Genomic DNA, 72,089 nt, shown 5'->3' on the forward strand with positions numbered 1-72,089 from the left:
TGTCTTTTTTTTCTCTCTCTCTCAAATAAGTAAAATCTTTAAAAATGTTTAATTATTTTTAAGGGTGATAATTATATTGTGATTATTTTTTTTAATAATATAGTCCTTATATTTTAAAGATGCTTGAATGACTTATGGATGAAACATCATGCCTGTGATTTATTTAAAAAATAATGTATGAGGAAAGAAGTAAATGGTAGAGATGAAACAAATTGTCCATGGGTTGAAAATGATCAAAGCTGCGAGATGAGAGTTCATTAAACAGTTCTGTGTACTTATCATATGTGTTTCAAAGTTTTCCATAATTTTTAATTATACTGGATCAATTGGATATTCATGTAAAAACATTCTTTTAAGATTTTTTTTATTTATTTGAGAGAGAGAGAGAGTTGTGGGGGAGAAGCGGAGGGTGAGGGAGAGAGAGAGAATCTCAAGCACATTCCATACTGAGTGTAGAGCCCAGCACAGGGTTCCATCTCAGGGCCCCCAAGATCATAACCTGAGTCAAAATCAAGAGTCAGATGCTTAACTAGCTGAGCCACTGAGGCACTCCTCATATAAAAACATTTTTTAAAACACTTAAACTTTTATTTTTTTAAAGATTTTATTTATTTACTTGACAGAGAGAGACAAGTATGCAGAGAGAGGGGGGAAGCAGGCTCCCCACTGAGCAGAGAGCCTGATGCGGGGCTCGATCCCAGGATCCTGAGACATGACCTAAGCCAAAGGCAGAGGCTTAACCCACTGAGCCACCCAGGCGCCCCTAAAACATTTAAACTTTTAAAGAGGAATTAACACCACTTCTTCTTGAACTCTTCTAAAAAATGGAAGAGGAGGGAACACTCCCAAATTCAACTGAAGAGTTTTCTTATAGTGCCCTTATCTGATATTAAGGTCAGATAAAGTACACTACAAGAAAAGAAAACCAGTATCTCTGAAGAATATAGATGCAAAAAATTTCAACAAAATGTTTGCAATCCAAATTCAACAACAAATTACGAAGACTACACACCATAATCAATGGGGTCTATTCCTGTGGTGCAAGGAAAATTGAACCTACAAAAATCAATTACTATGATACACCACAGACTGAAAGAGAAAAATCATATAATCTTCTTAATAGATGCTGAAAAAACACTTAACAAAATATAGTATCTTCTCATAATAAAAAGAATTGTGTATAGAAGCCTCAACATAAAAGCTATATATGACAAACTTGCAGCCAACATTGTACTCAACGGTGAAAGGCTGAAAGCTTTTCCTCTAAGATCAGGAACAAGACAAGGATGCCTAATCTCACCATTCTTACCTGACATCTTACTGAAAATATGAGCTAGAGCAATCAGGCAAGACAAAGAAATAAAAAGAAAATAAAGAAATTGAAAGGAGGAAGTAAGTTGTTGTTGTCTGCCCATGGTACGATCTTATATGTAGGAAATCCTAAAGACTATAAACACACACACAAACTATAAGAACCAATAAAGGAATAAAACAAAATTGCAGAATACAAAATCAAGACACAAAAATTAATTGCAGTTCTGTGTCCTAATCGTGAAAAATCAAAAAAGGAAATTAAGAGAATAATCCCATTTATAATAGCATCAAAAAGGAAAAAAAATAGGAATAAATTTAATCGAGGAGTTTAAGGACTAATACATTGAAAATTGCAAAACACTAATGAAATTAAAGAAAACAAAATGGAAAGATATCTGGTATTCACAGACTGGAAGACTTGGTATTATTACAATAATTGTATTACTCAGAATGATCTACAAATTCAATACAATCCCTATTAAAACCCCAATGGCATTTTTTACAGAAATAGAAAAAAAGATCCTAAAATTCATATGGAACCACAAATCATGCCAAATGGCCAAGCAACCTTAAGAAGAAGAACAAAGTTGGAGGTCTCATATTTTCTGATTTTAAGACTTATCACAGAGCCACCATAATTAAAGACAGTATGGCACTGCCGTAAGAACAGACATGTAGAACAATGATACAGAATAGAGAGCTCAGAAATAAACACACACATGCAGTCAGTCAATTGGTCTTTGACAAAGGTGCCAAGAATACACAATGGGAATAGGATAGCCTCTGTAATAGACGGTGTTGGGAAAACTGGGTATCCACATGTAAAAGAATGAAACTGGAACTTTATCCTACACCACACACACACAAATCAGGTCAGCATACAGCTCAGAATGTATTAATGCAATGAGTTCTACAACTCATAAAAGAAAATATTAGGGATCTTCATGACATCGGTCTTGGCAATGATATATTTTTTTTATATGATACCAAAAGTACAGACAACAAAATAGAAAATAGACAAGTGGAACTATACCAAACTAAAAAGTTTCTGCACAGCAAAGGAAACACTCACAAAAAGAAAAGATCTCTTATGGAAAAGGAGAAAAATATTTGCAAACTGCATATCTGATAAATGATCAATACGAAAAACACACAACATACTCCTACATTCAATTGCAAACAAATAATCCAGTTTTTAAATGGGCAACGGTCTTGGGGCAGCTGGGTGGCTCAGTCAGGTAAGCATCCAAAACTCTCGATTTTGGCTCAGGTCATGAACTCAGGGTTGTGAGATCGAGCCCTGTGTGACCCCATGCTCAGCAGGGAGTCTGCTTGAGATTCTCTCTCTTTCCCTCCACTCCTCTTCTCTGTCTCTTTCTCTCTCTCTTTTTCTCAAATAAATAAATAAATAAATCTTTTCTAAAAATAAGTTAATTAATTTAATTTAATGGGCAAAGGTTTTGAATATACTTCTCCAAAGGTGTCAACAGGTGTGTGAAAGATGTTCAATGTCACTAATCATCAAGGAAATCCAAATCAAAACTACACTGAGATATCACTATACAACTAGTGTAGTTAGTACAACTAGTATTTAAAAACAAAAAACAAGGAAGCCTGAGTGGCTCATTTGGTTAAGCATTTGCCTTCAGCTCAGGTCATGATCCCACAGTCCTGGGATTGGGCCCTATCATATCAGGCTCCCTGCTCAGCTTGGAGACTGCTTCTCCCTCTCCCCCTGGCTTGTGCTCTCTCTCTTTCTCTCACACACACACACTCTCTCTCAAATAAATAAGTAAAGTCTTAAAAAAAAAAAAAAGCGTTGGCAAAATTGTGGAGAAATTGGAACTCTTACATACTGCTGGTAGGAATGTGGAATGGGAGAGTCAGTATGGAAAATAGTATGACGGTTCCTCAAAAAATTAATAATAAAATTATCATGTGATCCGGCAATCCCACTTCTGGTTATTCATCCAAAAGAACTGAAATCAGGATCTCAAAGAAATGCACGTGCTCCATGTTCATAATAGCTAAGATTTGGAAACCACCTAAATATCCACCAGCGAACTTACTGGTTAATATGGCATAACCAGTTTTAATTTTTTAAGAAACTCCATACCATTGTCCACAGTGGTTACACCAATTTTTACTCCCACCAACAGTGCATAAAGGTTCCTTTTTCTCCACAACTTTGCCAGCACCTTCTTTCTTGTCATTTTGATACTAGTCGTTCTGACTGGTGTGAGGTAATATCTCATTGTGACTTTGATTTACACTTGCAAGATAATGAGTGATGTTGAGTATCTTTTCATGTGTTTTTTGACCATCTGTATGTCTTCTTTGGAAAAATGTCTATTCAGGTCCTCTGCCTATTTTTTAATTGGACTCTTTCAAGTTTTTTAGTGTTACGTTGTATAAGTTCTTTACATATTTTGGGTATTAACACCTTATCAAACATACCATTGGCAGAAATCTTCTCCCATTCACTAGGTTGCCTTTTTGTTTTGTTGATGGTTTCCTTCACAGTGTAAAAGCTTTTTATTTCAATGTAATCCCAACAGTTTATTTTTGCTTTTGTTTCCCTTGCCTGAGGAAACACATCCATAAATATGTTGCTAAGGCCGCTAAGAGATTACTGCCTATGTTTTCTTTTAGGAGTTTTATGGTTTTAGGTCTCACATGTAGGTCTTTAATTCATCCTGGGTTTATTTTTATGTATGGTATAAGAAAGTAGTCTTTTTTTCCCAAGTAGCTGTCCAGTTTTCCCAACATGATTTATTGAAAAGCGTGTCCTTTCCCCATTGCATATTCTTGACTCCTTTGCCCTTTAAAAAAAAAAAAAAAAAAAAAGGCATTTCCAGTAAGTTAACCTGTAGAGCTAATTTGACTAATAACACCTGACATTTTGGGAGCAGGACCCCATGTATGTTGCAACCCTCGGGTCCCAGAACAAGGTTCCCATCAAAATAAGTACTAAAAAAAAAAAATAGACACCAAAAATGAAAGTACAATTAGGTACATATTTTATGGACGCATTTCCAGAATAACTTTTTTTTTTAAGGAAAAGGGAACTCACTCAATGGAAAGAGTGATACTTTACTTATAAACATGACTTTACAAAATTTTGTCAGCTGAGAAATTTTGACATAGGTTGGCTTAAAAATGAATATATCCATCACTTGTAACAAGAGTGAACGAAAAAATAGCTCTATAATAAGAAGGAGGCAATTTCCAAAAGATATTTGACACAATTCTTCTGTCAGTAACTCATGTCTCACTAGAGGGAGCTCAGAACCCACTGATCAAGGGCAAGAGAAGCTGAATAAAATGTCATTTCACTTCTGGGGAAAGTCTGAGTAAACATGACATTGATTTCCAGAAGCTGGTAATTTTGCCAGTTATTAACTTCACTTTTTAATTATGTAATAGGTAAATAATACAAAGCCTCCTAATAATCATTAAATGGATTTAATAAGCTATTATTGTAAGTAGGGTGTGGGGCAGAAAGAGATATGACATTATTCTTGCCTTCTTAGGGGAAAAAGACCTAGTATTCATAAAAAAAGAAAATAATATAAGGCAGTAATGACTATAGGTACCCAGGAAGGGTGTTTGGAGAAATAGAATTCTTGCTGTCTCACTTCTCTTTTCCTATCGACATGGGTAAACCTGTAAACCATCTTTCCCTTTAAAGTTGTGCCTTCTTGGATACCTTTGGGGAAGGGGTCTTTCTCACAGCCACACCAAAGCCATATGCTCAGCAGTCTGCTTCTTCCCCTGTCACCCCCTACATCTCCTCTGACACTCTCACCTGAGAAATTAAAGAGCCACCATCCCTTCCTCATCTCAAAGGGGCTGACCCACTGACCTCAACTGTCAAGTCTTTCATTCCCAATAGCAGTGTTGGCTCAAGACTTGGTGGAGAGAAGTTTCACTGAAGGCTTAGGGATAAACAGCATCTTCCAAGTCCCTTGTTTCCCAGTCCTCTCATCCCCACCACTGGGGACCTCACACTGAATGTCATTTCTCCTCAGATTTCAAAACCACTGCCACCCACAGGTTGCAAAACCTTACTCCACTTTTTGAAAATTTTCACACCTTTCTTTACCCTAGACTAGAGTTCCAATATGTCCTATTCAAGTGCATCCCAAATATTGGATGTAACATACTTATACTAAAAAAACAAAACAAAACAAAACAAAAAAAAACAAAAAAAAAAAACAAAAAACAGTTCCTTGTGTATCTGAAATTCAAATTTTACTAGGCATCCTATAATTTTTCTAAATCTAGCAACATTACCCTAAGAGCCTGTACTCTGCTTCCCCTAAGGTCAGAGAAGGAAATTCAGGATTCCTCCCTCTTTGTTAAATGAGTCCTATTTTATCTTCTCCCATTCACACAATAGCCAGAAAAAAATAACCTACATCACTTCTCTCCCTTGGGACATGAATTTGGTTTATGTTTTAAATAGCTGAGTTTTTCTTTCGATCTGATTACTTGTGTCCAACAAGTTAAAGGAATTTGTTTTCAGGTTTCATTATCATGATTGAAGAGAAGTGTTTCAGAATTGCCTCATCCACACATTTAGTTCATGGAACTCACTGTTAATTCAATGTATACCGTGCATTAGACACTATACTAGCTAGGTACAGAGATATCAGGAGAAAGAGAAGGGTCCTGTCTGGCAAGGGAGTGGACTTTAAAATGAGGAAGTAAACAAATACTTCATATCAGCTGATGGCTCAGACACCCAGCTGAAAAAGTGAAGTCTGCCTACTGTTTTAACATTTTGACTAGACATGGTCTTTGAGTTGGTGGTTTCTTTTGTTTTTTGTTTTTTTGTTTTTTGTTTTTAGGTTTTGTTTTGTTTTTGAGTTGATGGTTTTTGAAGGGAAAGGGCAGCCTTCTGGAACACCAGCATTATACTTAGGTCATTCTTAAATAAATTGCTTCCTTTGTAAGCAACCCTGGGAGTGAATTCTGTCCTGCTGACCCCCTTTTCAAACTAAGACAAATGCTTCGAGCAATTTTGGAGACCGCTGGAGAATCCTTCTCAAGAAAGTGTAGACACCCATCCTTATGGTGACTGACTACTACCGTTAGATTGACTCATTCAGTGTGAATAGATTCTTAGTAGTTTTCCTCTTTGAGGATTATTTAGTTTCCAAATTTTGAGGTACATAATGGCATTTGCCATTTGTACCTGTTACAGGTACAGATGTAGGAACAGGTACATCTGTTACAATTTGATAGGAAATTCATCAATTATTATTAAAATATTTTTTAATATCTTAAGGGTAATTAATTTTTCTTCATATCTGTCCTAGGACCTTGCTACTTAAAGCGTGGTCCTCAGACAATCAGCTTTGGCTTCTCCTAGGAGCTTGCTAAAAATAAGGACTTGGGTTTCACTACAGACCTGATTAATCAATGTCTATATTTCCACACCATTCCTAGATTATTTGAAGAAAACTGGATTTGAAGAGCACTGGCCTAGGGCCTAGCATGGTGCTTGGACTAGTCATTGCATAATAAATACTAGTTGAACTGTATAATGCACGATCATCTTTCTTTATCTAGTGCATAAAAGAACACTGACTTTCCTTCTAATCACAATCATGATCATCTTACCTCATTCTCTTCATCATTTTAAAGTCATAGTCAAGCAGCACCTGGGTGTCTCAGTCCCTTAAGCATCTGCCTTCAACTCAAGTCATGATCCCAGGGTCCTGGAATAGAGAGCCCTGAGTGTCAGGCTCCCTGCTCAGCAGGGGAGTGCTCCTTCTCCCTCTGCTCCTCCCTCACCCCCCCACCCCCGCCTCTTGTGCTCTCTAACTTTCTCTTGCTCTTTCTCTCTTTCTCAAATAAATAAATAAAATCTTTAAAAATAAATAAATAAAGTTAGAGTCTACTTACTGGTTTTCCATTAACTGCTTTGTAGCGCAGTGTGATCTTCCTCTGCTTAAGGAGAATAGAGCAGCACTCACGCAGGACTTGGGAATTCGACATGGATAGCTGGTATGCCAAAAAGCACTGGGCCAAAGGAGATAGTCACTGACACCCCATGCCCCACCATCAAGCTCTGGAGTTCTTTCTAGCTATAAGGAATGCTTGGCTCTTGTGCTGGGAAGCTCTTCTTTTAGATGATACAAATACCTCCATTTCTAATTATTTGCCACTACCCTAATAAAAAGTGTTTCAGACAGTGCCCTAATTTTATCTAGATTTTTTAAAAAGCTCTCTTTAGAAGTCATTAATAAATTATGAATAACTGATAATACTTCATTATAGCATTTCCTAAGTGTGTTCTGGAAAGTACACGTTCATCGAGATGAGCCATGGAAAGGAACCACATCAGTCAGGGAAATTCTCCCTATTCTTTGTCCCTTGGGTAGAATATAGTCAGCAGTACAGTGGTAAGTGATTGAAAATTGGCTTTCTGGAAGGAAAGTCCTGATCTCTGAGATCTGTATGTTTCTGTGTTATGAATACTCCCATCATGGCTGATTTCAAGCTACCAACATGGCGTCCCTGACAGAGCTGGTAATGGATATGTAGGAGCATGAGAGTACACAGTATTTCCACTCAACAGATACCATGGACATAAATAACCTCAATGGCAGAGATAGCAGAGAAAGGTTGTAGGAATTGGGAGGTGGTAAGTTTTGAGTACTTACTACTCTTATTTTTAAAATCTTTTTTTTTCTTAGATTTTTATTTATTTATTTATTTGACAGACAGAGATCACAAGTAGGCAGAGAGGCAGGCAGAGAGAGAGAGGAAGGGAAGCAGGCTCCCTGGTGAGCAGAAAGCCTGATGTGGGACTTGATCCCAGGACCCTGGGATCAATGATCTGAGCTGAAGGCAGAGGCTTTAACCTACTGAGCCACCCAGGTGCCCCACTACTCTTATTTTTATGTACTTCATTTGATTGCATTTCTTTAATTCCATTTTTAATGATGACTATGTCTAACAATTGGCTTGCACACTGCCTGACATTTTGCAGCCACCTGTCCAGCACACACAGGAGCTGACCTCAGCTCACCACTGGAAGAGCTGTCTCACAGCTCAGACATTCCCAGGCTGTGGTTCATGCCACACACAGAGAAGGAAATGGGGCTCATTCCCAAAGCTAATATCGTAGAGAAAGAGTCTACTTGGTCTACCATAATTGGGTGTCTATTCTGATCCTGCTAGCCTTGTCCCAGGAGGTGGACATAGGTGTCCCAGGAGGTAGATTTGGGATGGAGGGTAGATTTCTAGAGGAGAGTTGGCTTATTGGTAAGGTGCATCCCTTAAAATGCACAGCAATGTCTATTTTAGCTATGGCTCTACCCTTCAATCAATTATTTTTTTTTTTTAAGATTTTATTTATTTGACAGACAGACCACAAGTAGGCAGAGAGGCAAGCAGAGAGAGAGAGGAAGGGAAGCAGGCTCCCTGGTGAGCAGAAAGCCTGATGTGGGAGCAGAGAGCCCAAAGCGGGGCTTCATCCCAGGACCCTGGGATCATGACCTGAGCCGAAGGCAAACGCTTTAACCCACTGAGCCATCCAGGCGTCCCTCAATCAATTTTTTAAAAATATAATCCTTATGAGGCTTCCCAAGCAAGAAGTGTTTGTTTTTTTTTTTCTGTTTTGTTCTGTGTTTTGTTTTGTTTTGTTTTGTTTTTTAGCAACTGGGGTTTCCACAGTCAGTAGAAAGAAGTCATCTGTGATGGTGAGTTTCACACTTTTTTCTTGTATATGCCTTCAGAAGTTTTAAAAATCATTATCTCAGAATACTTTCAGGTATACATTTATGAGTTCTCATCATAAATTTTGGCAGTTGCCAAGGATGTAATTTCTGGTGTATTATACATATTGGCCCTTCTGATATATTTATTTATCTATTTATTTGAGAGAGTGAGAGCCCTGGGGGAGGTTTGGTGCAAGGAGTGAGAGAGAGAGAAAGAATCTGAAGCACGCTCCCCACTAGGCACAGAGTCCAACACAGACTCAATCTCACAACCCTGAGATCATGACCTGAGCCAAAATCAGGAGTTGGATGCTCAACCAGCTGAACCACCCAGGTGCCCCAGCACTTTTAAAATAGATGTGTTCTTGGGGTGCCTGGATGGCCGAGTGGGTTAAGCCTCTGCCTTCAGCTCTGATCATGATCCCAGGGTCCTGGGATCGAGTCCTGCATCGGGCTCTCTGCTCAGCGGGGAGCCTGCTTCTTCCTCTCTCTCTGCCAGCCTCTCTGCCTACTTGTGATCTCTGTCTGTCAAGTAAATAAATAAAATCTTTTTTTAAAAAATGAATAAATAAATAAAATAGATGTGTTCTTGCTGGTGGGAATGCAAGCTGGTATGGCCTCTCTGGAAAGCAGTATGGAGGATCCCCAGAAAGTTGAAAATAGAGCAATCCTATGACCTAGCAATTGCACTACTGGGTATTTTCCCCAAAGATACAGAGGCAGTGGTCCAAAGGGGTACCTGCACCCCAATGTTCATAGCAGCAGTGTCCATAATAGCCAACTGTGGAAAGAGCCAAAATGATGAATGGATAAAGAAGATGTGATGTGTGGTATATATACATCATTTTGTATGATATGTATATGTATATATGTATATATATACACACACAATGGAATATTATTCACCCATCAGAAAGGATGAATATTTACCATTTGCATGGATGTGGATGGAACTGTAGGGTATTTGCTGAGTGAAATAAGAGAAATAAGAGAAAATAAGAGAAAAACCATTATCATAGGGTTTCACTCATATGTGGAATACAGGAAACAGCACAGAGGATCCATAGGAGAAGGGAGGAAAAATTGAATGGGAAGTCATTAAAGAGGGAGAAAAACTCCCTCTTTAACTCTTTAACTCTTAAGTATAGGAAAAAAAACTGAGGGTTTCTGGAGCGGAGGTGGGGGGGGATGGAATGCCTGGGTGATGGGCATTAAGGAGAGCACATGATGTGATGAGTACTGGGTGTTACATGCAGCTGAGAAATTGTTGAACACCATTTCTGAGACTAATGATGTACTATATGTTGTCTAATTGAATTGAAATTTAAAAAAATAGATGTGTTGTGTCATTCATTTAAATGCATCTAATGTAATCTAAATACCAAACTTACTTAATACTTATCATCCATTTGAAAAATGCACAAACCTTTTACATCATTGCTTTTTCTCTTCCAAGTCATATTTTTATCACCTACAACATTTCATCTAATGAAATGAAATTTATGTTTGAAATTCTTTTATTGGTCAATGTATACTTCCCTATAAAAGTAGGTATGGTATGTATATATTATATATGTGTGTGTTTATTTTATATATATATATTCTTTATATTCTATGTAGATATATATTCTATATGGATATATATTACATATGGATATATATATTCTTGTGATTACAAAGCTCTAATTTTTTTATCTTGGATTGAGTTGTCTTCATAATTTTAATAATGAGAAAGTGAAAACCAACTCAGCTGGAAGTCAAGACCACACTGCAACTGCAAGAATTACTTCTGAGTGACTTCCCCTTTCTTATTAGTGACACTCCGACCCCAGAGTCTCCTTCTGTTCCTTCCACTTCTTGAACAAATTTACAAAAGTACCCAACTGCCAAACGGTCCCAACTTGACATTATGCAATCCAAATCTGACCCTGCTTCCCTTCGCTCTCCTCAAAAATCTTCTAGCACAAAGCAAAGTAAGTCAGTCAGAGAAAGACAAATAAGATGTGATTTCAGTCATAAGTGGAATTTAAGAAACAAAATAAACAAACATAAGGGGTACAAAAGGGGAGACAAAACAAGAAACAGACTCCCCTTTTTTTTTTAAGATTTTATTTATTTATTTGACAGATAGAGAGAGAGTGCACACACATAGGCCAGGGAAGCGGGAAAGGGAGAGGCAGCCTATCCACTGAGCAGGGAGCTCTGTGTGGGGCTGGGGTCCTATGCTGGGCTAGATCCCAGGACCTGGGATCATGATCTGAGCCAAAGTCAGACTCTTAACCAACTGAGCCACCCAGGCACCCAAGAAACAGACTCTTAACTATAGAGAACGAATTGATGGTTACCAGAGGGGAAGTGTATAGGCAGATGGGTGAAATAGGTTAGGTAATGGGGATTAAGGAGGACACTTGTGGTGAGAGCCACTGTCTTATAAAATTATTGAATCACTAAATTCTACACCTGAAACTAATGTCATACTGTTTGTTAACCATATGCTAACTATATGTTAACATACTATATGTTAACTATCATACTATATGTTAATATATAGTTAACTACATGTTAACTATAATAACATACTATATGTTAACTATGATATAGTAATCATACTATATGTAACATACTATATGTTAACTTGAAAAGAAAAAAAAATCTAGCACAAACCCAAATCCTGTAATAATCTCCACTCAACTCTCTCTTACAAGAAACACCATAGTTTCTTTGGTCTGTGTGTTACTTTGTTGAGACAAACTAAATGAACTTTGACTTCGTGTCCTCCTAGTAGCATTTGGGGGGTGGACTTCAACACACTTGATCAACACAACTTAAATACATCAAAATAAATCTCAACTTTTCTCAAAAAAACATTTTTTTGGGAATGCATCTCATTATGACAAAGACAGTCTTCCCACACACATTAGTTCATGCACCCACAGACCGCTATTACTTATTGCTAAAATAGTATAGTGTCGTTGTTAATTGCATTATTATACTTTTGTATTATATAGGCACTGAGGAAACTTTCCACATATTAAGTGATATATTTACCCCTATTCTTAGTTCAATTCTCAAAACTCCGAAGTCTATGCAAAAATCAGTGATTCATACTCAAAAATTATTTTGAGTGGCCAACTGGAGTTGGTCCTCCATTTTCACGGAAAGCAAGACATTGAAAACGGGGATTTCCAGCAGAACTGTTGAGTTTAGAGGTATTTATTCTCATCCTGACAATAAAATTTTAGATGGTGCAGGAGTTTTTACACATGGGTGTATGTGCTGTAGTACATTGAGGAAGAACAGAGAATTGTGTCTCTTCTTTGTAAGAAGGGGAGAGAAAACTACAATGGCAGAGCGCTGCATGAATGAAGGGGTTGTCATGCAGCTACATACAGAGGGAGGTGAGCATCTACAAACTGATCTCTTAAAATAACCCTTTCTATGAACCTCTTGGAAAGTCTCTCTGAACTTTAAAGCACGAACTGAAACTTTGTGGAGCATAGGGCCAAACTCAGCAAGAGAATTTAAATGAACTGAATGGTTATTTGCTTCAGATGGATATGGTCAGAGGCATCCAAGTAAGAATGGGCTTTACCAAGAAGACCAAGAACTCAGTCCATGGTGAAGGCTTCCTCTTCTCTGAACAGTGCTTAACGGATCCAGTCCAAGTTTCCCAAGATTTTTGCAGTCCTTTACCACTGCTCGACTTTCTAAACAAGACACCCCCTTTTCTCAGATTCACATTTTTTCCTGCTGGGCCAAAGCAATTTTTAAAAATGTTTTTTTTTTTTTTTTTTTTTTTTTTTAAATTTTACTTACTTGACAGAGAGAGACACAACAGAGAGGGAACACAAGCAGGGGGAGTAGGAGAAGAAGTAGGCTTCTCGCCTACAGGGAGCCCGATGTGGCGCTTGATCCCAGGATACTGGGATTATGACCTGAGCCAAAGGCGGCTGCTTAACGGGTGAGCCACCCAGGTGCCCCTGGGCCAAGGCATTTAACCAGGCTCTGTTGAAAACTTGCCTGAGAGCAATCATTTGATTTTTGCTTACTTGTGCATCTGTCATTTATGTGTAGATCTTACTGTTTAGCTTTCAGAAGCAATCTCTCCAAACACACACCCTCTTCTGATTTTTTTTGTTTGTTTGTTTTAATTCTTGGCTGGAGAGAATTTTGCTCTCTCCGCGGCACTCAGCTCCAGGAGCCTGCCGGACTCTGCCGGACTCTTTCCACTACGAATCGCCATCAGCACAACCTGGCCTCGGAAAGAGAACGCTTTGCATCTCCAGGCCCCGCCCCTTAAACCCAGCTCCACAGTCCAGAGCACGCATGCGCAGGGCGAAGCGGGCGCGGACGGCGCGCGGAAAGCACAGCGTCGCCCGACGGTCCCAGCGGGAGCGGGCGCCGGCGTGGACGCCGTAGACCGGGCCGGCGTGCGCAGGGAGAGAGTGTGCGCGGAGCACCCGCACCTCGGCCATGGCTCATAGGCCGAAGAGGACCTTCCGGCAGCGCCGGGCCCACTCTAGTGACAGCGACGGCGCGGAAGAGCAGTCTTCTGAACCCGGGGCCCCGGAGGAGCAGACGGCCCCGGGCCTTACGGAGGAAGGGCCGCCCTCGGGAAGGGGACGCCTAGAGGCGACGGCCCGGCGGGGTCGGGGTCGGGGTCGGGGCCGGGTGTGGGCAAGTTCCCGACGCGCGGCGGGAGCGGCGACGCGCACCGAAGGCGGCTTGAGCGTCCCAGGTGAGGCAGGGCGGGGGGGGGGCGGAGCCGGAGGTGACGCGAGGTAGGGGAGGCGGGGAGAGGCCCCCGGGGTTCACCGGAGGTTCTTGTGTCCCGCTGCGGACCGAGAGCAAGATAACCCGCCTTCGAGCGCTCGCCCGCTGCTCGCAAGCCCTTGTTCGTTGGGGGGGGGGGGGGGGGGGGGTCGAATGGGAGACCAGAAAGAATCCTGTACGGTGTGTGGCTCGTCTGTGTTTGCATCATCGGGAGAACTCGGACCCGTTGTCGCTTTAGTGCGGTACTTGCTGTTGTGAAGAACCTAAGTTGTCCCAGAGGTTTAAAAACAATCCCTAATACTTTCAGGTAGGGGAAAGTTTTATGTACTTTTGGAAACATACCCAAACAATCAGAACAGTACATTAGACGAATCTAGGTGACAGACACTTAGGACGTTTTCATTTGTTTTGTTTTTCATCAGTTATTTGTAAGAACGGAGATTAGAATAACGCTGTATGTCCCAAAGTAGCATAATGGGTTGACGACCCTGTAGACTGTACCAATAATGGCGTTAAACTAAGTACAATGTAATAGTATTGAAGTACCCCTAAATACAGAATTTAATACAGTACCCCTTAAATACAGAATTTAAGCAGCATAAAGTTGTTTACATTAAATATGTTTTAGTTTGAATTGGAGCTTAAGAAAAATGCTGTTTTCGGTGTAGTATTGAGGTTAAAAAGTAATCTTCCACTGTTTTTAGTACAAGTGATTTTGGTGATTTCTTAATTATCACCTTCTGTTTGTCTAAAGCTTTTTGTATTTTCCCACTCTGAAAGGCACCAGTTCAAACTTTAATAGGGAGAACAGAGTCCAGGAGTTGCTCTCCCCCCCCCCCGCTTTTTTTTTTTTTTTTTAAGATTTTATTAGCACAAGTTGGGGAGGGGGAAGGCAGAGGGAGGAGGAGCCCCCACACCAGGAGGGAGGCCCATGGGGACTCTCCCAGGACCCAAGATCATGACCTGAGCCTAAGGCAGCTGCTTAACTGACTGAGCCACCCAGGTGCCCCCAGGAGTTCCTTTTTGCTTACATTCTAAAACAGTGGTTCTCAAAACTTTTTGGTCTTAGTATCCCCTTTATAAAGGTATCCCAAACATCTTTTTTTTCTGTGTATTATATTTATTGATATTAACCATGTTAGAAATTAAGATAAATTTTTATTCTTTTTTTTTCCTAAATTAAACCATTACATGTAAGGATAAATAACATTTTGTAGGAAGAAAACAAAACAAAACAACTTTTCCAGAAAATAGAGTGACATTGTTTTCAATTTGCAAATCTTTAATGTCTGATTTCATAGAAGACAGCCGACTTTTCAAAGCTCCTTCCACATTCAGTCTATTGTGATGCATTGTTTCATTTGAAATATGAAAAAAAAACAAACAAACAGGTATGTGGTGTAATGGGAATACCTAATAGCCTTTTTAGATCATTGAGGGTGTTCTGCTTTGATATGACAAAAAAGGATCAACAAATAGTAGCTTGCTTCTTAAAGGTAGTTTGTAATGGCATCTGAAACCGTACCTGTCAGTTTTTTTATACTCCATTACATTAAAATCCACTGGTCTGTTTTGCACTTTCAATGGAATCTTTTATTCATGCATGATTGGTAACATCATGCATTGACCATTGGAAAGTATTGGTTCACTGAGTTTGCAAATGTTGGTACATTTTATTACATAATATCCCCCCAAAAACTTGTTAATGTTATGGTGTTACTTCTGATAATGATCAGTGGTTTAGTGATGGAAGGCAGCTATGCTCACCACTATGCCACCAACGCTTCAGTGGTTTAGTGATGGAAAGAAACTAAGTTCACAGTACACGATGTAACTTTTCCAAAACTCTAGTTTTCACTTGAAATCTCTAATTCTTGAAGTGATAGGCATGCCTTTGCTCATTTTTGAGGAAATTTCTTACTTATCCATGTAGGAATAACTGGAGTTTGTCAGTCGTTCTCTTAAGTAAAACAGTGTTGCTTCTTGAAAGCAGTGGCTAGTTCAACTTGCAGCTGATCATACAAATGCTTTTCAGTGAGGTAACCGTTGTTTCAGTATGCCCCAGAAGTGCTGTATACACACTTCTATTTTGTCCCACAGAATATTTACAAGATGTGTACTCCAAGGTCAAAATTTAATAAAGTTAATAATTTTGTATTGCTTCATTGAGGATGGTAAATACAACTGTTTTTTGTTTTTGTTTTGTTTTGTTTTTCCTGGCAATGCATGGTGATGAATACAATGGCTGCCAGTACAGATAGCTGTCACTGTCTTGATTCATACTAATAAATCAGTTTTACCCACCACTGCTTTTGCTGCATTATGTAAATAGCAACAAACTAAAAAGGGCAAATAACATGATAATATGTGATGAAAGTAGTTTTGAATTCACACACCCTCTGAAAGGGTCCTAGGGATTTCCAGGGCTTAGTGGACCATGATTTTGAGAACCACTGCTCTGATGTTAATCCACTTTGAGAACAGGTAGGAGTTGTCATAAATAGTAGCAAAGAAAGATGTAATCTGTAGTTATATTACTTTGTATTCTGTTTTGATCTTACTCCAGGTTTTTTTAATTCTATATAGGTATGTTAATTAAGGTACATTTTTAAGATAAAAAGTACTGTTTATGTAAACTTAAGTTTTAAAGTTCTTAAAAAATACAAAATAATTATAAACTAACCAGTCCTTTCTTGTCAGTAATACCATGAATTCTTTCACATTTTGTTTGTTCAGTTCTCACAATACCCTTATGGGTGTTATAACCGAATGTTATCTTTGCTTAATAGAGTATGGACAGACCATCCTTCCCAAATCAAGTAGTGGAAACAAAGAGATCTGTGATTTAATGGAGACCACAGTGCTCATTACAGTACTATTTGCCACTAGCCATTGAAATATAACATAAATTTCAGAGTTGAATAAAATTAAATTGAAATCCCTGCTTCTCCACTTAATAACTTTGTGACACTGGGCATGTTATTTAGCCTCTCCAGTGCCTAGTGTCCTCATCAACAATAGCATTTACTTTATAGAATTGTGAAATTCTGTAATTGTGTGAAATAGACCTTGTAAAACAGATTAAAGCGTGCCTAGAGTTATTAAGTGTACATCAGTTTTTTTTTCTTTTTGAACTTATTCACTACTATTCACTACTATTTTCTTCTTAATTTTAAATTTTCCTTCACTTCTTGATGCCTTTTTCTCATTGCATCTTTTAAGAGAATATTAGGTAAGTAGATCGTATAAATAGGGTCAATCTGTGCATTTATTAGATCATCCACAGGTTTCAGAAAGAAGGGAAATGGAGAAAGATACTTAAAATACATGGAGAGAAATTAAAACACTATACATGTATAATGCTATGTGTTATGTAGAATTTCAGTTAGTAACTCCACTGTCTTGACTCTTTCTTGTTTTTTTCAAAAAATGTCCTGTTAGAATCCAGAAAAGTTGATCTTTCAACAGATGAAGAAGAGGATGAAACAGCTCATTCCTTAGAAAATAAGGATGATCAGAGTTCATCATCTACCAGCTCTAGCTCTCTGGAAGAAGAATTTTCATCAGTAGGTTGGTAAATTTTATAATTGTGATTAGCTTTATTTCTAATATCGGTATCCTCTATGCCAGTGATTCTTAATTATTGGTAACACAGCTATAGTGAAGTATGGAGCAAGCAAATCATTACCAATGATTGTCAAAGTGTCAAAATTGACTGCTTTTTTCCCATTACATGACATGTGCAATGTCAGACACTTTTTAAGACCCAGAGCTAGGATTCAGACTCAGGTAGTCTGCTCCAGAACCCGTTCTTAACCACTGTGGTACTGTACTGGGTGATTCATGCCAGTATCTGAAGAATGGTAAGAATTTGTTACTGAGGATGTTTTGGGTATAGGATATAGCAAATGTTGAACTCTAGGGAAATTAGCATATGCAGAGAACTAAAAATAGTTGTTGGAATGAAATATTTAGTTGGAGTTTAAGAAGGAGGAACAATAAAAACAGACAAATTGGAGTCAGATAATATAGAGTTTGGGAGAACTACTGAAAATTTTTTGTATACAAATGACATGACCATTTTTAGAAAGATCAGTCCAGTTTAGGGGTTGGCAGATTACCACTTGTGAGCCAAATGTGAACCATCACATGCTTTTGCAAGTAAATCCTTATTAAAACACAGCCACTCTCATTCAATTATGTATTGTCTCCAGCTGCTTTTGCATTACATTGACAGAGTTTAGAAGTTGTGACAGATACTTCATGGCCCACAAAGCTGAAAGTTTTTCTCTGGGCTATTATTTAAGCTCAAGGTTTTGTAACTTGTTTTGTGCTTTGGACTTTTGTCAGTCTCTTGAAGTCTGAGAGGCTTCTTGAGAAGAATATGTAGCGTTCTAAAAGAAACAAATTAACTTGAAATGTAATTGTCTAAATACATTTTTAAAGACTTGTAATAGGCCACCTGGGTGGCTCAGTAGTCTGCTGCAGCTCAGGTCATGATCCAGGGGTTCTGGGATCAAGTCCCACATCAGGCTCCCTGCTCAGCAGGGAGTCTGCTGCTCCCTCCAACCTTCCCCACTTCCCATAATATCTCTCTCAAATAAGATCTTTAAAAACAAAAACAAAAACTAGTAACTCTTACAGTTTTTTTCTTATACAAGTTCACAAGGTACAGAAGTCCTTAGTGATGAAAACAAAATTAAGAATCGAAGCCTGGTAGATCCGTGATGCTTTGTCTAGACTCTAGATATGGTGCTGTCCAATAGAACTTTCTGCAGTGATATAAAAATTCTTCATATAAAGAAGAGCTCTTGAAATGTGGCTAGTGCAGCTAAGGAACTGGATTTTGAAATTGGCTAAATTTAAATGGTCACATATGGCTAGTGGTAACTGTATTGTACAGTGCTGCTTTAGAAAATGAATTAGTATAAGCCAGTAGTTATAAAGTGTTGGCAGCTTTACATACCTAAGGAGAGAAGACAGTGTTTGGCAATGTGTGGGATTGTTTTTAATTATTTTAATTATTTTTAATTATTGTTGTGACTGAGGTGTTGCTGGCATGTTGTTGTGCCCTGGAGATAAGAGATGATAAATTTCTCAGAGTACAGGACAGTTCAGCACAGTGAAGAATTGTCCCTCCCCAGAGCTCATTTCAGAAGTACTGAAAGTTGAAAATTTGTCCTGTTTTTCTTTCTTCTGGAGAAGAAAAGATGAAGGAATGTGAGAGGTTTGGGGATTGGCTTATGGATCAAGGAGTGCATTTATTTTTTGTTCAAACAGTGCAACTATTAGAATGATCCAGTAGTGGAATATCTGCCTTGAGATGCTGTAGATAGTGCATGTTACACATGGGCATGATAGTAACCGGTACTGCTTAGATGAGATGATGTATACGAAAATTATTTAACTTACAAATCTGCATGTTTTTATTATAAAGCAGTATGCTAACTTAATTCATTCATTCCATGTTTGGCCAGCATCTGCTACAAGGTAATGTTGGATATAGATAGGACAGGATAATAACTCTTCTCTTGAATTTTTTTCCCTTTATTGTAGCTTGAGAGAGAATTAGCTTTTTGTAGCACTGGTATTTTACTAGTGAGTCCATTGCCTGTGATTTATTAAACCCCATCAAGTCATTTGCAGATGAATCCCTTACACTTCCAGAATTTCTGCTATTGTATTCATACAGTTGAGTATTTGAACCTCCGTGTATCATCTTCCTCCTGATTTTACATTAAAATTTCCTAGAAGGCATAAAAACACAGTGCTGCTTAGCTCCACCTCAGATCAACAGTCCAAATCTCTGGGATGGGGAGCTTAGGTACCAGTAGATTACCAAGCTTTCCAGGTGACTCTAATGTGCAAGAAGTGTCAAGAAATGCTAGTGGAACCTGGTTATATTTAGCTGTCCCTCCCAGCTTTAAAGACATGTCTTTTTAGCTTTGTTCACCTCACATTAAGATCATTAAACCAGGCAGGACAACCACAGAGCCCTTAACAGATCCCTACAGTGCTTCATAATCAGCATATTTTTTTGGAGAAATAATTCAAGTAGTTAGGAATTCAGTGTGCTACGTGATTTTCCCCACACATTTTAACGTTATCCACAAGGAAAAAATGCAACTGTTAAATTCTTTGGAAGGATGAAGAAACATCTCACCTGCATCATTTCTCTGTACTAATCTATAAATTTGTACTAGGTCCTTAAAAACTAAGTCACTTGATTAGCTATTCCTTTTTTTTTTTTTTTTAAGGTTTTATTTATTGGAGAGACAATAAGGTTTTATTTATTCAAGTCATGAGTGGGGACAGGGAGAGGGAAAATGAGAGAATGTCAAGCGGACTCTGCACTGAGCACAGAGTCCAATGCAGGCTTGATCTCATAACCTTGAGATTACGACCTGAGCCAAAACCAAGAGTTGGATGTTTGGCCTATTGAGCCACCTAGACACGCCTGATATTCCTTGTTCTTAATGAACATACGTTGGTTTTTAGTGATCACCTGTTACTGTTGATAATTCAAGAGCTTGTTTGCCTTAGCACCAATGTCAACATCTCCAGGCATAAGACATCTTTTTATTTCTCAAAGAATTTGGAACAATTTATGGTAAAGTTTAGAACATTTTACTTGGGCCTCGGTAGCTTAACATCCCTAATTATCATTTTGAAGTGCTTGAAATAGTGAAAATTTCCTTTACCATTTGTTTACCAAGTATTTTGCTTAAGAAACTTTTTTTTTCCAGAAAGTAAAGATAAATTTCAGCTTAGATCATGTATAAGAAAATTGTTTTGAATTAGAAGAGTACACATTAATATGGCTTATACACTATAAAGAAAAACTAAAACAAGGATGTATTAAAAGATGTCACTAAAATAGTTTTCACCTGGTAAATGAACTTGATTATTTTCGTTACACTTTTTAACTTCTTACATTTATTCATGTGGAAATCACCAGAGGACCTTGGAGACTGATTGAGCTGTATGCTGGTTTTAGTCACTTTCTCACTCTCTCTATGCCTGGATGCCCTAAGGGGAGGGGCATCCTCTCCCTCTTCTTGAATCAGACTGGCCTGTCCACCTTCATCCTAACCTCTACAGTTCTCACTGACTAAGCCATCCGCAACTCTCTCCACATCCCAACCCAAATAATCTCAGAGCTTCTAGAAATGAGAAATAGTCCTCAACAAAAAGCCAGCAACATCTGATGCATAAGGGAGCTAAGAGATAAACTGAAGTGATATGAGTACATTTTCTGATAATTCTAGATTAGATTCATTTTCTGATTTTCTATTTTAATCTCTGTAAAAGTAATTTTCTTTCATTATTGATGTAGGTTTTGAGCTGTGCAGTTACATTCATGTCAGAATATGAAGAAAATTAGACACTATTTAAATATGAGAAATATGTATTTCTGTTACTGTTTGTTTTTCATTGTCTCCCTCTTTGTTCCTTTCAGTAAATATCCCTGATGCAGCTTTTATTCAGGCAGCCCGCAGAAAACGTGAATTGGCCAGGGCCCAAAATGACTATATTTCTTTGGATGTAAAACATACCTCTGCCATCCCTGGGATGAAGAAAAACAGTGTTGAAGATCCTGAGAGTGAGCCTGATGACCATGAGAAGAGAATAGCATTTACTCCAAAGTCTCAAACCCTTAAACAAAGAATGGCTGAAGAAACAAGTATATACTTAATTTATTTACAATGTATTAACATTAAGGGATTTTTCACTTGAATATAATATTATGTTAAAATCTCCATAAAAACATAATGTAGTATTTACTTTAAAAGTGTAGAAGTTGGTTTTTATTTAATACTAGTTTGGTCAGTGACATAATAGTCTGTGAAAGACATGTCTATTAAAATATTATTATCAAATAATGTGTAATAACGTTTACTATTATCTGACCTCCACTTGATCTTTTTTGGCAGATTAAGAAAAAGTGTACAATGTCTTATTTTTGATATTGAAAACTTTCATTGTCACCTTTATAAAGATTTTTTTTTTTAAGATCTCAGTAAGCATTTTTTTTTAAAGATTTTTTTTAACATGGAAGCATCTACAGGGATTTTACTGTCATTTATTAAAATCTCCCCTGCTCTAATAAAATATTTCCTCTACCAATAATCCTTAGGTCTCAAAGGACTTTTTTCACATTTCACATTTATAAACAATATGTTTTACCAAAACTTTTGTTACTTCAAATAGGAATTTTTCAGAATGAGACTTTTGGTCTCCTTATAACCCAGAAATTATTTTTCAGTATTCAGATTCTGAAGTAGAATTTATAATCTCTGATAAGGAATAGTAAATGTTTCTTTTTTACAAGGGTTTTTTTTTCCCCCATATGTGAAACTGTAGTGCTTTCAGTGGGATGGTTTGGTGATGGGTACTGATTCCAGGATTCAAGACTCAGCTGCAGCACATTCCTCAGACAAGTAATTTAACTGCCTGATAGGAGTTCCGTCAGTATTTTTTTTTAAAAAAGAGTGATAATAGTGCTTTCTACCTAGAATTATTGTGAAGAATAAGTTAACACATGTAAAGGTACTAAGCCAGCACATTATAAGCCTCCCAAAAAGGTTACCTGATGCTATTAGAATGGAAAAATATGGACTTATTTTTGAATTTTTTTCCTAGCACCCAGAAATGAAGAAACAAGTGGAGAAAGTCAGGAAGATGAAAATCAAGATATTTGGGAACAGCAGCAAATGAGGAAAGCCGTTAAAATCACAGAGGTAATAATTTTTTATACCAATTGTGTTCATTTTCTGTGGCTGCTATAACAAATTAATCACAAACCTGATGGCTTAAAAACAAGAAACATATATTCTCTCCTAGTTGTGGAAGCTAGAAGTCCAAAAGCAAGGTATTAGTAGGGCTGTGTTCCCTTTGAAAGCCTAGGGGAGAATCTTTTCTTGCCTTCCAAATCTGGTCACCCCAGATGTTCCTTGCTTTGCAAGTGCATAACCCCTCTGTCTGTCTCCTTTATATGGTCTTCTCTGTGCCTCTACTCTCATTTTGTAAGAAAAGTTCTCATTGAACTTAGGACCCAGCTGGATAATACAAGATTTCTCATCTTGCAATATTTCACTTAATTAAAACCACAAAGACCCTTTTTCCAAATAAGGCCATATTCACAGGTTCTGGGGGTGGGACATAGACATATCTTCTGTGAGACCGCTCTTCAACTTACTATACCTTTTATATTATGTTCTTTTCCTACTAGATCATAAACACCTTCCACATTTTATAGGCCATTTGAGGGGACCATATTTTATTTTTAATTTTATAGTAACTGTGACATGGTAGGTACGTAAATGTAAAGTTTAAACAAATAAATAGATTTAAAACAAAACTAATTAAAAAATACTCTTCTTGAGGTCAAAAGTCCTAGAATTGATTTCTTACTGTACCACTAAAAATATATGCTCCATGAGGTCAAGAATTATTAACTATTCGGTGTTTTATTCCTCTGTACCTAGTATTATGAGTGCTCAATAAATATTTGCAACTTTGAGCAAATTAATCTTTTTTTTTTTTTTTTTTAAAGATTTACTTATTTTAGAGCATACACATGCCTGAGCAGGGACTCAGGTAGTTGGAAATGGAGAGGAGAGAATCTCAAGCAGACTCCATGCTGATCATGGAGCCTGGCATGGGGCTTGATCTCCCAACCCTGAGATCACTACCGGAGATGAAACCAATAGTCAGTCATTCATATGACTGTGCACCTGGGCACCCCAAATTATTTCATTTTCTAAATCTGTTCTCTTATCAGTAAAATGGGAGGATAATGTTACCTGCATGAGTAGGTGGCCATAGGTTCAAAATCACCATTTTTTTTTTAAAGATTTTATTTGTTTATTTGACAAACAGAAATCACAAGTAGGCAGAGAGGCAGGCAGAGAGGAAGGGAGAAGCAGGCTTCCCGCCGAGTAGAGCCCGATGTGGGGCTCGATCCCAGGACCCAGGGATCGTGACCTGAGCTGAAGGTAGAGGCTTTAACCCACTGAGCCACCCAGGCGCCCCTCAAAATTACAACTTAAATCAGCACTTACAGATTATTTAATATTCAAATATAAGGTTTTATTTTTTAATCTGTTTAATGAGAATGTTTTGAAAGATTGTTTGCTCTTTTAGATAAGGAAGTATTGTTAAAATCTCCATGTTATTAAAACCAAAAAGCTAAGTAAAGGTAAACGTTTGGTTGTAACAACATTTAGAAATCTCTAATCAGAGAAATGGTTAGAGGGCTGTTTTTATGATGTAAAAACAAGAGCTGTAGGTCTTCCCTCCTCTTTTTAGTAAAATCAGTATAGCATGAAAAAAATGCTTTGAGAAAAAACTTGTCATAGTCCTTACTCTGACTGCTCAAGTTTGTCTAATTCCTTTTTTTAAGTATTTGTTTAATTGCAGTCATAGTATATATTAGAAGGTCCCAGACTTCCCATTCACAGAACCCTCATTGTCAGTAACTTTATCCTGGTTCCCCCTGGCCCACAGAAGTAGAAAACAATTCCATTTATGAAGTAGTTACATCAAAGAATTTAATAACATTTGTGTCCTAATAACTTAGTAGGCTTTCAGAAAAAACATAAAGTGAAGAAAAAAATCTGTTAATTCCATTTTTAAATAATCACAATTACTTACTAATGGGCAGCACCTCTTAGGCACTGCATGCCATCTCAAGCCTTGGAATCAGACTTGCATTGTCATTCTCACCTCCTTTCCAAATTGATTTTCAATCACTGTTTCCTTTTTATTACAGCCACCAAGAACCTGCCTTCATTAATAAGACTTTATCAGAGAACTGTAGCACTACCTGTGAACTAGGAAAAACTAGTAGTCCGACAAATGATGAATATGTATTCCCCTAAAATATTTAAAATATATTTATATTTAAAATATTTATATTTAAAATATTTCACAGCACCCCTTTGAGTTTACAGGGATGCCTTGGCATGTAGTTTGGGAACTATGGTATGCATACAATTTCAAGTTTGGGGTTTTTTGCTTGACATGTTATAAATATTTTCCCCTATTTCTTTTTTTTTTTTTTTTAAGATTTAATTTATTTATTTAACAGAGAGAGAGAGAGATTACAAGTAGGCAGAGCAGCAGGCAGAGAGGGGAGGAAGCAGGCTCCCCGCCAAGCAGAGAGCCCAATGCGGGGCTCAATCCTAGGACCCTGAGATCATGACCTGAGCCAAAGGCAGAGGCTTAACCCACTGAGCCACCCAGGTGCCCCTCCCCTATTTCTATACATAGTTATCATAGTAACTAATTTTTTTAAATTGCATAATATTTACTAGAGTCAGTGAATCATAATTTTTTTAGCCATTCTTCCTTTTGGCAAACATTTTAGATTAACTGTCTGAATCTTTTTTTCTATTATTAATAAGAAATAGAAGGGTCACCTGGTGGCTCAGTGAGTGGAGCATCCAACTCTTGATCTCAGGGTTGTGAGTTTGAGCCACATGTTTGGTGTAGAGATTACTTAAATAAAACTTTAAAAGAAATAATAAGAATTGGTAAATATTTGCTTTCCTTTTTTCCCTTCCTTTTCTTTCTTTTTTATTTTTTTTTTTAATATTTTATTTATTGACAGAGAGAGAGAGATCACAAATAGGCAGAGAGGCAAGCAGAGAGAGAGGAGAAAGCAGGAGGAGAGAGGAGGAAGCAGGCTCTCTGCTGTGCAGAGAGCCTGATGCGGGGCTTGATCCCAGGATCCTGAGATCATGACCTGAGCCGAAGGCAGAGGCTTAACCCACTGAGCCACCCAGGCGCCCCCTTTTCTTTTTTTGTTCAGATGTATGTTATCTTAGGATAATAGGATAATAATATTATCTTAGGATAATGGCCAAGATAAAGGACATGAACATTTTTATGGCATTTACTACATTTTTCCCTATTGCTTTCTAAAGAGAATTTAGATGAGTTTGTAACGCCACTGATATTATGAGAATGCTTCATAACAGTCTTGCCATCTTAGGTGCAAGATTAGTTGGACCTAAAAAATGGAATCTCAAGCTATTTGATTTGCATTTTTTATTACTAACTGTGGGTATATTCACTGGTTCCTTTATTGACTGTCTACCACATGCTACTGTCTTAGTTTCCTGTGATTGCTGTAACAGATAACCACAAGTATTGTGGCTTAAAACAACAGAAATTTATTTTCTCATATTTCAGGAGATCAGAAATCCAAAATCCAGGTATTAGTAGGGCTATATTCCTTCGAAAAGTCTAGAGGATAATCTGTTCCTTGACTGTTCTAGCTTGTGGCAGCTGTTGACATGTAGCTACCTCTGTCTGCTCCATCTTCACATCACCTCCTCTGTGCCCCAGAATTCCCTCTCCCTCTCTTATAGGATATGTGTATTGCATTTAGGACTCATCTGGGTAATCTTGGATAAGCTCCTTCTCTCCAAATCCTTAATCACATCTTTTGCCATGTAAGGTAAAATTCACAACTTTGGGAGATTAGGATATGGACTTCTCTTTTTGGGGTTGCCGTTCAGCTGCTGCACCACTTAATAATGATAGACACTAGAATGTACAGTCTTTATAGGGGAGAAACAGCTAAACAAAATAATTGTAGTGAAATCTTACAGGTTGTCTGACAGAACCTGTACAGGGTCCTGAGATGGCACATAGGAGCAAGTGAGTGGTCACTTTCATGAGTGAATAGGGAGACTTGGAAGAGCTGCTGCAGAAGTCGATCATATTTAGATGGGTCTTTGAAAGATGCTTAGAATGTAAGGGATTTGAGACAATGTATCAGGATGTGAAGACATAAGATGTGAAATAGTCTGACTAGTTTGAGGATTTGCAGGAGTGATAGGAGCCTGATGGGAGGTTTGGTTAAAAATTAACATGAAAAATGATGATGCCTTGTGGAAAACAGAAGGATAGTTAAGTCAGTGGTTTGGCTAATTATCTGGTCTACTTCTTTGCATATCCTTGTTTAAAACACATTCTTCAGAACTCTTTTTTCAACATTCTGTGTATGGTGGTGATAAGTAATGATTAACCAGAGGACAGTAATATGAAATGTTATGAGATGTACTAACTAGAACATGGTCCTCAACTAGTAATAGAAAACCCAAATAATAGTAATAGCTTAAACAGAACTAAAAGCTTTACCTGGAAATCCTCCAGAAGACTTCCATTTACTTTTCTTTGACTAGAGCAGTTAAGTGGATACTTCTATAATGGAAAACATAATTTTCTGGGAGTACATTAGATCATAAACAAAACTACCTTTAAAAACACTGAGAAGCGGGGCACCTGGGTGGCTCAGTGGGTTAAAGCCTCTGCCTTCAGCTTAGGTCATGATCCCAGGGTCCTGGGATCAACCCATATCAGGCTCTCTGTCATCGGGGAGCATGCTTCTCCCCTTCGCTTCCAACCCCCACCTGCTTCTCTGCTTGCTTGTGATCTCTGTCAAATAAATAAATAAAATCTTTTTTTTAAAAAAATGAGAAGCTAGCTTTTGTGAAAATAAGATTTTGTAATTTGCCTCTTGCATGCAAAAGTGACACTTTATTTAATTATTTTTTTAACTTTTTTTTTTTATTTTTGAAAAATATGAGCGGGAAGTGGGGGACCGGGGCGGGGGTGGGGGGAGATAGGGTGGCACAGAGGGAGAGAATCTTTAACCCACTGAGCCACCCAGGCACCCCAGAGGGAGAGAATCTTAAGCAAACACTGCCCTGAGCCCAACAGAGGGCTCAATCTTGTGACCTGTGCCGAAATCAAGAGTTGAATGCTTAACCGACTAAGCCACCCAGGCGCCCCTAAAATTCTGTATCTTAAAACTGAGAACTGTAAAAACATTTTATTATAACTATAAAAACTGTCAAAGGCATGGAATTTTGATCTGGTAAGACACTGGAATACCCAGTCTGTTTTCATGCTATTAATGTTTATAAGATTAATGACAATCTTTTAATTGTCTTTTAAAACAATACAAATTTTCATATTTTTAGGGACGAGACCTAGATCTTTCCTACAGCAGTGAACCTCAAACAGTAAAGAAGTTTGATACTTCGATTTCATTACCACCAGTAAATTTAGGAATTATAAAAAAGCAATTAAATACTAGGTAAGTAATTGATTTTAAAATACATTTGTCCTAGACATTTAATAGTTGGAAAAAAACACTATGTTCTTCCTAACTAAGTACAAATATTAATATTAAACAGATTTGTAGGAAAAAATAGCATCACCTGTGTTATCACACTAGCACCACTGATTTTTTAGTGTGTTTTTTTAGTCTTTATAATAGATACATGCTACATAGTTAAAATCAATAAATATCAAATTCTGCTTTTTTTCTTACTATTTTATAACAACCTTTATCAGCATTGTTAAATGGCCTTTAATTCTTAAAAGTAGTAAGTTGGGAGTGATATCAGGAAGATGCCAGACCTCATTTCCCCTTAAAGATACCAACTTACTATACAGTCTAAAAAGCCTTTTTGAGAATTCAGAAACCATTTAGCACAAAACCAAGAATAGCCACATTGAAATAGGGGAGAATCCATTTCTTTTTAAACTTAAATTCAATTAATTAACATATAATGTTCTACTAGCTTCAGAGGTACAAGTCAGTGATTCATCAGTTTTATATAATACCCAGTGCTCATTACATCACCTGCCCTCCTTAATGTCCATCACCAAAGCTATTTCATTTTAGCTGCATCAACCACTCTTACAAGCCTGTACTGCTTATGAGAGAGAAAAAGCCCAATTCACAGCTTCTCCATTGAGAGGAAAAAAGAGGAGTGGAACAAACCTCCAACATTTTGGCTTTTGGAGGGACTGCCTGAGGGACTGTTTCTGTCTCCTCTGTCTCAGCTGTAATGGGGAACTGTCACACCTTGGATGACTGGGGCCCACAAAGAACAAAAGACAGCTCTGTTGTTGCAGAGCCAGAAAGCCTGCCATACTACAGATGAACACCAGAGGGACCAAGTGACTACGATGCCTTAAAAAAGGAACCCACAACCCTTCTAATAGGGAAATTTCATATAGAAGCCCAAAGAAGATACATCCCCCACAAAAGATTTGAGGATACCTCACCCTGCCCCCCAGGTCTCTAGCCAGGCTGATTGGTGATGTCCCTTCCCAATCTGAAACTTTCTCCATTAAGTGCATTTCCAAATGCGTAAGACAACAACAAAAAATAACAGGAGGCAGAAACAAGGAAAACCTGGCCAAACCAAAGGAGCAAAATAATTCCCCAGAATCAACCTTAAAGAAACACATCTATCAATTACTTGGCAAAGAGTTCAGAAAAATCTGATAGAAGCTGAAAGTGCTATAAGAGAGCACACACAACTGAGGAAAATTACAGAAACAGTATATAAACAAAGTGAAAATATCAACAAAGAGAAACTATAAAAAAAGAATGAGAAATTCTGGAGCTAAGCAATATAATAAGTGAGCTGAAAACTTCACTAGAGAGGATCAGCAACCTATTTGATCAAGCAGTGACCTCAAAGTAACCTCAAAGACTGGTCATTTGAAATTATCAAGTCAAAGGAACCAAAAAAACAAGATGAAAAGTGAAGAAAGCCTAAGGGACTTAGAGTATCTGTCAAACAGAGCAACGTATACATTATGGAAGTCCACGTAGGAGAAGAGAGAGTGGGGCAGGGAGCTTATCTGAAGATCTAATGGCTAAAAACTTAACAATCTGAGGAAGGAAGTGGATATCCAATTTCAAGCTTAAAAGATTACAAGAAAGTTGAACCCAGAGACGCTCACTCTGAGACACATAATCAAACTTTTAAAAGGCAGAAAGAGAAAATTTAAAAGCCACAAGGCAGAAGCCCCTCATCGGATACTAAGGAGCCCCATAAGATTATCAGTAGATTTCTCAACAGAAACATAGGCCAGAGGAGTAGAATGATATATACAAAGTGCTGAAAGAAACTCCCACCAATAAAAATTATCCTTCAAAAATGAAGGAGAAATAAAAACTTCAGATAAAAGCTGAGGGTGTTCATTACCTTTAACCCGCCTTACAAAAATTACTATCAAAAGTTCAGTTGAGAGGAAGCCAGCTGGTAATAGGAACCATGTCAGAACAAAATATAAAGCTGTCTAGTAGGGATGCCTGGGTGGCTCAGTGGGTTAAAGCCTCTGCCTTCAGCTCAGGTCATGATCCCAGGACCCTGGGATCAAGCCCCACATCCAGCTCTCTGCTCAGCCGAGAGTCTGCTTCCCTTCCTCTCTCTCTGCCTGCCTCTGCCTGCTTGTGATCTGTCTCTCAAATAAATAAATAAAATCTTAAAAAGAAAAAAAGCTGTCTGGTAAACATAATATATAGACAAATAGATAATCAGATTCTGCTGTAAGGGTGATGTGAAAATCCGTTTTAGTTCAGGTATAGAATCTAAAAGATAAATACCTACAAAAAACTGTAATGCTGTTAATACAAAATTTTAACATGTAATTTTTGACATCAATAAAAAGAAATGGAGGAAATAAAGAATAGGTACAGTTTTTTATATGTGAGTGAAGTTATTATCAGCTTAAAATAGGTTAGAACTATAAGATATTTTTTGTAATCCCTGTGGTGTGTACACACACACGTACACACACGGAGAGAACCTATAGAAGATGCACAAAAGAAAATGAGAAAAGACTGAGGACATGTCCCTATAAAGAATCAACAAAACACTAAGGTAGCAAGAGAAGAAAAGGCAGAAAATAACTACAAGACAGAAAACAATTTACAAAATGGCAATAAGTAAGTCCTTCTGTATTAGTGTTATTTTAAATATAAAAAGATTAAACTGTATAATCAAAAGACATGAAGCAGCTAAATGGATTAAAAAAAAATTAAGATCCAGCTATATACTGTCTGCAAGAGATTTAAGGATACATACAGACTAAAAGTGAAAGGACTGAAAAATATATTCCATGCAAATAGTAAACTAAAGAGCGGTAGTGTCATAGTTAAGAACTATTACAAGAGACAGAGAATAACATGGTGGTATATAAAGAGATCAGTTTATCAAGAATTATAATAATAAACAATTATAAATAAATACGCATCTTAATATTACAGCACCTATATAAAGCAAATATCAACAGCTGAAGAGAGAAATATAGCAATACAGTAATAGAACAAGACTTCAGTATCCCACTTTTCTATAATGGATAGAATATCCAAACAGAAAATCAAGGAGGAAAGAGTGATCCTGAACAAAATGGACCTAACCATACAGATGGAACATTCCACCCAACTGCAGCAGAATGTACATTGTTTTCAAGTACACATGGAATACTCTTCAAGAAAGATCAAATGTGAGGTAACAGAAAAGTCTTAACAAATGTTAGATTGAAGTCACACCAAGTATCTTTTCCAAACACAATGGAAGGATGATGTTCATGAAGAACATTTTCATTGCTTTTTTTTTTTTTTTTTTTTTAATACTTGGGAATTTTTTTCTAATACAGAGTAGTACATTCCAAATTTTCTTCCCCTGTATCTTTTGTGTAAATCAGCTTTAAAGTCGTTTCATTCCGTAATTATATTACACCTAAGAAATACTGGTCATAGTTGCTCATTTAAATGGTTTGATGTAGAAAAGGACATTTTATAGCATTGTATTATGAAATAAATATAAACATATATAGATGTACCAGTTTTAGATACTGGGCTATCTATATTATAGGGAGTTAGCAAACTGCCAGCCCACTGCCTATTTTTGTAAATAGAGTTTTATTGGTACACAGCCATACTTACACGTTTATGCATTGTCTTTGGCTGCTGTTGAGTAGTAGCAATAGCGGTTGCTATTAACCGCTATTTAACTCCAAACCCTAAAATATTGACTGTCTTGATCTTTAGAGGAAAAGTTTGCCAAGCTGTGTCCTAGGTCACTGTTTTTCAGTGATATTAAATGAAGATTGCCTTGATTCAAGACTTTTTGTAATAACCTTACAATTATTTGCTGTCCTTCTGATAGTCCCTCCTTAATTGGAAGAACAGAACTAGAATTATACTCATTGCATGAAAAATTACATGGAGGTTTTTGTTTTGGCTTTTTTGAAATTGTGTTGGAGACCGTTGTCTTGCATGAATTATATAATAGTAAAAAGGTAGCAGACCACTGATAGAGATTAGCATTTCACTTTATCTGGATAGGTTTTATTTTTAACTTTAGTGTATTTTTTTTTTAATTTTATTAATTAGAATATACAGGAGCAAGGGGAAGGTCAGAGGGAGAGGAAGAAAGAATCCCAAGCAGAGTCTGCCGAGCGTGGAACCTGACGCAGGGTTTGATTCCATGACCCTGAGATCATGATGCGAGCCAAAATTAAGAGTCAGATGCCAATCCAACTGAGCTGCCCTATTTTATTTTGTTATTAACTGGGTTTTTTATTTTAAAAGGAAAATATGTTTTTGTGGTCCAAAGACTAAAGACAAAATCAAACAGTACAAAAAGATACACAGAGAAAAGGAAGTCACCTTCCACAGAGGAAACCATCCTCCCAGTTTCCTTGGTTTCATTCCAGAAGTAGTCTGTATATCTATACAAGCACATATGTACTTAGATATTGCCCACTTTTTAATACAAAAATGAAGCACACTGTATACCCTGTATACCTTGCTTTTCTCATGTAATATTTATGAACTTGTTATTATAGCCAATAATATTCCACTCAAAGCATTTTATTCGTAATGTTTTCTGTCCATTATTGTCATTTCTTAGCTGTCTCCATTCTTTACATAAAGCAAAGAAAAACTTTGAAAGACAAACGCATTAGTCATTGTTCCAAGGAAATGGATAGATGACATTTGGTCTAAGCAAGTACTTACTGACTTTTCATTATACAGCAGGTTAGCCGGAGGAGTTGAATTCTTGGGAAAAAAAAGTTCAGTTGAAGACCACATACTACAAATTTGTTATTTCATTTGTAGTTAATTCTCTAATTATAATGTACTCACAGTGTCAAATATTAGTGGAAAACACATTCCAGGTATTTTTAACCAACTGACCCACCCAGGTGCCCACATTCCAGATACTTTTAAAGAAAGTGTTTCTTACTCCTCTATTGTCAGGTGTATGGGGAGATAACTGCATTTTAAAAAATAAGCAAACATTGAATTGTATTTGACACTTTTTTTTTCACATTACATCAGTTGATACATGTGATATTCACAAGGTTGAAAAAAGGCTGTCTTATCAATAAAAAAATGTATGGGGGGCTACATCAAAAACAGGAAATGAAATATGCCTCAGAGGGGCGCCTGGGTGGCTCAGTGGGTTAAGCCTCTGCCTTCAGCTCATGTCATGATCTCAGGGTCCTGGGATCAAGCCCCACATCAGGCTCTCTGCTCAGCAGGGAACCTGCTTCCCCTTCTCTCTGCCTGTCTCTCTGCCTACTTGTGATCTCTTTGTCAAATAAATAAGTAAGATCATAAAAAAAAAAAAAGAAAGAAAGAAATATGCCTCAAAGAACATGAAATTCTAAAGGCAGATAAAACCATTGAATCACAAAACACGTTATACCAAATCATAACATGCTCAAATGGTTTTAATACCAGCTTATTCAAATGTTCTAAGAAAGACCACAAATTGTTCTTACAGTAACTCCTGATGGACTCCTCCTGAGTTTCACATAAAAGACTTTGGATTGTTCTAGAAACTCACCAGTTCTAATCAGTCAACACTGAACAGCTTTCACCCTAAAATTACCCACTGATTAGCTTGAGCACCTAAAAACCTTTAAGTGTCCTTCCTTTCATACCTTGTCCTTTGAGACCTCTTTCATTGTGCCCTTCTCCTTTATACAGAAAATCTCGTAGACCCAGGTTTATAAGATTGTCAGTTTCCTTGGTGGTCTCTGTAAGATAGCTTTGAAAAAATTTCATTAGACTGCTGTTTACTGTAGTAGAAATAAAAGTTGGAAAAACAGTTTTTAGTACTCATTTTTCTTTATTTTGTTTACTTAGATTAACATTGCTACAGGATACTCACCGCTCACACCTGAGGGAATATGAAAAGTATATACAGGATGTTGAAAGCTCAAAGAGTACCATCCAGAACCTAGAGAATTCATCAAATCAAGCTCTAAATTTTAAATTCTATAAAAGCATGAAAATTTATGTAGAAAACTTAATTGACTGTCTTAATGAAAAGGTAATGTGGTTATAGATACAGTATTTCCTTTTTTATATAGAAATCCCCTCGCCACAATATTTTTTAAAAGTAAATCCTACAATTAAATTCTTTCCTCTAGGGTTTTCCTATGCATTTTTTACATACTACAACATATTAAGTATCCCCTTAATGTTGGACAGTTAGGTTTTTTGCAGTTATTTTGGTATTATGAAGTTTTGTATATAAATTTTTGTGTTAAAATTTCATCTGTTTAAGGAAAATTTCTAGAAGAGGAATTACTAAGTCAGTGTCTAAATATCCTTAAGGCTTATAAAACATTGTTTAGTTATTTACCAAAAGGATTTTATCAGTTTTATTTCTAGCTTATTTCATTTAAAAAATGGTGGTTTTTATATATTTTTTTCTCATTTTTGTCCTTTTTAAAAAATTTTAAATATAATTGATTAACATATAGTGTGTTATTAGTTTCAGAGGAAGAGTTCAGTGACTCATCAGTCTTCTACCCAGTGCTCATTACATCACATGTCTTCCTTCATGTCCCTCACCCAGTTACACCATCTCCAACCCCAACCCCCAGGGGCAGCAGCCTCAGTTTGTTTCCTATGGTCAAGAGTCTCTCGTGGTTTTTCTCCCTCTCTAATTTCATCTTACTTGTTTATTTTGATCTGAAACAACCCTTTGTTTTATTAACACTTGTAGTCATTTTTTCTTGTGAATTATTTGTTGTCTGTGCCCTGTTTTTTTAGTTCGTAGTGGGGATTTTTCTTTTTCATTTTTCCTTATATGGTGAAAATTTCTTACTGCTTAGAATTTTTAAATGTTTTATCCTACTTGATGTAGAAAGCAGTTTGTCTTTTGATTTCATTTGCAGTTTTTTTTTTTTGACATCCTGATGTTTTGAAATTTTTGCATTAATCAGATCTTGAATTATTCTTTCCCTTTATAATTTCTGTTTTTGTTCTGTACATACTAAGTTCTTACATTAGGGTCTTGGGTTGACTTTTTTTCTTTTTAAGTTGATGAATCACTTTAAAAAAATACTTTCTACTTTCTTCATTGCTTTTTATTTACATTTAAAATGTTACCGAACAATTGGATTTCTTTTTCTCCTGTTGTTTCAAATTTACTTTTTACTGTCCCTTGGTAGTTACTTTTTGACGTATTTATTGCAATACCACTTAATTCATTGATCCTTGAAGAATGACGCTGTTAAAATCTCTTGGCCTACACATTGATGTACCCATGGCTATGAGTTAACATAGAACATCATTGGATTGGGGGGGAGTTGTTGCCCAAGAAATATAAGAAACACTGATTTTAAATAATCACTTATTTCTGCTTAATAGTTTCTTTACCTGTCTTGTTAGGTCTCCTCCATTCTCCATTTTTTCAAATTAATCAGTTTCATCAGTGTGCCTCCTCAGCTGATGAAAAATAGCTGTATTCCTCATTTTCTCCTGCTCCTCATATTTCAAATAAAGAATCCTGTTTCTTATCTATCCATTCTTAACCATGTTCCTAACTCTAGCCCATTTACTTTCATTATTTATGATATTTATAGCTGTTTTAGTACTGTAAGTTGATTTTCTGGTTTTACCAATATTAAAAGCATTGGCAGCCACATCTGTATCTCACAATAAATACTGTGGTATAAATGTGGTAGTATTGAAAATGTTCCTTTATATAAGAATTGAGCATAAACACATGCTTATGTATTGCTTTTTATAATTCATTATTGATGACCTACAAAATGTTACTTATATATGTATTTCAGATTGTCAGCATCCAAGAAATAGAATCATCCATGCATGCACTCCTTTTAAAACAAGCCATGACCTTTATGAAACGCAGGCAAGATGAATTAAAACATGAATCAACGTATTTACAACAGTTATCACGTTAGTGTTTTTCATATTCAATATAATTTATTATTCATTAAGCTGAATTATCAGCTAAAGAATAAAATATTTTTATTCCTATACAAAAATATGCTTTTTTTTTATGCCTTTCACCTACCCTTTCCTAAAAACCTCAAAATATTTAGAGTCAGGGCTTTAAAATGTCCTAAATTAAGTCTAAGACAAAAATTATATCTTCTAATCACTTAGTATTTGAGACAAGATATATGGTCCGATGAGTGTTTTGAGAGGAGTTGACGTAAACCTATAAGCCTGTAGGCTTACAGAAATCTAACTTATTAAAGATTTCATGGTCCTTCCACAGATTAGTTGTGGAGGTTAAAGATGTTTTGGTGGGTTTCGGTGATTATCTGTGAGATCTCAAATAAGATTTGGATGCTACCTTTTAGTTCTCATGCTGGTTTCAGAGATGGCTTCTTTGGATTAAAGTGCTGTCCAGGGAATAGTGAAAGAGATGAGATCATAACCAAATAGCTGATGAAAGCAAAGTGACTCTCAAACACGTGACCTATAGTTGGTTAGAAATTATGGTACATTCTAAAGTAGAAAATAATATGAATAACATATTGGTAATACAAATAATTGTAGCAATTTAGGGGTAAAAAAAAAAACTGGTGAAAACTACTGAAAAAGAATGTGAGAGAGAGAAACTTGGTAGAATTTCGTCAGTATTCTCAAGTGCTGATTTATATTCACCAGCCAAGGTATCAGGCTAGCAAGCTCAATGCCTATTAATATTGTGATAGGGAGTTAACATTGAAATTTCATTGCATGATGAAATATGCAATTTAAGCATATTAAGTGTATTTATATATATATCTATATGTATAGACACCCAAGATACAACTTTTGTTTAATAGTTTCTCACTATATTTCTTTTAAGAATTTACAGTATGAAATCAATTTTATTCCTTAACAGGCAGAACTGAAACATCAACAAATGAAAGCTTGGCTGTAGATGAAAAAACTCAATGGATTTTAGAAGAGATTGAATCTCGAAGGTAACTGTATAATCTGAAGACTTAAAGCATCATTGAGCAATTATTTTTCACTACTTAAATATAGTTAACCCATATGGTATAATTAACCATAACTGAATGTTAGCTTGTGAGAATGATATAAAACCAAAATTGAGTTAAACGGTCCTCACCCCCCAAGGTTTAAAGACACACTGGTGTTTTGGGTCAGTCAAAAGGAAAAGGTAAGATGGCATGTATTGGTCCAGGAATTTCTCATAACTACAGCCAGTCATTATTATATTGTTACTCCCTCTTTAAAGTCTGGGTAGCCCATGGGAATGTCCTGTAAGAAAAAGAGGGAGAACCGCCAATTGAGATTAATCAAGCTGAAATGCCAAAAATATTAGCATAAAATTGTGTGATGTATATTCTGGGCATTTCTTTTTGTTTTAAAGCATTTCTTTTTAGCAGGAACTGTTCGTTTTCAATTTGTTTTTGGCTTATTGCAAAACATAGATCACGAAGAAGACAAGCAAGGGCACTTTCTGGGAATTGCGATCATCAGGAAGGGACATCTAGTGATGATGAACTGTCTTCAGCAGACATGAATGACTTCCAAAAAACCCAAGGTCAGTTACCAAGTTTTTAATATGTCTTAATTTGAAATATTAAAATGGTAGGAAGTGCTTTACTGTGCTTCCCCTTAAGTACATAAGGGCAATATATATATATATATAAAATAGTTGGGAAATTTCAGGAAAAGAATACATTTTTTTCCTTTTTTTTAGACTTTTCTTGGGGTACCTGGCTGGCTCAGTAGCACATGTGACTCTTGATCTTGGGGTTGTGAGTTTGAGCCCCCACTTTGGGATTTATTTAAAAAAAAAAAAAAGACTTTTTCTACCTCTGAAAAAATGGGATGAAATGGAGGAACATTGTGCATCTTTATAGTTTTGCATCTTTATAGTTTTTTTCCCTCAGTCTTCCTCATCTTTTGTAAAGGAACCATGAACATTTTGGCTTCTTTTTTTGTGACATCATTTTTAATTGAAAAGTTAAATGTAGGGGCTCCTGGCTGGCTCATTCACTAAAGCATGCAACTCTTGTTCTCGGGATTGTGAGTTCAAGCCCCACATTTTGGGTAGAGGTTACTTAAAAATTGTAGTGAAATGAGAAGGTAAAATACTGTGTTGTAAGAATTGGGGCCTTAATGTTAGATAGGTTTGAAGAAGGGCTGTATCTTAGGCAGATCCATTGACCTCCCTGAATCTCATGTTGCTTATTTGCTTGTTTTTTGTCTGTAAATAGGGTAGTAATACCTGCTTTGTAGGGAAGATAGTTACGATGCTAACGTAACAGGGACTCTATAAGTGGTGGAGTTCCTTAGTGTCGATATTGCTATTAAAGCATTTTTCTTAATAAAAACTAATTTATGTTAATATCAAAGGAAAGTTTTCAGCTCAGTTGATCATATACATCGTTGTACATGATTGTTTATAGGAAACAAAGGTCACAAATTTAAAATGTGTTATATACAGAGACTCATTTTGTTTACAGATGACATTTCACAGGATCATAAGAAGATTTTTGAAGATGTACATGATGATTTTTGTAATATCCAGCATATTTTGTTGAAATTTCAACAATGGCGAGAAAAGTATCCTGATTCTTATTATGAAGCATTCATTAGTTTGTGTATACCGAAGCTTTTAAATCCCTTAATCCGAGTTCAGCTGATTGATTGGAATCCTCTTAAGGTATTTAAGCTTAACATATAAAGGAAATAATTCTGTTGTGTTAATTATTTAAATGCCCTTGTTATCAGGTTAGCTTTAAAACACATAGAGTTGGAATTGATAATTAGTGCTTTGGGGTAATAGTTTGCATTCATCTTTTTTATTTTTGGTTCTCCCTTTATTTTTAGGCCGAATAGCACTAAACATCTTGCAGATGAAACTTTTTTGGTTTTTGTTTTTTAGCTTCTTCTATGATAAGTTTAATATCTTCTTAAATGATTTAAAAATGTAAAGGTAGTGTTAGCTTTTGGCCTGAGGAATTTGACATGCGTACCAAGAACTCTGAAGGTGGAGATGATATATTGGTAATAATTTGGTTTGGAAAGCTGCATGGAAGAAGGGGAGTGGAAATGAGGACTGGAAGAGTAAAGAAGATTTAAACGAGACCAAATTTTTTGTAAAAGTGAATAAGGAGAAATCGTAGTTCAAGAGCTAGAGACTACGTAGAGATTCAGATCCTAAATTAAGAGATAGGAACTTACCTTGGTAAATAATGGGAGGAGTAGCATTTTGAGAGTAATGTTTTAGGAAGCCCTAGCAGCAGGCTAACTTGGAGAGAAGGGAAATAAGAGGTGGATATAATACTGAAAGGTACTGCTCTACACCGAGTCCAAGGTAGTGAATTCTTCACACAGAATGGTAGTGACAAAGGAGAGAGAAGGGTTGATTATACAGAGAGAGAAAGAGATACTGAGAGTCATAACCATGGAGAAGAAACTGATGGTTACCAGAGGGGAGGGGGACAAGGGAGTGGGTGAAAGAGGCATGAGGATTAAGCAGTGCGCTTGTCCTGATGAACACTGGGTGATGTATGGAGGTGTTGAATCACTATATTGTTTACCTAAAACTAATACAACCCTATGTTAACTATATTAGAATTAAAATGAAAGAATTAGTAAAATACTAAGAATAACTCTGACACATCATCACATCAAAAGGTTGCCCCAGTGTTTTCATTCTGGGTTCTTAGAGCAGTGGTAGTTCCATTAATAGGAATGGGGACTTTCCAGAGGGAAAAAAATTTTGAAGGAAGTTTTACTGATAGTTTTACTAATAGTGGAACATCCATGTGAATATATCTAGTAAGGAGACAAATGAGAAAATGAAGGAATAGAGAACCAAAGATAAAGACTGAACAAACTAAAGGAGACAGAGCCATGTCCTTTTATCTTTCTCTGTCCTAGTTATGCATGCCTGTTGCTGTGTTACATTCGGGTCCACGCAGTCTTCATAGTATAGGAGCTAAGCTTATCCCTAAGAAAATAAGTAGTTGGTTAGACAGCAGCATAGTTGTTAACCGCTCAGCTGATCTGTTAATTCATTCAACAAATAATAATTTGCCATCTGCCACTTGCTTATTAAGCTAAACCACCTGTAAAAAACACATTTGTGCCTATGAGAATTGAGGGAGCCAGAAATGAATTTTGCATGAGGCAAATGAATTTTTATAAACAAATTCCAGGTTATTTTAAGTACTATTCTTACAAATGTATATTTTGTTCCCAAAAGTAAAGTGTGGCAGGTTCTGAACACAGTGGGCATTTTCGGAGAATTTGTCATACAAACAATGGATAGAATATAGTTTCTTGTCATACTCTTTAGACATCAATCTTAGTCATGTCATCCTGCCTAGTCTTGGTGATCTAGTGCTAAATACAGGGGCTTAAAATGTGGAATTATTCTTTTTTGATTCTCAGAAAGGTTCCAGTGATTACTCAAAAATATAACTATTCTAAAGTAATGTTTAAGAATGTATTGATAATTTTGATAATTTTATTTATAAGTGTGATGCCATAGGTTTAAAACAGATGCCGTGGTTCATATCTATAGAAGAATTTATGGCTAACAGTATGGAAGATTCAAAGAAGGAGGATAGTTCTGATAAGAAGATCTTGTCTGCGGTCATCAACAAAACAATTATTCCTCGACTTACAGGTACTACTGCTTTGTAATCTTGGTAAAATTAAATTATTCTCTGGCAGAGTCTAAGATCATTAATTTCTGTTATATTCACAGATTATTTTTTAGAAGTTTTTGAACACAGGGAAATGTAAAATGCAGTAACAATCAATAGATGTCATAATTGAAGGTAATTAAGGAGTGCTTCTTTACACAAGTGATTGGCTACCAGACTGCTAGTATTCTTCAGCCTTTAGCCTTTAGCATTTATGACATTAGTGTTACTTTTTTTTTTTTTTTTTTTTTTTTTTTTTGGTTTATTTGACAGCTAGAGAGAGAGCACAAGTAAGCAGAGTGGCAGGGAGATGGGGAGAGAGAGAAGCAGGCTCTCTACTGAGAGCCTGATGCGGGGCTCGATCCCAGGACCCTGGAACCATGACCCGAGCCGAAGGCAGCCGCTTAACCAACTGAGCCACCCGGGTGCCCCCATTAGTGTTACTTTTATAACATCTGAGTCATTTATTAGTGATATACTTTCATTCCTACTGCAGTAGGATTTCTTCCTTTCCCTTGACTTCATCCCATTTCTTTTTATTTCTTTCTTTAAAAAACCTTACTACATCTTCCTCACATCTGCACTTAGCATTGATGCTTGTTTGCTTCAGTCTGAAGAGTTGTTTCATCTGAAATTGTACTTGATAAGGAACTGTTTCACCATGTCCCTGAGAACAGATTCGGATAGCAAAGGCTGCAGAATTCTTAAAAAGTGAAACAACCACTTTTGTATTGCTTCTTAGCCAATTTGGCTAACTTTAAAGATTTTCCTCCGTGTATCTTGCAGTACAGTCATGGTTTAATTAGAAAGTTACTACTTTTACCTAGCTCTGTTAATGGTAGCACAGATTATGTATGCCTCATATAAGTTCTCTTTTAAAAACTCCAAATACAGGGGCACCTGGGTGGCTCAGTGGGTTAAAACCTCTGCCTTTGGCTCAGGTCATGATTCCAGGGTCCTGGGATTGAGCCCCACATCGGGCTCTCTGCTCAGCAGGGAGCCTACCTCCTCCTTTTTCTCTGCCTGCTTGTGATCTCTGTCTATCAAATAAATAAATAAAATCTTTAAAAAAAAAAAAAAAAACTCCAAATACATCACTTAAAATAAGTAGAATTATGAGAAATTAATATTATATCTTTATTCTTGAGCTCTGTCCTGGATCCTCTTGTACTCTTCATGAGCCCCATGGGTAATCTTATGCACTCCTTTAGTGACATCTGTATCTGTGCTGTTCCGTGTGGTAACCAGTAACTAAATGTGATTATTAAAATTTTCAACTAGGTAAAATTAAAATTTACTTGCTCAGTTACACTAATGACATTTCAAATACTTAATAATTACATATATGTAGCTCATAGCTATCATAGTACAAATATAACATGTTTTTTCCATCATTCAGAAAATTACTTCAGATAGCGCTGCTCTTTGCAATTTTAAATCCAAAAGAACTGGAGGAAGTCCAGATCTCTCTTATCAAAGTACCTTCGAAGTACCTCTACTCTTGGATGTCCAGCAGTCACTCGCAGTGCACATGTGAAGTCATACTTACCATCTTTGCTACAGATATACTCCTCGTGTTCCTTGTCAAGAAAATGGCATCTCCATCTACCCATGTATTCAAACCAGAATTTTCAAGTCATTCACTCTCTTCCTTTTTCTTGCTTCCTTATATAAGCAATAGCCACATCTGGTTTGGGTCCCCCCAGCCATTTTCTAACCTATTTTCTGTACTACAGCCAGTGTAATTTGTGAGTCTAAAATGTGAGTCTGGTTCTGTCATAACTCACTTAAAACACTTTCATCATTCTTAACTCCCCCTCGGGATGAAGCCTCAACTCTTTAACATGGCTTTCATGGCCTTTCAGAATCCCATCTTTGCTTAGGAATTCTCTAGCCCCATCTCTTGCTAAGCTCTCTTCCTTCTTTTCCTCATCCTTTTTTCTACTACATTTTAGCTATATTCTTCCTAGGCCTTTGTATCTTCTATGTTCTATCCATTTGGCAAACCTCCCAGCCCCACCCCTTCCTCCTGGCTAATTCCTCTTCATCTTTCAGTATAGACATCACTTTTAGGAACTGGTTTACACATACCTCTCTGGGTTCCTATAGCATTCTGAACTCATACTTATGGTTGCACCAACACATTGAATTATAATTGTTTATATAAATGTATTTGCCTTAGACAAAGTTACTACTTATTCATTGCTGTGCCTCTTGTATTGAACACTAGGCACATAGTAGGCTCTCAGTACTAGTTGACCAAATATTTCTAAGGTTATCAGAAACCTAAACTTCTGGGGCTCCTGGGTGGCTCAGTCAGTTAAGCATCTGCCTTCAGCTCACATCATGATCCTGGGTTCCTGGGATCAAGCTGTACATCGAGCTCCCTGCTGAGCAGGGAGCCTGCTTCTCCCTCCTTCTGTAGCTCCCTCTGCTTGTGTTCTCATGCACTCTCTGTCAAATAATTGAATAAAATTTTTTTTTTTTAAAAAAGAATAAGTCTAGATGCTTGAGAAGTCACTTTTATTTTTATTTTTTTTCTTTTTACCTATTTCATTTTTTCTATTATTTAACGTATATTTTATAGGGTCTGCCTGATATCAGGCACTGTTTTTGATTCAGCACATACATTAGTGAACAAAATAATAATCCCTTTCCTCCTGGAGCTTACATTCTGCAAAAAAGACGGATAACAAATAAAAATCTAGAAAACGTTAGTTATGAGGGCTGAGATGAAAAAGTAAGAGAAAGGGATACAAATTATCAAAGAGGAGTGCAATTTAAAAAAGATTGACCAAAGAAGGCCTTCCTAAGAAGTTCACAATTGAGTAGATTCTGAAAGGAAGAAGTGGGCCCTAAGAATATCTGGGGAAACAGAATCCACGACAGTGGGAACAGCAAATGCAAAGGACCTGAGGTAGGAGCCAGCCTGATTTCCTTGAGAAATAGCACATAGGTCTTTGTGGCTATAGTGGTGTGAGGATGGGCAGAGAACAGAAAGAGGTTAACAAGATGACAAGAGCTGGGGCACTTGGGTGGCTCAGTCAGTTAAGCCTATGATTCTTGGTTTCAGCTCAGGACATAATCTCAGGGTCGTGGGATGGAGGCCTATATCGGGCTCTACACTTGGTATGGAGTCTGCTTGAGATTTTATCTCTTTCTCTCCAAAATAAAGATCTTTTTTTTAAAAATGACATGGGCTACATTATATGGATTCTTATCATTTGTAAGGACTTCACTTTTTATTGTAAGTGAAAGAGTGAGAAGTAATTGGTCTGCCTAACATTTTAACAGAATCACTGTGGTTATTGTGTTGAGAATGAACTGTAGGCAGACCATTTAGGAAGCCTTTGCAGTAATCCAAGCGACAGATGATACTGGCTTAGGCTAGGGTGTTAAAAGTGGAGTTCTGAAAAGTGGTTGAATTCTGCATGCATTTCGAAGATAGCACTAACAGAATTTTCTAATGGATTGGTTATGTGGAGCAAGAGAGAGAAGAATTCAAGAGTGACTGCATGGGTTTGGGCCCAAGCATCTGGAAGGACAGAGTTGCCATTTTCTGAAGTGGAAGAGACTGAGAGGAGCATGTTTAGAGCAAGGAGGTCTTATCAGGAGCTTAGTTTGACAAATGCTGAGTTTGCAGTGCCTGTCATCCAAGCAGAGATGTCAACTAGGTTGTTGAATACATGAGCCTAAAGGAGAGGGTCAAGTAGCAGACGTAAATTTGTAATTTATCAGCACATCAATGACAGAGCCACAAAACTGACTTTAAATACTAAGGGTATTTATAAATGTCGATAGGAAAGAGAAGGTGAGTGACCTGAGTCCTGAGGTACTCCAGCATTCTTTAATCAAAGAGATGACAGGCAGCCAGCAAAGGAGACCACAGAGATAGGTGGGAAATCAGGAATGCTATCCTGGATGCCAAGAAATGTTTGTAAGGGGAGTGGTGAACTGTTCCAGTTGTTGCTGATAAATCAGTTGGGGACTAGAATCAACCATTAGGTTTTGCAAGGTGAAGGTCATCTCCAGTGGTAGCAATAGTTTAGATAGAATGGTTGGAGATAAGGTCTAATTGAAGTGAATTCAGGGGTTAATTGGAGGAAAGAAATTAGACAGTTTTGACAGTTTTTTGAATTTTGTTGTAAAGTAAAGGAAAGAAATAAGGCAATATTAGAGGGGAAAGAAGGGGCAAGGGAAGGGTTATTTTTAGTATAAGAGAATAATTGTTTGTAGCTGATGGGAAAGATCCGGTAGAAGTGATGGCAATACCGAAGTTAAGAGGGCAGAATTCTGGGAACAGTATCTTCCAGCAAGCCAAAGGCATTGAGAAGAAAAGTTGGCCTTCATGAGGAGCATGGGGGCTTCAACCATAAGAATGGAAGACAAATTAAGAGTATGTTGGGGGTGGGGTTATGGACATTGGGGAGGGTATGTGCTTTGGTGAGTGGTGATTCACAGACCTGTACCCCTGGGGATAAAAATACATGTTTATAAAAAATAAAAAATTAAAAAAAAAAAAGAGTATGTGGGCATGGATGTAGGTAGGTGTATAGATTCTGCAGTAGTTTATGGAACTTTTCTTCTGTTTTTTCATCAGTTGAGGAAGTCTCAACATGAGGGCAAGAGCAAGGGAAGAGAAAAGAAAAGGTAAACAGCTGTCTGGAAGAGTCAAGTCCATTAACTGAGAGAGCAAGGAGGGGAAAAAAGGACAGGAAATGATCATCTGGATAAGAGGAAGGAGGAATGGGCCAGGGAAACATGATTGCTAGGCAGCATGAAGGGCTCACTGGAGTTTCACAGTGATAAGTTTAAAGTATATTTTTTTTTCCAGCCATGATTTAGCCACATGGTTGGAGCCACAGACTCAGTGACAAGTAGATTTAATTTACCTAGGGCTGTGGTTGAGTTAAACAAGTTTAACAGAGCCCAAAAAGGACAAGGAAATTGAGAATGTATGCAAATACATAATGGTAATGATTGGCATGGATTTTAAATTGCATAGGATGGGAGTCTTTGCTAAAGGCCTCAGCTGTTTATATGTGAAAAGCAAAGCAATCTAGTAAATAAATTGTACATTACTGAAACTTTTGTTTCAGACTTTGTAGAATTCATTTGGGATCCCTTGTCGACCTCACAGACAACAAGTTTAATAACACACTGCAGAGTGATTCTTGAAGAACTTTCCACTTGTGCAAATGAAGTTAGTAAAGGCAAACAGGTAATCATTTCTAGAGTTAATAAATGTCTTGATTTATTTATAGATTAATGTAATTTTGTTCTAAATCTTTGTTTACAGAAGATGCAAATGAAGTAATTACCAAATAACAATTTGGGGAGAAATAGATTTACTTCTGATTTATAGAAACTAGGATTGACCATTTCTTCTTATTGATAACAAGATGAAAGAATATACCTTCATATTTATGAACACTCTAATAGGGATGACAGTCATTATTAATTATAGGATACACATACATGTAATAAGATCCAGATTATTATATTAATTTATTCCTCTCTGTTCAGTGGCCTGATTTTTGTTCCCATGGTCCAGCCAGCCATTTTTCAGGTTTGTGAATATACTTTGGACCTGCAGAGATGAACAGGCATAAATGCATTAGTGCAAATTTGTTCCTTCTAAGAGGGAAAAACAATTATTTACTTTTTTTTTTTTTAGCAATAATCTGGTATTATGGCTTCACTTTAATAATAATTTTAAAATTAGGTTAACATTCATTATATTAACTAGTTTCTTGTAATCGGCCAAAGTTAAAAGCAGTAATCTCTTTAAGGATTCCAAAAGTTCAGTGAATATGGAGCACCTGGCTGGCTCAGTCAGTAGAGCTTGTGAGTCTTGATCTTGGAGCCTGAGTTCAAGCCCTACATTTGGGTATAGATTATACTTAAAATTTTTTTTTAAATCCTTAAAAAAAAAAGTTTAGTAGGATAGATTTTCATCATACCATCATTTAGAATTGAGTTTTGTTCAACATAAGACCTAAGGAGCGACCTTTTAGAGGCTTTGGTGAGAATGTGTTAAATCTTACTTTTATTGTGGTACTCCTTTTTATCATTCTGCTTTTTGATGAGAATGTCACATATTCATACAGTTAAATCAGTAAATCAAATATATGTTGAGCTTTAAGGAAATTGAGAGAGAATTGACAGTCTTGAGATTGTCCAGAGTAGAATAAGCAAAGTGGTTGAGAAGCAAGGAGGCATGTCACATTCATATTCTGAACACCATTAAATTTTAGCACTGGGAATTATTATGAAGGAGGGAAGCTGTAAGAAGTAAGAGAGAGAAGAGGGAAACCAGCATGATTCTGTCTTCAAGCAACATGTGATCTTAAAGGAAATAAGGTGTGCATAAGTTGTTATTTAAGGGGTGCCTGGGTGACTCAGTTCGTTAAGCTCAGGTCTCGGTCATGAGTTCAAGCCCCTCGTTGGGCGTGAAGTCTACGTTAAAAAGGAAAAAATAATGTTATTTAAAATAGGAAGTGAGAAGTGGGGGAAGACAAGGAACAATTATTTAATTCCTGCTATGTACTTCGCACTCTCTTGGACCTTGTTCCTGTGTCATCTTAGTTCTAGTTGCTCTATTAAAAAATGGGTGATAGCTTCATTTTACCGATGAAGATACAGTCTCAGAAATTGGTTCATAGTAATACCTTGAATTAGAACTAGGATTTGAACCTTAATCTTATTTTAAAGCCTAAGCTTGCGTCACTGACCACATTGCCTCCCCTCCCCTCCCCAAACCTGTGCAGCCCAAAGAAAATACTGTGAAATGTTTAAGGTGGCATTGGAGCCCAGTGGAAAGTGAAGGATTTGAACATATAGCAAACTGATGGGAGTGAGAGCGTCTTCACCTCGTTCCAATAGGATAAAGACATACAACTTGAAAATCATTTCAGAAATTAGAGCTATTTAACTTAGAAAAAGATATACATGAAGATTCTTTATTTGAAGAAGGAGTGGGTTTATTCTGTGTTGTTACAGAGCATTGAATCAGGATCAGTAGATAAGAACCACAAGGAAGTAGATATGGAATCTTATATCTGCTCTCTGTATGGGACTATGTAAGTGTAACCTAAATATAATCAGTGCTTTTCTATTTATTAAACACTTTCACATTGTCTCGTTTGATCTTCACAACCTTGTAGAATGTGTTGACTTTAACTCCATTTTACAGATGAAGAAGCTGGGGCCCAGAGGGCCATGTCCCTGGTAAAAGGTCACTTGGGGTCTTAAGTGGTAGACCTGGCACTTTGTAATTTATAATAACTAAAATCTTTCAAAAGTGTTAGAGATCCACTCATGAAGTTCTTATACAAGCAATTTTTATTCTGGAAGCCCTCCCACAATGAATGTGGAAAATGGGTTCTTTGTGTAATTAGTAGGAGACTAGACTGTATCAGGATTTTTCATCTTCAACAGTCTTGGCATTTGGAGCAAGATAATTCTGTGGAAAGTTGTCCTGTGCTCTGTATTGTGCTTAGCAGCTTCCCTGGCCTCTAACCACTAGATGCCAGTAGTGCTCTCTAGTCTCGACAACCAGAAATCTCTCCAGACACTGTAAAACACTCCCTGAGTGTGGCATAGTCATTCGTACATAAGAATCTCTGAACTACATAGTGTTCCTGGCTACTGAGACAGTTTGCCTTGCCAGTGACATCACTGTTTTTTCAGTGATGTGTAAGAAATTGAAGAGAATGAAAAAAATTCTAGAATAATGGACTCAAACAGCATAGTTCTTATTTTCAAAGTAAGAAGCAAATGATTCTATAAGCTAATGCCTGGTTGAGAATAGTTTTGATTCTTGATAAGATTCTAAAATAGATTATTACAGAGGTAGATTGTGAACACCTAAAAAAAAAAAAAAAGTAGTAATTACTATAATCTATCACTGATAGGGTTCCTAAATGCAGATGATTGCTTACTGAAGCAAAGTGTCCCATATTATCTCAGTTACTTTCACTGAATAGTAAGGTACTGTGCAGGTAGAGTAGGTAGTGTATTTATAATTGTTCCTGAGGATTAAATAGGGAAAGATAAGCTTAGCAATTTACAGTTAGGTACAAGAAACTGGTAAGAGTATGGCTATAGAATACTGGACCAAGAGGAATGTGGCTACCTTTGGGGGAAGTCTTTTAGTATTAGGTATTTTCTTAATATTTGCCCTGTTCAATATTGAACTGGATGAAGATGTAAAATGCCTGCTAATAAAATTTGTCAATGGCACAAAGCTAGGAATTCTGCATAGACTTATAGATAGTAGAATAGTATTCAAAGGGATTTCAAATATTGAGAAAATGGACTCTCAAAGTATACGGTGTGAAAGGAATATATATTATGTCCTACCTCTGTATTCAGACATTCAACTGCATAAATAAAAGATAGGAAAGAAATGGCCTTGAAGCAGTGTAAAAACTACTAAAGCTTTTAGAGTCTTTTCAAAGCTAGTTTAAAGAATGTATACAGAGTGTGTTTGTATGTGTGTCTGTGGTCGTTAAAACTTTACTGTTTGGAGAACTTTTCCCCCCTATGAAATAATGTATTTGAATAATCGAAAAAGTTAATGAGCTCAGAGTTTAAAAATATAGGAGTTTGTTTTAAACAAATTTTTGGAAATAATGTCAAATTACAGAAAATTCTCATGAATAAAAATAGCATGCTCATAGGCCCTTTACCCAGATTCACCTGTCATTAATATTTTGCTCCATTATGCTTTATTATCTGCTGTTCCATTGTATATATACACAGTTTGTTTCTCCTGAACACTTTGTGAGTAAATTGCTTATTTGTTAAGAATAAAAAGTCTGGGGGGAAAAAATAAGAATAAAAAGTTTGTTACATAATCATGGGACACTTACCATTTTCAGTAAACTTCATATACTTAATCTACCATCCATATCCCACTTCCAACATTTAACTCAATAATGTCCTTTGTAGCATTTCTTTTTAGAAAACTGTTTTTAAGAAACACAAATTTTAAACAATATGGAAATATTTGTCAAGGCTGGCATTCGAAATGATGTATTTTAAATGGAAAAGAACTTTTATACAATATTGTGTGTAATATAGCTCCCAAACTGGAAACACCTGAATATCCCATTATTAGTATTGATGTGACAGAATATGCCCTACATCAATGAAAATGCACTAGCTACAGCTGTATGCACCAACATGGGTGAATAAAATTCTCTTGTTACCTCATTGATAGTGATTTTAACACCTGATTCTGTGTTACAGTATAGTACAAATCTGTACTGTACTTTTAAAATTACTACTTTTGGTAAATAGACTTCTACCTATGGCTATCACTGATGCTTTTAAATTTTTCTATAATAGGACTTACTTAAGTCCGTTGTTGTGAGAATGAAGAAAGCAATAGAAGATGATGTTTTTATTCCTCTGTATCCAAAGAGGTAAGAGCTTTTGATTTTTAGATTATATGTAATAGCTAATCATGTAACGCAAAATTAAGAATGCAGTGCAAAAGAAACTAAATTAAGTGTTCTCTAGGGGTACCTGGGTGGCTCAGTGGGTTAAAGCCCCTGCCTTTGGCTCGGGTCATGATCCCAGGGTCCTGGGATCGAGCCCCACATCGAGCTCTCTACTCAGCAGGGAGTCTGCCTCCCTTCCTCTCTCTCTGCCTGCCTCTCTGCCTACCTCTCTGCCTACCTGTGATCTCTGTCAAATAAATAAATAAAATCTTTAAAAAAAAAAATTAGGTGTTCTCTCAAATATACATACACCTAATAAGGTGCAAATTGGGATTTCAGCAAAATAATTCACTTTTTCATTCCATGTATGATATCTGACACACTTGGACTTAGATGTTTGTTTTTTTTTATGTTAAGAACATAGCAGATGGCATCACAGTGTGGTTAAATCCAGATTCTGGAGCCCACATTTACTAGATATTTGACTTTGGGCTTGTGTGCATCAGTGTCTTTGTATGTAAAGTAAGGTATTAATGCCTACTTCACAAGACACTGTGAAGATGAAACACATGCTCAGAGCGGTGCCAGCGCAGAAAGCTAGAAACTCTGTGAATTATGGATTTACTTTAGGAAACAAGTAGGGTTTTTTTGTTTTTGTTTTCCTTGCCTGAGGAGATATTTTTCCTAGATGAAAAATGTTGCTATGGCTGTTGCCAAAAAAAATTATTGCCTGTGCTCTCTTCTAGGATTCTGAAGTTTTCAGGTCTCACATTTAGGTCTTTAATCCATTCTGAGTTTGTTTTTTTGTATGGCAGAAGAAGGTGGTCCAGTTTTCTGGCACCATTTGTTGAGATTATCTTTTCCCCTTTGAATATTCTTGCCTTTTTTTATTGTAGAATCAATTGACCATATAAATATGGGTTTATTTCTGGGTCTTTATTCCGTTCTATTAATCTGTGGGTCTATTTTTTTTTGCCAGTACCGTACTGTTCTGACTACAGCTTTGTAGTGTATCTTGAGATCTGGAATTGTGACACCTCCAGTTTTGTCCTTTCTCATGCTTGGTTTGACTGTTTCGAATTTTCTGTTGTTCCATACAAATTTTAGTATTATTCTAGTTTTGTGAAAAATGCAGTTGGTATTTTGATAGGGATTGCCTTAAATCTTTAGATTGCTTTGGGTAGGGTGGACATTTTAACAGCATTTGATCTGCCAGTCCATGAGAATGATATTAACTTTCCATGTGTTTTATGTTGTCTTTAGTTTCTTTCATCCATGTTTTATAGGTTGCAGAGTACAGGTCTTTCACCTCATTGGTTAAGTTTATTTCTAGGTATTATGTTCTTCTCAGTACAATTAAAAAAAAAAAAACAATTGCATTTATAAGATTTTATTTATTTATTTGACAGAGAGAGATCACAAGTAGATGGAGAGGCAGGCAGAGAGAGAGAGAAAGAGGGAAGCAGGCTCCCCGCTGAGCAGAGCGCCCGATGCGGGACTCGATCCCAGGACCCTGAGATCATGACCTGAGCCAAAGGCAGCGGCTTAACCCACTGAGCCACCCAGGCGCCCTAAATGCAATTGTTTTCTTAATTTCTTTTTGCTACTTCATTATTAGTGTATAGAAATGCAACAAATTTCTGTATATTAATTTTGTATCTTGTGACTACTGAATTCACTTATCAGTTCTAGTAGTTTTGGTGGAATCTTCAGGGTTCTATATACAGTATCATGAAGCAAGTAGTATCTGAAGCTTTTTATACATTTGCTAAAAAGACAGTTTATAGTACTGGATCATGAACTAAAGTGATCCAGTGAGCGTTCACAGGATGGAAGAGCTTCTGTGGAGAGAAAAGAAAGGAACTTCTGAGCTTTCTGGCTAATTTAATTGTGAAGAGATACCTGTGTATAAAAATTATGCCCTGTTAAAGTTTGTAGTAGAATGTTTAAATAAGAAATCTATTCATATGGTTCAGAAGTATGAGTAGTAGGAGTATGTATATTTTAATTTATATTTAAAACGGAGTCTTACTCCCTCCCCTCCTGCCCTCCATCCAGTTTTTGCCCCTCCTCTTCCATATACATAATAATCACTGTTAGTAATTTTTTTACCTTTCCATAATTTCGTCATGTAATTAGAATTAAATACTTACATATGCCGTAATCTTATTCCCACCCCATCATTCTATAGCAGAGAAGGTACATTTGTAACCATAGTCTTGTACCTTATTTTGACTTAGTATATCTTTGAGATCATATCATCACAAGAGTACTTTCCTCCTGTTTTAAGCTGCTTAATTTGCCTTCATATAATGTAATGTAACTGGTGGGCATGAGAGTGAAAAACCATTACCAACAGTGCTGTGAATAATTTTATAGACCCGCCAACCAGTACATGTGCAAGTATACCTCCAGAAGGTATTCTCAGAAATAGGGTTGTTGGATCAAAGTGTACATGTAATTGTAATTTTGATATCAGAGCACTCTACTTACATTCTGTTAATGTGTTAAAGTTTAGTTGCTTAAAAAAAAAGTTTTTTAAACCCTGGTTCTGTAAGATTAACAGTTTGCATTTTGTTCTTTCTTGGTTTCAAATTAGCACTGTAGAAAACAAAACATCACCACATTCAAAGTTCCAAGAAAGGCAGTTCTGGTCAGGTTTAAAGGTAAGCAGAAAAACTACAAAAATAAAATTTTTCTCATTTACTAGTATGTGGTAGAGATTATCAAACTTCTCTAAAGGACCAGGTAGTAAATATTTTCTGCTTTGAATGTTCATTGAACTATTCAACTCTCTGCCTTGTAGTATAAAAGCAGTTATAAACAATATGTAAACAAATAAGCATGGTTGTTTCAGTAAAACATTACTTACAGACACTAAAATGTCAGTGTCTTAAGTTTCACATGTTACAAAATGTGTTTTTGGGGGTGTTTTGTTTTTGTTTTTGTTTTTGTTTTTGTTTTTCAAAATAATAGGTCATTCTTAGTTTACCAGCTCTGCAGAACCAGGCAGCAAGCTAGATTTAATCCACAATCAATAGTTGGCCAACTCCTAGTCTAAAATGGTGAAGTCATTACTAAGTCAGTGGTAAGAGGGAGAGATGGTAAAAAGTTGGGTTCGGAAGATACTTAGGATGGAGCACTGAAAAGACTTGATGATTAAATTATAATTACATGTGAAGACCAGGGTGCTAGCCAAGTTTCTGACTTTGGCAGCTTGGTAACTTGGAGGGGATACAGGAAGAACAGGCTTGAAGGGAAGATAAAGGTCTGTTTCAGATGGTGAATTGAAATCTATGGGGGAAAATATAGGAATAGATAGACGTCTGGACTGCAGGAGGCAGATCTTAGTTGGAGATTGAGAAGTCAGCCACATGGAGGCAGTATTAGGAATGGCATGAAGCATGAGAAGGCTAACAACACAACCTTGGGAAAGAGGGACATGAGGCAGGCAGAGAAAGTGAAGTCTTCAAATAAGCGTTAGAATTTATTGTGAAACTTAGAGTAGTCACAAGAGGGTGGCATCATGAAAACTAAGCAAAGAATTTTTAAGAGTGAAGACAAAGTATTAAATACCACCCAAGAGACTTGGGAGAAAGACTGAAAATGTTTACTGGATTTTACAATTAAGAGGGTGACCTCAGCAAACTTAGTTTTTAATAGGGTGAATCCATATTTGTTAGGTGGTTGAATCAGGGAAAACACTTTCCAGAAAGAGGGAACAACGTCAGTAATGACAAAGTGTAGAAAGATTGCATGTTAGAGTAATATAGTACTGGGAAGAAAATGGAAATCATAAAATTCACAAAAATATGGATTTAGAGGAAGGAAAGGCAACTAATGTTAGTTTTATTGGGATATCATGTTTTTTAATCTTATGTATCAGAGCAATGACAGTTTCTCAGAATAACACATTAGTAACAGTGACACTCACTTTAACAGTAGTCCTTTATGAATCTTTGGGTCCTATGGTCTTGCGCCTGATGACCCCAGACTCTGAATCGAGGAGGAAGATCACTGATCTGGAGAGGGTCCAGTGAAGATTGAGATGATGTTGGGTGATAGTCCTAAGAAATATGATGAGCAAATATATGGAGGTTGTAAAAAATTAGGTATTTGTTCAGAAATGTTTTCTAGTGTTTGTAAAATTGATAGACCAATGTTTTATGTTTTTTGGAAACTACTACCTTTTTCCTTTAGGGGAAACAGCTGCACAGTCACTTAACCTTTTTTTATTTTAGCTGTTCCGCAATATTCTTCTTTGGAATGGACTCCTCCCAGATGACACCTTGCAAGAACTAGGACTAGGGAAGCTCCTAAATCGTTACCTTATTATAGCTCTTCTTAATGCCATACCTGGGCCAGATGTTGTTAAAAAGTGCAACCAGGTCAGTGTAATATTACTTTTTAAAATTCAATTAATACAGTCTGTATTGTGGGGCACCTGACTATCTTAGGGGGTAGAGCATGTGACTCGATCTCAAGGTCAGGATATTGGGGTCTAGAGATTACTTAAAAAGTTTAAAACCTATTTTGTAACAGAATAATTAAAATTGTTGTGGTACTCATAATAATTTAATAGACTAGAAACCCAAAAGCAACCAACCTCTTAGTATTTAAGAATTTGTATACTAGTTTGAATTACCTCCAGCAGGGAAAAGAAAAATTTAATAAATGGTGCTGAGCCAGTTGGTTAACTCTTTACAAAAAGAATGATAAATCCTCAACTTTCACTAAATACCAGTATAAATTTCAGATAAAGTATAAAAAAGAAACTGTAAAATACTATACTAAGAGGATAAATGTATCTTTTTGAACTTAAAAGCAAGAGAAGAAATGGTGAAAAAAAGATTTAATGAAAGTATAAAACTTCAGTGAATTTAAAAACATTTAAAAGGTATCAAGATTTGATCATTGTTAAAACTGAAGGATAGTTTCATTGGGGTGACCAGTTATTCCTTCTTTTCTATAATTAAAAGTTAAAAGGAAAACTGAGAAATAAAAGTTATAATCCATAGAAGGATTAACATCCACCTGTTTAAAAAAGCTCTTTAAAGTTAGTAAACAATTCAGATATTCCAGTTAAAAATAGACAAAAGACATGCAACAGGAAATTCACCAAAAACAGAATATGTAAAAGTTTCTAAACTCATGGAAAAGATCAAAAGTACTAATAAGAGAAATGCAAAATAACATAGTAAGGATATTATTTTTACCAGTTATGCTGGCCAGGGTTTTGTTTGTTTGTTTGTTTGTTTTTTGCTGTTATTTCCTAGTTCTTGTCATAAGCATGAGGAAACAATTGCACATTATTTCCGGGGCACCTAGAATGGGTGATGCCGGGGTTCTGAGAAACAGTCTTCACTGGTGGAATGAGGGCTTGAACTCGATAGAGTTGGCATGATGGGTACAAACCTTTAAAGTTCATACCCCTTGTCTTAGGATAAAATTCCTTGAAGTAAAATTGTTGAGTTAGAGATCAGAGATGCACATGTAAATTTGTGAGAAAATGCAATGGAGTACATTTGAGATCTAAATGGCTTTATTAAGGTTCTGTTATTCGGGCAGCATTCCATCTAGCAAGTAGAGAGATCCTCTGAGGAGTTGTACAGAATGAAAGGGTTTCATAAGAAAGAAGGTGAGACAAGGAACTGTTAGCAAAAGAAAAGGATTATTTCAGGCTGGGACAGGGTCTTACTGGAGAAAGGAAAATGGCATGGTTTTTATTTTACAGACCTCAAATCTGGGGATTGACTGTTTAAAAGTGACATTCCTGAGATGAGTTGAAACTGCAGTTCAGATCTTGGGTTTGCTGTTGTAAGGAGCAAGTGACCCTATTTGGGGCTTGTTTCTTTATCAGAGTTTAAGTACAAAGAATATTGTAGCGTTATTTATAATAGAGAGTTGCCAACTCTCTACCCAAAAACATTGTCTATTCATCAGATAAGTTAGTTTTAAGAATATAGAAAAATGTTTATAAATTTAAAAACAACATAAGAAATTAGATAGCAGTTCCTAACCCATCATGATTTTTTTGGCTATTTTTATATCACACAGTTTTAAACTGCATTATCTCCCCAAAATTGAATTCATCGTCCATGCTATAAATTTCAGGTTCAGTTTAGTCCTCTTTGACCATGAGTCTACTACCAGAAATAGAAAAGTGGCAGGACATTCTCATCCTTTTAAGATGTATAAACTTTGACAATGAAAAATTCTCGAAATTTATTTTACCATAACCATAAAGGGCTAAATGAGATGGACTGATGTTAGCAAGCCTTAGATAACTGTTACTAAAAACTGACCATGTGTTTTAATTAACAGATAGCAGCGTATTTACCAGAAAAATGGTTCCAAAGTTCTGCCACGAGAACGTCTATTCCCCAGCTAGAAAACTTCATCCAGTTTTTGTTGCAGTTTGCACATAAATTATCTAGAAGTGAATTCAGGTAATTTGCATATTTGTATCTCCATAAGCATAGTTCAAGGATTCTATTTTACACTCAGTAATTTTTAGAAAAATTTGTACTTATTACTCTATTTTTAAAAGTCTATGGAGACTACCACTATAGAATTAGTACTTTCATGCACAACCTTTGGAATCACTATTTTATACTCCCACCTCATGCCTAATAGTTCATATTTTTAAATGTAAATCTCTTCTAAAATAAGCAGTTCCAGAAAACTATCACACAGGAGAATTTAGGAAACTATAAATCAGAAGCCTCTTACTAATCATGTTTTTCATTTTCCTGGCCATTTAAAAATCTCAACTATTGTTTAAGTACAGGTCTGCAGCCTGCCTTTTACCCAGCAATAGCTAGAATCTCTTGGATGTTTCATTAACAACACTAAGTGTTTAGGGGCTTCATTAACACCACTAGATGTACAGTGGTGTTCTGGTAAACCACTACTCCAAAAGTTTTAAAAATTTTTAAATAAAAAGCACAGATTTGTAGCATCCATAGGTAAATATTCCTACCGAGGCTCCCCCCATCATAGTCCTTACAAGCTGATAGCCCCACACCCACCGTAACTTTAAATCTACCATCAGCTTTCTGATGGTAGATTTAACTGCTTTTTAATCATTCACATTAAAATTTGCCAGCATACATCCCCTAATGACTATAGCTGAATGCTCTATGGAGAAGGTAACATCTGAATATTTTATGCTATTTTAGATACTGGGTTAAAATTTTTGTTTCAGATTAACAACTAATGATTCACTATGCTTTCAAACCTTTTTTTGTTTTTCAGGGATGAAGTCAAAGAAATAATTCCTATTCTAGTGAAAATAAAAGCTTTGAATCAAGCAGAATCCTTCATAGAAGAGTATCACCTCGACGATCTGAAATCAGTAACTAAAGAAGTTTGAACAAACTATGGGAAAGTACTAACATGAGATTTTAATATAATCATACTTGCCTCCTTTGCTTGGGGGCCAGGTGGAGCAGGACTCCATCCTTCCAATCCTCCCCTTACCTTTTGGTATCATGCAAGGCTGGCCCCCCTGTGGTGGTTGCAGGAATTAAGCACACAGGAGCATTAAGAGTTTAACATAGTCCCTTTGATTCTTCTCACTTTTCTAGTTGAAGAGAGAAATTGAAGAAACCTTGCTGTCTGGGCTTTGGTGAGTCTTCCGAACTGCACCATAAAAACATGTTAGTTTTCTTCACTTTAACGATCTCTGTTTACAAATAAGTTAAAATGTAAAACTTAATTGGAATGAATTATTTGCTAAGTATTAACTGAGTAAAGGCATTTTAAGGTTTATTGATAACTACTGTAACAGAGGCCAGTGAAACCACCCTCCCCCCCAGCCACAGGATAGGTATTACCTTTTTTTTCTTACTCCATGCAGATTTAGTAGCTATAAAAAAATCATATTTTAATTATTCATTTTGGCTATTAGAGAATAAGTATTTTTTTCTTTTTGGCTATTTGTAATTTTTTTTTAATAACCCATTCATCTTAGGGATTTGTCAGAACCTTTTATATTTTAAAGATACTGTCCCTGTCCTATGTTATAGTTTCCTCATTGCCATTTTTAATTTTGTGTATGATGTTTGTAGTGTGCTAAGGTCATCATAGTTGTTACGTACTTGACTACTCTTTTGTTACTGTTTTTTCATTGGTGATAGGCTTAGATAAGAAACAGTTACTTTAAATACTCAGAACAGGTTATAAACTTCCTAATAAAATATTGGTGTAATTGAAAAGAAATTTAAAAAATTACTAGTAAATTATCATTTTGAGAAATCTTTTCTTAAATCTATTTGTTAAATAACTCAAGAGAAACCCTGAATATGTAGTTCATAAATTATTGCCCCAAAGATAATCAGGAAATCTTTGATTGTAGAGGATTTGAGCATGTGGCTTCATCCATTATCACCTCTCGTTTTGAAGTTGATGTATATTTTAACAGATTGATGTGTTATTTCTACTGCAGTGAAGACTTATGATTCACTAGTAGGAATAGTTTAAATTTTCTTTTAGTTACACAAATTATATAAGAATGGAATTTCTAGAAATTCAAACCATTACTCAGAGGCATTTAGCATTCCTGCAGTTACTGTCCCAGAGGTGAATGTTGTTTTCATTTTAATGTTATCCTTTCAGACCTTTTCTCTACTTACAAACATATGTGTGTGTTAACATAAATGACATTGTTATTGCATATGAAATTTCTAATTTTTATTAATAAAATGTGTATTTGAAAACTTTCCTAAGACTTCTGCATTTTTAATTAAAGATGTCTTAGATATGTTCCCTATGTTTTTAATTTGAGCAGAGAGATTTCTCTTTTTGTAGAATGGAAAATGTTAGAACTGCTTTCAGAAATAGAAATTGATTTAAACTCCCAATAGCTTAAATACCTATCATTATACTGGATTTCATTATACTTAGTGTTTGAACCTCAAGATTTTTATCCTTCATATACTCTAATTGAGGATATTCAAAAACATGTGAAACTTGATTTTAATTCAATCCCCAGGCCAGGTTTTTTTTCTTTGTCCCCTCTGAGTGTAGAATGGATGGAATGAAAGGGAGGAACACAACTAGCAAGAACAAAATCTTGAGTTAGAAATTCATATCTCAATTCTCTCCCTGGGTTTTTTACCTTTTTCACATAAAAACTTCACAATCTTTACAGAATCAGAAAGATGACTTTAAAGCTCTTTGTTGTTAGGAACCCAAAAATGCCTTGAAAAAACACCTCAAAAGAACTGATTTTTGCATTTCCTAGGCCTGTGACAAAATGTTTATGTAGCTGTATCAAATATACCATATGTGATTAAAAAAAAAAAACCTGAAAAAAATTATTACAGACCAATATTCTTCATAAACATGAATGAAAGTCCTTCAGACATTAGCAAACTGAACCTAGCAGCATGTAAAAAGGATGATAATACATCTTGACTAAACAGGTGTTCTTTTAGGAGGGCAAGGTTTAACATTAGAAAGTCCAATCAGTATGATTCATCTATGAAGAGAGTAACAGAGGAAACCATATGATCATCTCAATTGCAGGAAATGCATTGGACAAAATTCAGCATGCCCTCACAATGCAAACCCTGGGAGTATAAGTTCCTCAGTCTGATAAAGAGCATCTGCAAAAGGACATCTATGCTTAACATCATATATGTCATGGTGAAATATGAAGCAAACCAAGGATGTCTGCTCTCACCATTTCTGTTCAGCATTGTTCAGTAGCCATACAATCAGTCAAGAAAAAAGCATAAAGATTGAGACATAAGAGTTGAATAGTCATTCACAAATGATATGACTGTTTATATAAAAAAAAAAAAATCTTATGTTCTCCACAAAAAAAGAAAACCAACAAGAATAAATGAATTTGGCAAGATCTTAGAAAATCAAAGCCCAGGTCATGCTGGTCATCTGACTGGAAATAGATTTTAAAAACTAGCATTCCAATAGCAGCAAAATCATAAATTACTTAGAAACAAATTTATAGAAAGATATGCAAGAACTCTGCACTAAAGAGCAAAACATTGCTGAGATGATGTTCTTAAAGGGAGAGACCTAGCATGTTCATGAAGTGGAAAACGATCTTTGGTTAAGGTGTCAATTCTCCTTAAATGTATTTATAGTTAGCTATTCATATCAAAATCTTTTTTTAAAATTGTCTAATGAAATTTTATTTATTTGACAGATCACAAGTAGAGAGGCAGGCAGGGCAGGGAGGGAGGCAAGCTCCCCGCTGAGCAGAGAGCCCAATGTGGGGCTCAATCCCAGGACCCTAGGATCATGACCTGAGCCGAAGGCAGAGGCTTTAACCCACTGAGCCACACAGGTGCCCCATAATCTCATTAGACTTAAAACAAAAAATTAATATTTTTAAAAGTTATATAGTAGATGGCAGAGGATTAGGAGACTTAAATCTCGTCAGGTCCCAGAAATTCAGCTAGGTAGTTATCAAACCATTCTGAACACTTACAAACTCAACAGGAGATCGAAGAAAAGAATAGCAGCAATTCCAGGAACAGAAAAGTGACCACTTCTGGAAGGTAGGACATGGAGAAGAGTGAATCCAAGGAGACATACAGGAAGAGAGACTGCAGCAGGGAGGAGCTGGCTTCCAGCAAGTGGTAGATCAGTGAAGCACAAAATCAGAACTTTCAGAAGTCTGCTCTGCAAAGGGATGTTGCTCCAGTGGCTAAGCAAGGGGTGGAGCCCTTGCTGAGACAGTGTGGTCTCAGGACCTGTGGAGTCACAGAAACCAGGGGTGCCTGAGTGCAGCAGAGTTCCCAGGTATTGGAGTAGGAAGCCAGCTGCAAAGACAGCCGAGGAGTGGGCTCTCAGCTCAGGGATGCCATAAACTGTGATCCAAGGCACGGTTGAGCCACTACTTTTCAAGCAGGGACCCCACAAGTGGCAGATACAGGAAGCCCCTCCCCCCACTTCCTTCACTGGGAGGAGCGGCGTAGGAGCCCATTGCAGGAATCTGCTGGGTTTGGAGACTAATTGGGGCTGTGCACCAGAGATAGAAATGCTCAGTCACAGGCCGGATAAGCCCGGAGCACAACTGGAGACCAGGGAGATGGGTGGGATTGACTGGTTTTCTCTGAAGGCACACTGAGAAGTGGGGCCTCAAGCTCTTGGCTCCTCCTGGTGGAGACTGGAAGGCCACCATCCTCTTTCCAGTCCTCTGAAGCTCTACGGAAAGGATTCAGGAAAAAAAAAGTGAGAGCAAAACCAAGATTATTTGGCCTGGCCCCTGACAAGGACAGTTCAATTCCACCTCGGGCAGAGACATTTGAGAATCACTGCAACAGGCTCCTCCCCCAGAAGATTAGCAAGAACAGCTAGTCAAAGACCAAGTTCATTGATCAATGTGAAATGTGGAACTCCAGAGCTAGGGGAATGCAATACACAGAATTCATGGCTTTTTCCCCATAATTCTTAGTCTTTCAAAAATAAATTTAATTCTTATTCTATTTTTTTCATTTTTTCTTGTTTCCTATTTTAGCCTTTTTAAAACTATTTTATCTTATCAATACCTTTTTAAAAATCTTTAAATTTTTATTGTTACAGTCGTCTATCTCTTCATTGTATTCAATCTAATTTTTTGTATACATATAAATTTTTCATTCTTTAAAATTTGGGGATACAGTTTCTTCTAACAGATCAAAATATACCCTAAATCTAGCATGTGGCTTTGTTCTAGTCTACAGCCTGATCACATTCTTTTTTCCTTTTTTCTTTTTTCAAACAACTCTTACCAATTCTTTTTAGAATCTTTTTTGATTGTCATCTTTAAAATCATATTCTATCCCTTCATTGTGTTCACCCTTATTTTCATAGGTTTTTCTTTCTTTAAAATTTTGGGAGTAGTCTCTTCTAACATACCAATACACCCAAAAATCAAGTGTGTGGCTCTCTTCTAATCATATATATGTATTTTTTTCTCTTTTTTCTTCTTCCTTTCTTCTCCCCCCAGGTTCAGGTCTCTTCTGATTGGGCTAATGTGTATTTTTCTGGGGTCATTGCCACCCTTTTAGCATTTTGTTCTCTCATCTATCTGTTCTCATCTATTCTCCCATCTCATCTATTCTTACCTGGATAAAATGGCAAGGTGGAAAAACTCACCAAGAAAAAGAACAAGAGACAGTACCAATGGCTAGGGACCTAATCAATACACATGTAAGATGTCAGAACCAGAGTTCAGATGACAATTATCAAGATGCTAGCTGGGCTTAAAAAAAGCAGTGGGTTAAGCCTCTGTCTTCAGCTCAGGTCATGATCTCAGGGTCCTGGAATCAAGCTGCACATCAGGCTCTCTGCTCAGCAGGGGGCCTGCTTCTCTTCCCCTCTGCCTGCTTCTCTGCCTACTTGTGATCTATCTCTGTGTCAAATAAATAAATCTTTTAAAAAAAATAAGTAAAAGCATAGAAGATTCTAGAGAATCCCTTTCTGGAGAAATAAAAACTCTTTCTGGAGAAATAAAATCTAACCAGGTTGAAATCCAATGAAGTTGACATCAAAAATGTTATCAATGAGGTGCAATAAAAACTGGAAGCTCTTTACTGCTAGGATAAATGAAGCAGAAGAATTAGTCATATAGAAGACCAAATGATGGAGAATAAAGCTGAAAAAAGGAGAGAAACAACTACCGGACCACAAGGCTCCCCTTGTGAGAGATAAGTGATAAACACTATTAGAGTAATTGGGATCCCAGAAGAAGAAGAAAGAGTGGGGGACAGAAGGTATATTGGAGCAAATTACAGCAGAGAATTTCCCTAGTTTGTGGAAGGGAACAAGCATCAAAATCCAGGAGACACAAAGAACCTCCCTTAAAATAGGTCCACACCCCATCATCTAAAAGTAAAACAAGTCTCAGTGACAAAGAGAAAATCCTGAAAGCAACTCAGGACAAGAGGTCTATATATTCAGAGCTCAAAATTAGAAAAATAAGTAGCCAAGAATACTATATCCAGCTAGGCTGTCATTGACAATAGAAGGACAAAAAAAAAAAAAAAAAAAAAATTTGCAAACATCAAACCAGCCCTACACAAAATATTGAAAGGGGTTCTCCAAACAAAGAGAAAGCCTAAAATGTTGTAACAAACCAGAAAGGAACAGAGACAATATACAATAACAGTCAACTTACAGACAATACAATGGCACTAAATTCTTATCTTTCACAGGGTATCAGAATGGATAAACAACAACAACAAAATCCATTGATATGCTGTCTGCAAGAAACTCATTTTAAACCCAAAGACACCACCAGATTTAAAGTGAGGGGGTGACAAACAATTTGCCATGCTAATGGATACCAAAGGAAAGTGGGGGTGGCAATCCTTATATCAGATTAATTAGATTTTAAGCCAAAGACTATAATAAGAGATAATAACAGACATTATATCATACTTAAAGGGTCTATCCAATAGGAAGATCTAACAATTTTAAATATCTATGTCCCTAACATGGGAGCAGCCAATTATATAAACCAATAAATAAAAAAATCAAAGAAACACATCGACAACAATACAAGAGTAGGGGACATTAACACCCCCCCTCACTGAAAGGGACAGATCATCTAAACAAAAGATTAACAAGGAAATAAAAGGCTTTAAATAAAACACAGACCAGATGGACAACAGATATATTCAGAATTTTCCATCCCAAAGCAACAGAATACACATTCTTCTCTAGTGCACATGGAACATTCTCCAGAATAGATCACATCCTGGATCACAAATCAGGTCTCAACTGGTACCAAAAGATTAGGATCATTCCCTGCATATTTTTAGACCACAATGCTCTGAAGCTAGAACTCAATCATAAGAGGAAAGTTAGAAAGAACTCAAAAACATGGAGGTTAAAGAGCATCCTAATAAAGAATGAATGGGTCAAACCAGAAAATTAAAGAATTTTTTTAAAAATTTCATAGAAACAAATGAAAATGAAACACAACTGTTCAAAATCTTTGGGACACAGCAAAAGTGGTCCTGAGAAGAAAATATAAAAATACAAGCCTTTCTCAAGAAACAAGAAAGGTCTCAAGTACACAACCTAACTCTACACCTAAAAAGGAGCTGGAAAAAGAACAGCAAAGAAAGCCTAAACCCAGCAAGAGAAAAGAAATAATAAAGATCAGAGTAGGGGGAGGAGTTAAGATGGCAGAGAAGTAGCAGGCTGATATGACATCAGGTAGCAGGAGATCAACTAGATAGCTTATCAAACCATTCCAAACACCTACAAATCCAACAGGAGATCAAAGAGAAGAAGAGAAGCAATTCTAGAAACAGAAAATCAATCACTTTGGTAGATCCAGCGGAGAAGTGAATCCAGAGTGAAGGGAAGATAGACCATGGGGGAAGTGTCCGGCTCCCAGCAAGCGAAGGAGCAACGGAGCACAAAATCTGAACTTTTAAAAGTCTGCTCCTCTGAAGGACATTGCTCCAGAGGCTAAGCCGGGGGTTAAGCCCACACAGGAACAGCGTGGCCTCAGGTCCCATGGGGTCACAGAAGGATCAGGGGTATCTGAGTGTCACAGAGCCCATGGATATTAGAACAGGGAAGAGACAGAGCTGAGGAGTGAGCTCTCAACTCGGGGTTACCATGAACTGTGATCTGTGGCACAGGCCACTGCTCTGTGAGTCGAGACCCTACAAGATCCAGGATAACCCCTCCAAAAGAGCTCAGAGATCTACAGGGTTCAGAGACTCCAGGTGGGACTGTGTGCCCGAGACAGTGATGCCTTGTCACAGGCTGGGTGAGCCCAGAACATAACTGGAAGCTAGGGAGACAGGAGTGTTTCAGCGCTTTTCTCTGAGGGCGCACTGAGAAGTGGGGCCCGAGCTCTCGGCTCCTCCGGACTGAAGACTGGGAGGCCACCATTTTCATTCCCATCCTCTGGAACTCTACAAAAAGCATTCAGAGAACAAAAGCTCCTGAAAGCGAACCCAAGCAAATTACTTAGCCTGGCCCCTAGTAAAGGTGGTGCATTTCCACCTCAGGCAAAGACACTTGAGAATCACTACAACAGTTCCCTCCCCCAGAAGATCGACAAGAAATCCAACAAAGACCAAGTTCACTTACCAAGGAGAAGAGCGAAATTCCAGAGGAGAAAGCAAAGCATGGAATTCATGGCTTTCTCCCCATGATTCTGTAGTCTTACAAAGTTAATTATTTTTTTTTTAATTTTATTTTTTTTCTTCTGCTTTTTTTTCTAAACTTTTACCTTTTCCTCTTTTAACATTTTTAAACTAGTTTATATCAACAATACCTTTCATTAAGAAAAATCTTTTTGGGGACGCCTGGGTGGCTCAGTTGGTTAAGCAGCTGCCTTCAGCTCAGGTCATGATCCCAGCGTCCTGGGATCGAGTCCCACATCGGGCTCCTTGCTCCGCAGGGAGCCTGCTTCTCCCTCTGACTCTGCCTTCCACTCTGTCTGCCTGTGCTCGCTTTCGCTCGCGCTCTCTCTCTGACAAATAAATAAAATCTTAAAAAAAAAAAAAAGAAAAATCTTTTTGGAGGGCACCTGGGTGGCTCAGTGGGTTAAGGCCTCTGCCTTCGGCTCAGGTCATGATCCCAGGGTCCTGGGATTGTGCCCTGCATCGGTCTTTCTGCTCAGCGGGGAGCCTGCTTCTACCTCTTTATCTACCTGCCTTTCTGTCTCCTTGTGATCTCTGCCTGGCAAATAAATAAATAAAATCTTTAAAAAACGTTTTTTTTGAAACTTCATTATTATAGTCCTATTTTATCCTTCATTGTATCTAACTTTATTTTTTGTATACACATAGGGTGTTTTCTTCTAAAAAGTTTGAAGTACAATTTTTTCTAATAGATCAAAATATACCCTAAATCTAGCACAGGGCTTTGTTCTAGTGCCCAGCCTGAGCAAATTCTCTCCACTTTCTTTTTCTTTATTCTCCCAACCAACTTATCAACTCCTTTTTTAGAAATTTAAAAACAATACAAAGACTTTTCTAGTCAAATTCCATCCCTACATTGTGTTTACTCCTATATATGTTTTACATTTTTTACAATTTTGGGAGGTAGTTTCTTCTATGAGACCAAAATATTCCCAAAATTAAGTGGGTGACCCTGTTCTATTCTCCAGTCTAATATATATATTTTCTTTTTCATATTTTTTCTTTATTACTTTCCTTTTTTTTTAAATTCTTTTTCTGAACTTCCTTTTACCCCCTTTCTTCCCCCCATGATTTGGGGTCTCTTCTGATTTGGTTAAAGCACATTTTCTTGGGGTCTTTGCGACCCTTTTAGTAATTTTATATGCTCCTTCATATATTCTTATCTAGATAAAATGCAAGGTGGAAAAACTCACCACAAAAAAAAAAAAAAAACCAAAAAAAAAAAAAAAAACAACATAAGAGACAGTACTGAAGGCCAGGGACCTAATCAATACAAACATTGGTAATACGTCAGATCTAAAATTCAGAATGATGATTCTTAAGGTGCTAGCAGGGCTCGAAAAATGCATGGAAGATATTAGAGAAACCCTGTCTGGAGAAATAAAAGCCCTTTCTGGAGAAATAAAAAAACTAAAATCTAACCAAGTTGAAATGAAAAAAGCTATTAATGGGGTCCAATCAAAAATGGAGGCTCTTGGGGCACCTGGGTGGCTCAGTGGGTTAAAGCCTCTGCCTTCAGCTCAGGTCATGATTCTAGGGTCCTGGGAGAGCCCCACATTGGGCTCTCTGCTCAGCGGGGAGCCTGCTTTTCCCCACCCCCTCTGCCTGCCTCTCTGCCTACTTGTGATCTCTGTCAAATGAATAAATAAAATCTTTTAAAAAATGGAGGTTCTTACTGCTAGGATAAATGAGGCAGAAGGGAGAATTAGTGATGTAGAAGACCAAATGATAGAGAATAAAGAAGCTAAGCAAAAGAGAGACAAACAACTACTGGACCATGAGGGGAGAATTTGAGAGATAAGTGATACCATAAGACAAAGCAACATTAGGATCATTGGGATTCCAGAAGAAGAAGAGAGAGGGGAGCAAAGGCATATTGGAGAGAATTATTGTAGAGAATTTCCCTAATATGGCAAAGGAAACAATCATCAAAATCCAGAAGGTGCAGAGAACCTCCCTCAAAATTAATAAGAATAGGTCCACACCCCATCATCTAATAGTAAAATTTACAAGTCTCAGCAACAAAGAAAATCCTGAAAGCAGCCCAGGAAAAGAGGTCTGTAACATACAATGGTAAAAATATTAGATTGACAGCAGACTTATCCACAGAGACCTGGCAGACCAGAAATAATTGGCATGATATATTCAGAGCACTAAACGAGGAAAAGCATGCAGCCAAGAATACTATATCCAGCTAAGTTATCATTGAAAATAGGAGAGATAAAAAGCTTCCAGGACAAACAAAAACTAAAAGAATTTATGAACACCAAACCAGTTCTACAGGAAATATTGAAGGGTGTCCTCTAAGCAAAGAGAGAACCTAAAAGTAGTAGACCAGAAAGGAACAGTAACAGTCACCTTACAGGCAATACAATGGCACTAAATTCATCTCTCAGTTACCCTGAATGTAAGTGGGCTAAATGCCCTAATCAAAAGACACAGGGTATCAGAATGGACAAAAAACCAAATCCCATCAATATGCTGTCTACAAGAAACTCATTTTAGACCCAAAGACAGCTACAGATTTAAAGTGAGGGGGTAGAAAACAATTTACCATGCTAATGAACATCACAAGAAAGCTGGGTGGGCAATACTTAGATCAATTAGATTTTAAGCCAAAGACTATAGTAAGAGATGAGGAAGGACACAATATCATACTCAAAGGGTCTGTCCAACAAGAAGATCTAAAAATTTTAAATATTTATGCCCCTAACATGGGAGCAGCCAACTATATAAACCAATTAATAACAAAATCAAAGAAACACATAGACAATAATACAATAATAGTAGGGGACTTTAACACTTCCCTCACTGAAATGGACAGATCATCCAAGCAAAAGATCAACAAGGAAATAAAGGCCTTAAATGACACAGGACCAGATGGACATCACAGATATATTCAGAACATTCCATCCCAAAGCAACAGAATATACATTCTTCTCTAGTGCACATAGGACATTCTCCAGAATAGATCACATCCTGGGTCATAAATCAGGTCTCAACTGGTACCAACAGATTGAGATTATTCCCTGCATATTTTCAGACCACAATGCTCTGAAGCTAGAACTCAATCACAAGAGAAAATTTGGAAAGAATCCAAATACATGGAAACTAAAGAGCATCCTTCTAAAGAATGAATGGGTCAACCAGGAAATTAAAGAAGAAGTAAAAAAAAAAATTCATGGGAACAAATGATAATGAAAACACAACAGTTCAAAATCTGTGGGACACAACAAAGGCAGTCCTGAGAGGAAAATATATAGCAATACAAGCCTTTCTTGAGAAACAAGAAAGATCTCAAATACACAACCTAACCCTACACTTAAAGGACTGAAGAACAACAAAGAAAGCCTAAACCCAGCAGGAGAAGAGAAATAATAAAGATCAGAGCAGAAATCAATGAAATAGAAACCAAAAAAAAAAAAAAAACCAGATCAACAAAACTAGGAGCTGGTTCTTTGAAAGAATTAAGATTGATAAAGCCGGGGCACCTGGGTGGCTCAGTGGGTTAAGCCGCTGCCTTCGGCTCAGGTCATGATCTCAGGGTCCTGGGATTGAGTCCCGCGTCGGGCTCTCTGCTCAGCAGGGAGCCTGCTTCCTCCTCTCTCTCTCTCTCTCTCTCTCTCTATCTCTCTCTTTCTCTCTCTGCCTGCCTCTCTGCCTACTTGTAAGCTCTGTCTGACAAATAAAATAAATAAAATCTTTAAAAAAAAATTGATAAAGCCCTGGCCAGGCTTATTAAAAAGAAAAGAGAAAGGACCCAAATAAATAAAATCATTAATGAAAAAGGAGAGCTCACAACCAAAACCAAAGAAATACAAACAATTATAAGAACATATTATGAGCAACTATACGCCAGCAAATTTGATGATCTAGAAGAAATGGATGCATTCCTACAGACATATAAACTACCACAACTGAACCAGGAAGAAATAGAAATATTGAAGAGACCCATAACCAGTAAGGAGATTGAAGCAGTCATCAAAAATCTCCCAAAAAGAGCTAAGGGCCAGACGACTTCCCAGGGGAATTCTACCAAACATTAAAGAATTAATTCCTATTCTCCTAAAACTATTGCAAAAAAATAGAAATGGAAGGAAAACTTCCAAACTCATTTTATGAGGCCAACATTACCTTGCTCCCCAAACCAGACAAGGATCCCATCAAAAAAGAGAATTACCAATATCCTTGATTAACACAGATGTGAAAATTCTCACCAAAATACTAGCCAATAGGATCCAACAGTACATTAGAAGGATTATTCACCACGACTAAGTGGGATTTATTCCAGGGCTGCAAGGTTGGTTCAACATCTGCAAATCAATGTGCTACAATACATTAATAAAAGAAAGAACAAGAGCCATAGGATACTCTCAGTAGATGCTGAAAAAGCATTTGACAAAGTACAGCATCCTTTCTTGATCAAAACTCTTCAAAGTGTAGGGATAGAGATTACATACCTCAATATCATCAAAACCATCTAGGAAAAACCCACACGAGTATCATTCTAGTATCAGAGCTTTTCCCCCAAGGTCAGGAACATGGCAGGGATGTCCATTATCACCACTGCTATTCAACATAGAACTAGAAGTATTAGCCTCAGCAATCAGACAACAAAAAGAAATTAAAGGCATCCAAATTGGCAAAGAAGTCAAACTATCACTTTTTGCAGATGACATGATACTATACTATATGTGGAAAACCCAAAAGACTCCACTCCAAATCTTGTAGAACTTGTGCAGGAATTCAGTAAACTGTCAGGATATAGAAATCAATGCACAGAAATCAGTTGCATTTCTTTACACCAACAACAAGACAGAAGAAAGAAATGTACCCAAAACCATAAGGTACTAGGAATAAACCTAACCAAAGAGGCTAAGAATCTATACTCAGAAAACTATAAGGTACTCATGAAAGAAACTGAGGAAGACACAAAGAAGTGGAAAAATGTTCCATGCTTATGGATTGGAAGAACAAATATTTTAAAAATATCTATTCTACCTGAAGCAATCTACACATTCAATGCAATCCCTATCAAAATCACATCCAGTTTTTTCAAAGAAATGGAAAAAATAATCCTAATGTATGGAACCAGAAAAGACATTGAAGAGCCAGAGGTATATTGAAAAAGCCAAAGTTGGTGGCATCACAAATAGAGACTTCAAGTTCTATTACAAAGTTGTCATCATCAAGACAGTATGGTACTGGCACAAAAACAGACACATAGATCAATGGAACAGAATAGAGAGCCCAGAAATAGACCCTCAACTCTATGGTCAACTCATCTTTGACACAGCAGGAAAGAATGTTCAATGGAAAAAAGACTGCCTCTTCAACAAATGGTATTGGGAAAATTGGACAGCCACATGCAAAAAAAAAGAAACTGGACCATTTCCTTACACCACCAATGAAAATAGACTCAAAATGGATGAAGGACCTCAATGTGAGACAGGAATCCATCAAAATCCTTGAGGAGAACACAGGCAGCAACTGCTATCAAAGTACAGCATCCCTTCCTGATCAAAACTCTTCAAAGTGTAGGAATAGAGGGTACATACCTCAATATTATCAAAGCCATCTATGAAAAACCCACAATAATATCATTCTCAGTGGGGAAAAGCGGAGAGATTTTCTTCAGGTCAGGAACATGGCAGGTCTGTCCACTATCACCACTGCTATTCAACATAGTACTAGAAGTCCTAGCCTTAGCAATCAGACAACAGAAAGAAATAAAATATATCCAAATCAGCAAAGTAAAAGTCAAACTCTCACTCTTTGGAGATGATATGATATTTTATGTAGAAAACCCAAAAGACCCCACTTCAAACTTCTAGAACTTGTACAGAAATTCAGTAAAGTGTCAGGATATAAAATCAATGCACAGAAATTAGTTGCATTTCTATTTCAGCAATAGCAAGACAGAGGAAAGAAATTAAGGAGTCAATCCCATTTACAATTGCACCAAAAACCGTTAGATACCTTGGAATAACACTAATCAAAGAGGCAAAGAATCTGTGCTCAGAAAACTATTAAGAGTACTCATGAAAGAAACTGAGGAAGACACAAAGAAATGGGAAAACATTTCATGTTTATGGACTGGAAGGACAAATATTGTGGAAAATGTACATGCTATCTAGAGCAATCTACATGTTTAATGCAATCCCTATCAAAATACCATTGACTTTTTTTCAAAGAAATGCAACAAATAATCCTAAAATTTATATGGAACCAGAAAAAATCCTGAATAGCCAGAAGAATGTTGAAAAAAGAAAACCAAAGTTGGTAGCATCGGAATTCCAGACTTCAAGCTCTATTACAAAGCTGTCATCATCAAGACCGTTATAGTACTGGTACAAAAACAGATACACAGATCAATGGAACAGAATGGAGAGCCCAGAAATGGGCCCTCAAAGTTATAGTCAACTAATCTTCGACAAAGCAGGAAAGAATGTCCAATGGAAAAAAGACAGTCTTCAATAAATGGTGTTGGGAAAATTGGGCGGCCACATGTAGAAGAATGAAACTGGACCATTCCTTATACCACACAGAAAAATAGACTCCAAATGGATGAAAGACCAATATGAGAAAGGAATCCATCAAAATCCTTGAGAACACAGGCAGCAACCTCTTCCTAGAAACATCGCCAAAGACAAGGGAAGTAAGGGTAAGAATGAACTATTTGAGACTTCAAGATAAAAATATTTTGCACAGCAAAGGGAATGGTAAACAAAACCAAAAGACAACTGACAGAATGGGAGAAGATATTTGCAAGTGACATATCATATCCAAAATCTATAAGAACTTATCGAACTCAAGACCAAAAGAATAATCCAATCAAGAAATGGGCAGAAGGCATGAACAGACATTTCTGCAAAGAAGACATCCAAATGGCCAAGAGATACATGAAAAAGTGC

At 36.8% G+C, this 72,089-nt stretch overlaps 1 protein-coding gene across 19 annotated transcripts; it reads left to right on the forward strand.

Annotated features, from left to right (window-relative positions):
• Window positions 1-13,358: 13,358 nt before the first annotated feature.
• On the forward strand, window positions 13,359-58,771 carry GCFC2 (GC-rich sequence DNA-binding factor 2). Of its 19 annotated transcripts, none has more exons than XR_014314954.1 (19): window positions 13,378-13,785; window positions 17,262-17,390; window positions 21,280-21,504; window positions 22,464-22,561; window positions 27,818-27,933; window positions 33,805-33,991; window positions 35,748-35,871; window positions 36,812-36,893; window positions 37,368-37,480; window positions 38,409-38,608; window positions 40,445-40,582; window positions 45,701-45,822; window positions 46,859-46,964; window positions 47,604-47,683; window positions 49,956-50,032; window positions 52,650-52,716; window positions 54,292-54,438; window positions 56,375-56,499; window positions 57,308-58,771. XR_014314954.1 is itself a non-coding variant. In XM_082743678.1 (17 exons), exons 1-17 carry the CDS (start codon window positions 13,521-13,523, stop codon window positions 57,423-57,425), a joined length of 2,346 nt encoding a protein of 781 aa, XP_082599804.1. In that variant the 5' UTR covers window positions 13,359-13,520; the 3' UTR covers window positions 57,426-58,771. The 19 variants fall into 19 exon arrangements, 2 of the variants coding, with proteins under 2 accessions (XP_082599804.1, XP_082599805.1); XR_014314957.1 differs by lacking the exon at window positions 47,604-47,683 and adding an exon at window positions 45,202-45,251 and having other exon boundaries at window positions 13,389-13,785; window positions 40,432-40,582; XR_014314958.1 differs by lacking the exon at window positions 46,859-46,964 and adding an exon at window positions 45,202-45,251 and having other exon boundaries at window positions 13,389-13,785; window positions 40,432-40,582.
• The last annotated feature ends 13,318 nt before the right edge of the window (window positions 58,772-72,089 follow it).

Source organism: Mustela nivalis, assembly GCF_964662115.1.
Source record: "Mustela nivalis genome assembly, chromosome: 8".
In the NCBI taxonomy this organism is placed as follows: Eukaryota; Metazoa; Chordata; class Mammalia; order Carnivora; family Mustelidae; genus Mustela; species Mustela nivalis.

Coding starts and splice junctions, on each gene's coding strand:
- GCFC2 (XM_082743678.1), top strand. CDS start 13,521: ATGGCTCATAGGCCGAAGAGGACCTTCCGGCAGCGCCGGGCCCACTCT. Junction 50,033..52,649: donor ATTCCTCTGTATCCAAAGAG/GTAAGAGCTTTT, acceptor GTTTCAAATTAG/CACTGTAGAAAACAAAACAT. Junction 54,439..56,374: donor TTGTTAAAAAGTGCAACCAG/GTCAGTGTAATA, acceptor TTTAATTAACAG/ATAGCAGCGTATTTACCAGA.